At 38.0% G+C, this 72,089-nt stretch overlaps 2 protein-coding genes and 1 long non-coding RNA gene across 14 annotated transcripts; all 3 read left to right on the top strand.

Moving 5' to 3' along the window:
- Positions 1 to 1,537: 1,537 nt before the first annotated feature.
- On the top strand, positions 1,538 to 8,376 carry LOC128016848 (nucleotide-binding oligomerization domain-containing protein 2-like). 2 transcript variants are annotated; one of them, XM_052601682.1, is made up of 12 exons: positions 1,548 to 1,705; positions 1,885 to 1,927; positions 2,303 to 2,831; positions 3,274 to 3,400; positions 3,705 to 5,469; positions 5,831 to 5,914; positions 6,018 to 6,101; positions 6,232 to 6,315; positions 6,401 to 6,484; positions 6,666 to 6,749; positions 6,871 to 6,954; positions 7,519 to 8,376. In XM_052601682.1, exons 3-12 carry the CDS (start codon positions 2,352 to 2,354, stop codon positions 7,589 to 7,591), a joined length of 2,949 nt encoding a protein of 982 aa, XP_052457642.1. In that variant the 5' UTR covers positions 1,548 to 1,705; positions 1,885 to 1,927; positions 2,303 to 2,351; the 3' UTR covers positions 7,592 to 8,376. The 2 variants fall into 2 exon arrangements, 1 of the variants encoding a protein (XP_052457642.1); XR_008184293.1 differs by lacking the exons at positions 6,232 to 6,315; positions 6,401 to 6,484; positions 6,666 to 6,749; positions 6,871 to 6,954; positions 7,519 to 8,376 and having other exon boundaries at positions 1,538 to 1,705; positions 3,705 to 5,481; positions 6,018 to 6,071.
- A 147-nt stretch (positions 8,377 to 8,523) lies between these two features.
- LOC128016849 (ubiquitin carboxyl-terminal hydrolase CYLD-like) lies at positions 8,524 to 32,129 on the top strand. 7 transcript variants are annotated; one of them, XM_052601686.1, is made up of 19 exons: positions 8,524 to 8,879; positions 10,047 to 10,130; positions 10,443 to 10,567; positions 17,326 to 17,941; positions 18,237 to 18,542; positions 21,342 to 21,447; positions 22,458 to 22,550; positions 23,603 to 23,719; positions 25,310 to 25,701; positions 26,086 to 26,251; positions 27,198 to 27,339; positions 27,770 to 27,892; positions 27,994 to 28,085; positions 28,752 to 28,818; positions 28,918 to 29,050; positions 29,592 to 29,700; positions 29,877 to 29,995; positions 30,199 to 30,415; positions 30,502 to 32,129. In XM_052601686.1, the coding sequence occupies exons 4-19, from the start codon at positions 17,450 to 17,452 to the stop codon at positions 30,684 to 30,686; spliced, it is 2,859 nt and encodes a 952-aa protein (XP_052457646.1). In that variant the 5' UTR covers positions 8,524 to 8,879; positions 10,047 to 10,130; positions 10,443 to 10,567; positions 17,326 to 17,449; the 3' UTR covers positions 30,687 to 32,129. The 7 variants fall into 7 exon arrangements, with proteins under 7 accessions (XP_052457646.1, XP_052457648.1, XP_052457645.1 ...); XM_052601688.1 differs by lacking the exon at positions 10,443 to 10,567; XM_052601685.1 differs by lacking the exon at positions 10,047 to 10,130.
- LOC128016851 (uncharacterized) lies at positions 18,549 to 21,335 on the top strand. 5 transcript variants are annotated; one of them, XR_008184299.1, is made up of 5 exons: positions 18,549 to 18,931; positions 19,031 to 19,209; positions 19,546 to 19,917; positions 20,314 to 20,346; positions 20,380 to 21,335. It is a non-coding gene; the product is annotated as an uncharacterized LOC128016851 (long non-coding RNA). The 5 variants fall into 5 exon arrangements; XR_008184297.1 differs by lacking the exons at positions 20,314 to 20,346; positions 20,380 to 21,335 and adding an exon at positions 20,050 to 20,307 and having other exon boundaries at positions 19,546 to 19,785; positions 19,885 to 20,016; XR_008184298.1 differs by lacking the exons at positions 20,314 to 20,346; positions 20,380 to 21,335 and adding an exon at positions 20,050 to 20,307 and having other exon boundaries at positions 19,546 to 19,731; positions 19,786 to 20,016.
- Positions 32,130 to 72,089: the final 39,960 nt, after the last annotated feature.

The following is a 72,089-nucleotide window of genomic DNA, read 5'->3' on the forward strand; positions in this document are numbered from 1 at the left end:
TTCCTCCTTAGTTAATTTAACTTTTTACATTTTTATGTTATTTTATTTAAATGAATAATTATTTTAATTCATGGGGTTATTCAATAATTTCAAAAGTTACATTCCAGACATCATCTCTTAAAACATTAATTAAGTGAAATCATTCAATTTGAATTCCTAAAGCTGTTATTAAGGCACATCTTCCATTAAAATACGGGAATTTAAATATTTATGTATTCATATATCTGTACATAAGTCATATAATATTTTACCTTTCAGATAAACTTGATTTACTGGGATTCATTGGATTGGCTCTTCAATTGTTCAACTAAACGGTCAAAACTCAGCGAAAATACATTTTGGTCTAAAAAAAACCCAAAAACTATGACTTTATTCAGCATTGTCTTCTCTTCCGGGTCTGTTGTGAGATTTCAAACACTGCAGTTTAGTTATATCTAGTTTGTGAACGAATCATTCGATGTAACCGGATCTTCTTGAACCAGTTCACCAAATCGAACTGAATCATTTAAAACGGTTTGTGTCTCCAATAAGCATTAATCCACAAATGACTTAAGCTGTTAACTATTTTAACACTCCCACTGAGTTCAAACAAACCAATATCCCAGAGTAATTCATTTACTCAAACAGTAGACTGACTGAACTGCTGTGAAGAGAGAACTGAAGATGAACACCGAGCCAGAAAAAGAACGAAAGATTGACTCGTTCTCTTCAAAATATTCTAACTGACTCTCTGATGTCGCATGGACTTTGATGATGTTTTTCATACCTTTCTGGACATGGACAGCATACCGTGCCCACATTTTCAAAGGAGAGACTGAGAGCTCTCGGACTAAACCTTAAATCTTAAATTGTGTTCCGAAGATGAACGGAGGTCTCACGGGAACGACATGAGGGTGAGTTATTAATGACATAATTTTGATTTTTCGCTGAACTATCCCTTTAAGGGGGCATCCCCTATCTTCCACAACGTTTTACATGATGCTAGACTTCCCTCTTGTGTTTGAAGTGTGGATCTGCATCCTTCTTCACAACTGTGAAAGTGTGGTGTCTCTGTTTCCTTTTCACAACCAAAACGGCTCTACGTTTATTTGTGTCAGTCAGTCATCCTAGGTATTAACTCGTTTAACTCACTTCCACGTTTTAACCTGTTGTCACCCCCCAAACTTTGCCTACATGACTCGAGGAGCGTTGGACCAAATGAGCACCACCCTCCTGATGTGACAGCAGAAGTTTTATAGCTTTATATTGTGTAAAATTAGGGTTTACGGGACAAAAAAAAAATCAGTTAATAACAAGTATTTGTATTTGACACTAACTTTACGTAGTATCAGCGACGAGAAGCCTATAATTAAAAACATTTTATACACCGAAGATAGTTATGTGATTATTAAATCAAAGTTTTTGACATATTGTGTAAAACTGACATTTACTGTAAACAAAGTGTCACAACACCCTCGCGTCTTCTCTGCAACAGTGTTAAACTGAGCCTGCGTCCCCATGTGCACGCATGCTAAATTCTGTGTGATATTAGCCATTTTCAATATTATTTAGGGCAGATAGGGTGGATAGTATGACGCAGGGGAAGACTGCTTTTTATGAGTAACCGACTCGTCAGTAAGGACTTCCTGAAGACTCGGACAGCACATCTTTCACTTTCAGTTGAGACAATCATTATCATAAAGTGACTAAACGGACTGTACCTAATGTAAGTGTGCTCGTGGTGTTTTCATATCACGGAATATCAAGTAAATAGACATTTGTAATCGTGTTTCGTTTGCGATAGAATTTTGAAAATGTCAAATGAGACAAACGCTTTTGTTCTTAAATGATACGCGTAACGTTACAGGTATGATCATGAATGACACATTAAATTTACTTTTATAGCTGGGGAACAATGCCATTCAGGAGATATTTCAGACCTTGCCTGGTAAGTGTTTTTTTATTTATGTATTTTATTATATTTATTATTATTTACTTAACTTCATTGTTTCCTAATGTCTGCGGAGTATATTTATTCAAAGTAAATTTTTGTAATGTTCCTTAGGCTACTTAACAAAACGATCAACACGTAATCTAGACGTAAGTTTAGGGGGAAAAAATAACAACGGGAACATAGTTAGACCGCCTTAGGAAAAAATGAGGAAATTAGTGGCTAAATTTACTCTAGCTGTTCAGAGTATTAGCCTATAATAAAATGGATGCCATCTCCCTGATATCTAATAAATGCAACGGTATAAATTTACAAATGGTTCATTAGTGAGAAGTTGTGACGTTGTTGGTCTTCTCTGTCTCATCCCTGTAGTTGGGTTCTGATTGTGAATGATGGCTTTGAGACAAGGCTGAGTACCACTATGAGTACTCCCCAGTTGATCCTAAAACAGCGAGCAGAGCTTCTGGCGGTCCTGTGTGGTGGAGGCAGTGCCGAACCTCTGGATTGTGTTCTGGACCTTCTCCTGGCCTGGGAGGTTCTTGTCTGGGAAGATTACCTAAGCATACAAGTGGCAGAGAAAGCTCTAAGTTACAAAGTCAGGCAACTTTTAGATGTGGTATATGATAAAGGAGAAGATGCATGCAGCCTTCTCTTGGCTGCACTGAACCAGGTCTTACCTGAGGAGCAGAAGACTGAGCTGTGTTTTGGGGAAGAATGTGCTGTGGTGGGCAAGAACAGACCAGACACTGCAACTTTAACGTTACTTGCTGACAGGCCAGTGTTAGTGAGAAAGCTCAGAGATAATATTGACGGAGCATTGGATGTTTTACTAACGACTGGCTGCTTCACCATTAAAGATTGTGATGTGGTGCAACTACCTGTATACACACCCTCACAGCAGGTAATTTATCTGAACACTGTTTTAATCCATTAACTAATCTATTTCTTTGTGTTACGAAATCCCTGAAATTTAATGTGCTCTATGACTAACTGTCATGTCATCTTCCCCATGACTACTCATTGATACTGACTGTTGAAATGCCGAACAATTTTCAGACAACTGCCAACTGAAATTTGTGACACTGTGATATATATATATATATATATATATATATATATATATATATATATTTATATTTATATATATATATATATATATATATATATATATATATATATATATATATATATATATATATATATCATACATACTCTGAAAATGTACCTATTTTCCTATTGTACTTGATAAGTGCAATTCAGTTTGGCATGTGAATATTTTAAGCTTGTTAACAGTAAATGTCAATTACTTGTGGATAGACAGTGATCTTGTTGGATTGTGGCAGGTTCGGAGGCTGTTAGACCAAGTCAGGTTTAAAGGGGAAACTGCTGCAAAGACGTTACTTCAGTATCTAGAGCAAACAGAGACAAGCAGACCAAACCCTGAAGATAAAGAAAATCATCTTTCTGCCAGTATGAGACATTTTTCTTTGTCTTCGGTGTTACTGATTGTCAAATGCACAAAGATGGAAATAATTATGTTGCCACTTATAATTACATTGTCAATATATTAAATATAAGTATGTAAATAATTATGAAATACATATTTTAACAAATACAAATTTCTAATCGTTTTTACATTCCATTATTTTCTTTATTTCTCATAGTTTAACATAACAAAATTGTATATTCATAACAAAAAAAAACTTTAAATGTACTGAATACAAACTTTATATTTGTCACTACAGTTTGTATTTTATTTCCACTGTTTCTCCAGATTGTATGCTTTACCAGAAGAAGCTGCGAAGCTCTGTTGCTGCCCAGTCCCATTCCCTTAACACCTATGGCGGGACAGGACATTTCTCCTTGGATGACATTTACACCGATGGACTTCTTGAAGTAATGGATGGCTCTGGTGAAACTACGACGCTAGGGTTAGAGGATGTGGTGGGTCCATTGGGGACTCTAAATGACGATGCTGACACCTTTCTTGTCTCTGGGGAGGCAGGAAGTGGCAAAAGCACACTGCTTCAGCGACTGCACTTGCTCTGGGCAAGAGAAGCCTTGCTCCAAAACATTTTTCTGCTGTTCCCCTTCAGTTGCCGCAAGCTGAACGCAGAGCACAGAGAGCTGTCTCTGAAAGAGCTCCTCTTCTTGCACTGCTGCTGGCCTGACCGAGGTCAGGATGAGGTTTTCCAGTTCATCCTAGACCATCCTAATTTGGTCCTCTTTACCTTTGATGGCCTCGATGAGTTTAAACAGGGTTTCACTGATGAAGAACGCCACTGCTGCCCCACAAAGCAAGTTCCTGTACCTGTTTTGCTTTTCAATCTGTTGCAGGGTACGTTAATGAAGGGTGTTGTGAAGGTGGTCACCAGCAGGCCACAGGCTGTGGGCCCATCACTGAAGCGCTATCTCCACAAAGAAGTGCTCCTGAAGGGTTTTTCTCCTGGAGGTATTGATTGCTTTGTTAAGAAACATCACAGTGACCCTGCTATGGCTAGACGTGTCATAGAGTCCCTCCATGCTAACTCGGTTTTGCTAAGTCTTTGCCACATCCCAGTCTTCTGCTGGATTGTGACCAAGTGCCACCAGGAGCTTCTGGGTAGCCAAGATGGTATTCCCCAGACCATCACCGATGTCTACCTCCTGGTCTTACAGCATTTCTTCCAGCGAAAGTCATATCAGCACCAAGGAGTCCTGGGAAAGGCCTGGTTGGAGGAACATTTGAACACAGTGTTAAAACTTGGCCAGCTGGCATTGGAAGGTCTGGAAGCCTCTTGTTATGTGTTCTCAGGATATGAGCTGCAAAGAATTGGGCTCACAGACCAGGATGTTAGCATGGGCTTCCTCACTTACTGCAGCGACCTATCTGTTACAGACTGTAAACGCTATGAATTTCTGCACATCACCTTACAGTGCTTCTTCGCTGCTCTCTACATCGTTCTGAATCGTAACAGATATCGCTCTGCTATCTACAGACTCTTTCAGCCCAAGTACAAGCAATTGGCGGGCCTATCTCAAAGATGTCTGGAACCCTGTTTTGACAGTTCTGTAGAGGGGATGGAGTCCCGTGTGACAGAGACACCGAACCTCCAGATTACAGCTCAGTTTGTGTCAGGACTTTTATCCCAGCGGCATCATAATCTCTTGCTGGAATGCTGTCCTACTGCTATGCGGGAACGCAAGGCCAAGCAGGTAGTGAAGTCTTTGTCTAAATGTATGCAGAGACATTTCAAGTCCATTCCTCGTCCTTTAGAGGGTGAAAAGAAGAGCATGCATGCCATGCCAAGTTTCGTTTGGCTAATTAAGTGTATCTATGAAATGCAAGACAGCAGTATTGCTCAAGATACCATGGCTAAGTTGGACGTTGAGCACCTGAAGCTCACCTACTGTAACATTGGACCAGTGGAATGTACTGCGCTGGCGTATGTGCTAAAGTACCTGAGGAATCCTGTTGGGCTCCAGTTGGACAACAATTCAGTGGGAGATGTGGGCGCGGAGCAGCTTCTACCATGTCTACATATTTGTCACTCCCTTTAGTAAGATGAGAGGTTAAATTATTTAGGTTTTGTTATAATTGTTGCTTAAAGGAATAGTTTATTCCAAAATGTTAACTTCATCATCTACTTGTTCTTTCAATTACTCAACCTGTATGCATTTCTTTACTCTGTGAAACATGAAAAATACATTTTGAAAATGGCTGTTTTTTTTTTCAAGTCAATGAAGTACAATGTCATTTGGACCCCAAACATTTTCAAAATATCTTACAGTATAAAGAAGGCAATACAGGTTTGGAGTGATGTGGGGAAAAGTATATGGTGACATTTTTAATTTATGTTTTTTTTTTCTTTCTGAAAACTGTTTTGCAAATGGATTTATATGATTTTCTGAATCCTGCAGTTTAAGGAACAATAACATATCAGATGAAGGAATCCGGAAACTTCTGGAAAAGGGAATGAATTGTGAAAGATTCCAAAAAATAGCGTGAGAATATAGAACATCTTCACTCTGCATTTTATGCATAACTTGTATTTTATTGTATTACTTAGAATAACCAAGTTTCATTACTACCTCAATATTTCTGCAGGCTTTTCAATAACAACCTTACAGATGCTTGCACCCAACACTTTGCTTGGCTGTTAAAATCAAAGCAGAACTTCCTGTCTTTGAGGTCAGTGCTTATTTTAGGTCATATGCTTTTTCTGATCAGTGGGATGCTGATCATTTTATTAACATCTTTTCATGTTGTACTGCACATCTTGAAACACGTTTCTCAAATGAAATATATAATTGTTTTGTAGACTTGGAAATAATAACATCACATCGCAAGGAGCAGAGCAGCTGGCAGAAGGCCTAAGCTACAACCAGTCTTTGCAGTTTCTAGGGTGAGGTCAATAATGAGAGTAATTCATTTTTGTATGTTCCAATACTGTGCCTATATTACATTGTATTATCTGACTTTGTTTCCAGATTATGGGGTAATAAAATTGGGGACAGGGGAGCTGAGGCATTGGCAGATGCACTCAAAAATAGCACAACGCTAATATGGCTAAGGTAATCTTGTTTTATTCCTATAATCCTATATTACAATAATTCTGCATTCTATGTATAAATATGAAAAAATAAATAAATAATATAAATATATATATATATATATATATATATATATATATATATATATATATATATATATATATATATAATTGTGGGTAGTGATAATGTTGGTTTGTTTCAGTCTGGTGGATAATGGTGTGGGCAGTGCAGGGGCATGTGCCCTGGCAAAAATTATCAGTCAGAGCAAATCTCTGGAGGAATTGTGGTGAGTGACTTATTCAATCTACTTTGTTTTTTATTTATTTATTTATTTATTTATTTATTTTTTTGCATGTCTGTATGCCTGGGATTTACAAGCTCGCTCTCTCTCTCTCTCTTTCACTTAGGCTAAATAAAAACTGTATCAGCAGAGAGGGGGTTGAGTGTCTAATAGAGGCACTGAAAGTGAACACTAGTGTTAAGGAAATCTGGTAAGATCATATTTAATTCTTTTAGCTGACTGTATGTGCTTGTTTTTACTCAATAAATGTTCATTTATTTCACTCAGTCATTCGTTGAGTCAAAAGTCCAATCAGACAAATGTGTGTTTTCTCTAAAAGTTGTACTGTATGTTGGTCAAACCCTCTTAAATAATGCCTGCAAAAACTAAATTACCGGTAATTCCCAATATATATATATATATATATATTCTCATCAGTGTATAAATAGGTGAACACAATAAAACCACAATAGCATACATTCTATCAAAACTCAACAGAAGTGTTAACAGACAAGTTTGTACCAGACAAGACAAGAATACATTTGCATATTATTTATTCATTACAATATTTCTGGCCAAAACAACAGTTAGAGAGTTTTTTTTTTTTTTACTGTTTATTAAATTATTCATAGTCGTTTAACTGTTTAAATTTTGCGGAAAGGATTATAGACAGGTGTCTCAATAGAAATTAAATGCTTTATTACATTAATACCAATGCCCGGTGAATGGTTTGTGTTAATACAGAGGCTTTTTGCTCTTTTTTTTGCTCTTAAAGGCTAAGAGGAAATAATCTGAGCCCAGGGGAAGAGGAGGAGCTGAGCAAGCAAGAAAGCAGATTGACCTTCTGAGGGCAAGATAGCTCTGTAAAGCCTGCCACCAGACTGAAAAATCAAACGCCCATCATTTTCCATAAATAAAAAAAGACCGGACCTAACTGAGGCACACACATAAGCAGCATAATAATGTAAAATGGTTATAAGGTGTTGAGGTATATCTTAAAAGCTAAATATCCACAGTACTAATCAGAATGTCAGATAGTGCTGGACAATAACTGAGATCCCCTGGCTGTTACCATTGTGTCTTGAATCTGTAAACGTTTCTTTGTAGCCAAAAACCTCACAATATTAATAAGGGACATTCAAACTGTCAAGCCAGTACACAAATTGAACTTCTAAAGGGGGGGTCTGGTAAAAAAAAAGATTTTTATGGTGCTGTCCCTTGCACTGATTCCCAGTTTACATTTATTATATATAGATTGTGTGTCGTTTTTTTTTTTTTTTTTTTTTTGTATCGTATATTCATAATCTATTTAGGGTATGTCACTTTCCTCACAGAATGTCAGAGTTTATGATGGTTTTGAATTATTTTCCTTTAATTACACCTTCTATGACTTATATTAAGTTGCACAATAACCATGGATTTATTTGTTTACTTGTCTTCACACAAAATTCATTAAACATTTGTTTACTGATACATGAGCTTCTATCCAGGATAAATGTAAAAAAAAAAAAAAAAAGTACAAAATGAATAATAATAATTATTATTTAAATATGCATCCATATTTTCAGTATGCATTGCATTTTTAGACCTAAAAGCTTGGAAGAACTGAAAGGAAATAAACTGTAATGTACAACCTGACACATTGCCAGTTCCTTAAACTTGCCAGTTACCAAACTACTGGAAAACCCCAAGAGGCGGGGCGAAATAAAAGACATCCGAAATGACCAATCAGAGCTGTAGCTGTCACTCAACGGCCAATAGGAGAGCAAGTTTCTCTCCACTACTGTAGCATGTCTGGTTGAGCCGTCACAATTACACAGTAAATAGTACACTCACACTGATTTCAAATGAAACAACGGTCTCGGCTCTACCGATATTACCGGATTTGTTCGTGTTTTCCTCAACGCCTCGCTGAGATTTTTGCCAGCGGTATTAAACTGCACGGAGGAGGCGGCTGTCGCTACATTAACCGGTAGTAATGCGGAGTGTAGCCAGCGCTGGCTTCAGCTAAGCCCACCCGACAATGTCACATAAACACCATCATCACTAACAGCGGCACGAGATCTTCACTGGAATAATTTCTTTCCAAATGCCATCGAAGACAGACGGGTGAATACCGGGATATTTAAACGTCAGGTAAGAGAGGAGTCTGATCATCTCGTTCTGATGTCACATGTTTACCTCTAGAGTCTGACTCTTAGATCTGTAACGTTAACTGTAACAGGATCCACTGATGATTATACATGGCAACACAACGTTATCCAGCGATGACATTATATCTAAACCGAGCTCTAGGACAAGGAATAACAGCTAAAACAGAACCTGTTAATTTGCGTTTAGTGTGGCCTGTCCATCTGCTGTATCGTTTGACCCAGCAGTCACTGTCCTGAGAAGGTGCATAACGTTCATGTGATGTTTACATTGGTGTATTACATAATAAATACAGTGATTGCACTTTTAAAAACCTGTTCATTTTGCTATGCTAATGTAGTACAGGTATATTACATCATATTACAGGTGTTTTTTTTTATATATGTACTTCTCAGATCACTGTCTGTAGAATAATAAAATATAGATGATGTGGAAGGAAAGACAGTCATGTTGAGCCAACATAAACATAGTTGCTCAAAGCTCATAGTGATTTAGTATTTTTCAGAGCTGTGATTCACTATTTTACAATGTCATGATATGCTCCACAGCTCAGATTATTGATTTTAAAATAACAGCCAAGCAATGAAAAAAAATTGCTTTGTCCAGTTATTATTGACTTCCTTGAACTAACCTTTTCGGCCTAAAATCAAATAGGTTTGGCTTGAAACCCCCTTGATTTGTTTGCCCAGAACCCTAATATTTACCAGCTTGGAAAACAATGCATGCATAGAATGAAAAGTTATGTTTTCAAAACTGTGTTGGCCTTTTTATGGATGGCAAGGAGATGGCGTGCAATGTCAGGAAAAGGTGAAGCAGGGAAGCATTTGTTGTCTTATCTTATATTCTTGATATTAGTCCTTATGCAGTAATGGTATGTGTGCACGATTATTGTGCGTACAGGAAGCTCTGAGTGAGGTTTAATTTGCTGTGAATTCCCCTGCTTCTGGGGAAAAACCGAACAGTCGCTAAGTCTCTGTGTTGATGTAAGTGTGTTCGGCAGGTTATTGTAATTTCGTGGTCATTGATGAAGCATGACATTAAGCCAAGTCAGTGGTTGTCATGTGATGTTGCTTAAAGCCACAGTTCACCCATAAATTAAGTTAAGGTACCCCCATGTAATTCCATAAATACATGACTTACGTTTTTCTGTAGAATACAAAAGAAAACATTTGAAAAATGTTGGAAACAGTACTTCATCATATCGTCGCCACAAACCCATGCTTATCCACATTTCAGGTAATATTTTGTTTTACCATGAGCTGTTTTGGGCATGATTTTTGAAGTTAAGGACTTGTCAACTGGTCCTTATTGGCAAGCTTCTAATTAATGACAGATAAAAATTTCACCCATTTATTTATCGTTATAATTTTTTTGATGCCTTGTTGTTTGACGTCATTTTTAGTGTAGTCGCACTGTCTGTTATATTGAGACACGTTTAAAAAATAAATAAAAAACAATGCTAAAATACACCCACTTTATTGGTATTTTAAATAGTAAATGTTAGGGTTGAACTTTATTTATTAACAAGCAATCTGTGCTATTTTTCAGTTCATCTCAATGGATTCGCAGCGCACCTGTTTTTGACGTACCGTAAACTCTAGTGTGACGCTTGCCGTCGCTTTGTCACACACACGCAGAGAGAGAGATAGAGAGAGAGAATTGACGCACTACAGGTAAACACTATTCTTTGTTCTATTTTCCTGTCAAAATAACAGCATTCATTTGGAATTCTTCAGCTTTTCAGAACTGTCGGGTTTTCCTGTAGAAGGCAGAACTAGTGTGCAATTGGCAATCTCATTTGCTGACGCTCACCTATTATCGCCCCATATTGATTTCCTCAAATCAGTTCGAGCAACACGCGCGCACACGCACACAACCTGGTTAATATTCATGAATCAAGCAGCTCATTAATCCTTAGTGTGTTTTATATTGTTCTTATTAGTCAAATTTGTATCATTATTATCTTATCAGTATTTTGTTTATTGGATTTCCCCATTGTTTTTTTTTTTTTTTTTTACAGAAACACTGAAAGACCAAAAAAAGCACCACCAGCAGTCCAGTTAAAGGGACTTCTATGAGTTCGAGATCGACCGATATGGGTTTTTCTATAGCCAATGCCGATGCCGATGTTTAGAGGTCAGGGTCAGCCGATGGCTGATGTGTGCTGCCGATTTTTAGGGCCGATATCTTGAAGTTTTCCCCTTCATTTGCATGCTAAAATGTCACTTTAAAAATAAGTGGATGCACAACATTTCTAAACTTATCATCATTTATTGAGCACTGACTTGAATCATTTCTCGAATCTTAATTTTGTGCACTGCACGGTATTAAAATAAAAAAAATTATCCAAAGTTAACCAAACAAAATCAATAAACTGACCAAGTATTTAATATATAAAACAGGTTATAACCGAAGATATTGATCCGAACGGATCACGGATCAAAGATGATCCGTTGCACCACTACTGTGTCATTTGAAAACATTGCCGTTGCGTTTTAAAATACAACAACAAGCACCACGAAACCATTTAAAGAGGCGATTTCAGCGATCACCTTGACGGGAAATGGGCCTTTCACACAGGACGTGGTATGTGCAGTGTTAATTTCGTTGACTAAATATTTTCGTCATTATTTTCGTCACGAATATATTTTTGCCGACGAAAACGAAACGAAAACTAAAATAGAAGGCACTGATGGAGACTAAAACTATGACTAAATTGATTGACATTATCGTCAACGAATAAAGGACGAGACGAAAATAGACTGTGACGAAAATCAAATCAGCAGACGGGAGAGATGCGAGGAATGAGCAAAAGAACCGGCAAAAAAGAACAGACTGCATGAGAGAAGAGAACCAATCAGAGCCTGACTTATTGAGACGTGAAGCGAAGGTTTTCAGTTTTTATGAGCTCCCGGGAAGTCGGCATTCGAAGAGGTGATAGGGACTTTAAGCAACAGCCTCTGGTGGAACGGCAACGCCATTCTGGCGTTGTATTGCGCCTGCGCGAATTTAACTGCTACTTTGTGACGTTCTAATTTAACGGTCTACTACGGGAGAACAGCTGATTTGCCAGAGTCGCTACAACGTGAGAGGTTAGGTAAATAAATGTTATGTTTTTAGACTTATTTACATCATACAATATTAAAAACTCCTCTTCTGACAAAAGATTGTCATTTAACGCCAAAAGCAATCCTTCTCTTGCTTTTTTAAATTATATATTTTTTTGGATCTCAATAAATGAATTAATGCTGCGTTGCGCTGTTCTGTTTTACCGTTGCTTAGTGACTTTTACGTTCTTGGCTACAGCGGTGTGACGGCAAACTTCCGGTCGCTGTAGCCGTTCCATTCGCAGCTGTTGCTTAAATTCCCTACTGTCTAAAAGAGCGACAAAATGTCCACAGCTCACTTCACGTTTGACGACGAACAAAACAAAACAAAGTGTAAAGCACGCAGAGCGCTCATTCGTGGCAAGAACACAACCAATTTGAAAAGACATTTACATACGAGCCACCCGGACATTTTCTCAAATGTAACAACGATGTTCTTTTGTTTATTGAGCTAAGCAAAATTGGAATAGTGCAGTGCGTAGATGTTGTAGCATTAAATATTACGAACTGAAAAGTACTGTAAAATAGCCCATTCTTCAAATTAGATGCGAGCACAATACTAATACGTAATATCATGATAAATACATTTGATTAATACTAATGTTTAGTATATTTTATAATGTTCTACTTGTTGACAATATCACAAATATTTCTATATTAGTCATGTGAAACATGAATGTTCACATCCTATCATTATACATACAAATCTATCAATATTGTAGTATTTAAAACATACAATATTGCTAGACAAATGAATACCTTATAAAATCTTGTTACTTTTTTTATCCACCTAGCTGCCAACTTATTAAATATTTACTTTAAATGTATGCACTTATTGTTCAGCTCAGCTGTAAGCTTTAAGGTCCTGGACCTAACGTTATTTTTCTTTTATTGATGGTCAATTGGCAGCTAGTTATTGTTTATATTATCATAACAGTGTTTGTTGCTGCATAAAAGCTTTTGAATCGAAATAAAGACACAGTTGTGTTGAAATAAAGTTGAATTTGTGTTTTATATATTTTGGTTAAGTTTGTTTCCTATACCAGCTGTAAAAAATTGTCTAGTAAATCTGTTATTGATTTTAGTCTTATTTTAGTCGACTAAAATACCAAGCAATTTTAGTCGACTAAAATACCAAGCAATTTTAGTCGACTAAAATAAGACTAAAATTAAAACAAATCAGATGACTAAAACTTGACTAAAACTAAAAAGAATTATAGTAAAAAGACTAAGACTAAAACTAAATTAAAATTTCGTGTCAAAATTAACACTGGGTATGTGCAGCACTGCGCGGTGCGCATCATTTGCGTACTTGCACGCACGCCGTGGTCAAAGTTCAAAATAGTTCAACTTTTGCCACTGCGCTCTGTGACGATTACCAGCGCGACCAATAGAATCGGTGGATCCAAACAAGCACGGAAATCAAAATGGATGAACGGCTAGTACTGTGTGTGTCAGAATTTCCTGAGCTGTACGATACAAGTTTGAGGTCGTACCCACAGCCTCTTCTTCCTTGCTTCTCTCTTAATTCTCATCAGCAGGACTAGCGCTATCGCTCGCTTCTTACAACGGGACAGATACATGTTTGCTGCTGACCGAAAGGAGGAACAACAGGCTATCTGAAGGGCAACGCTGAACCCAGCGGCAAGCTGCAAGTGCCGCGCATACCTGTGTGAAAGGCCCAAAACAGTCAACAAAGTAAAATGATCTCCAACGTATGGCGCGCTCTCTTCATTTTATCAAATGATCATAATCACATCTATTCATTTTACAGTCCTGCTACTAGCATTTTATTCAGACTAAAACCCCTTTAATTCGGGTGAGAAAGCTTTTTTCCAAGTAGCTTTTGCACATAATAATAATACAGCTGCAGACGCATTTTGCAGCATTAAGATTATTAATTGATCGTTCATTTAAAAGACGATCGATCATGGAAATTATCTTATATTTACATCCCTAAATACAAATGAATTGGATTGAAAAATTGTTATTGTCTGCATCAAACCATGCTTCCGAACAAATGTCATTCACCATTCTGGGCAGCTCCAGGACGTCTGTCTCTCAGAGCGCGGTGCTGTCTGTGAGCGGCGGAGTAACGTCACGCTGCAGTGTTTGTTTTAGAGCTACCAACTTCTCCACCCCATTTACAGAGTGAAATTCTCTGACTACCTTTATCTCCCAGGACTGTTGTTGAATCTTCCAAAAGTTTTAGCTTGGGGTGCTTCACATGCAGAGGCAACAGCACTTTCCACTAACACAGGGCTGCCTGCCAACGTGCCTGACTTTAAATCGGCGCTACTAAACACGGATATCGGCCGATGCCAATATATTAAAAAATGACAAACATTGGCCCAAACATTGATATATCGGTCGACCTATTCAAACATGGATATCATTTTTTTTTTAAATTCTAATTACTAAAGTTCTATCATTAAAAAATACTTAACAGACTGATGTTAAAAGTGTACTTTTAGTTAGAAAAAGTGAGTAAAGAACACAAGCTTTTTGAAACTCAGAATCAGTTAAACCATTACGTCGCGAAATGATTCACCGTTTCAAAGCACTCCAATCAGATTGTGTATTTCAAATCATTTGATTCAGATCGGGAATTCAAAGCATGTATCACAAATCATTTGATTCAGATCCAGACTTCAGAGCTGGTTTGCAGTAATTCAGCAGAGGCAGGGATGCATAGAACACACACACACACATATATATATATAATATCAGTCTGGCAAGTAAACAAAAACATTTACTAGCCAATGGCAATTTAATTGCCAAGGTGTTCGTAAAGGTTTGATGAAAAGATGGAGCTGTATTAATCAGTATATAAAAAGTGTTTCTGTTGCTAATGAAAATGTTTCTGAAACGTCTGTGTATTTGACAAATATTGCATGTGATTCACTTCATCTGTGATAGAGTATGCAAACACTGCGAGAGCGTCACTAATGGGAGCAGAAAGTGTCCAACTTGATGTCTCCACTCATCAGCCAGTGGCAGAACAAGCCTCGAACAAGCCTATTTTCTCAACTTTTCAAGCTCCAATGGAGCCGTCAGCCAATCAGATCGACTTATACAAATAGCCTAGCTCTGGCACTAACCAGTTGTGGTCCAATGTAATTGGCTGTTGTCACTATGAAGATCACGTCGGCACCAAGCTTAAGACACGCCCTCCGTCAAGCACTGACGCCCATGCCTGTTGTGAATTTACCGTAATGATAGTGGAGCCTTCAGCCACTCCAGTAAAGGACGCAACCCAGAAAAACTATCAGCATGGATTTTTGCCGATAGTTCCGGCAATCAACATTTGGTTACGATTAATCGGTCGACCTCTAATATGTATGTGTTTGCGTGTGTATGTAAGGAATAATTGACGCGGGCATAAATAATTTCCCCTGCTCTCTGCAACCCTGTCAGAAAAGTTGTGCGACCTATTTTTGGGTTGCGACCCACCAGTTCAGACACACTGATTAAAAATATGATTTCAAATATGTTTATGAATTTTTCCTAAAAAGTTTTACAGAGAAAAAAACCCCAGCATAGATGGGTTCAGGTATAATGTTAATGCTAAAGTCTTGTGGTGTATAAAGAGGTTGAAGCAGACAGATCTCAGTGTCCTGCAGCAGTCTGATTGTCTGACACCATGGAATTTCCATTCAGATCACTTCACTCATGCATTGCTGTTTACCACAACTTTGTGTTGCTTAAGAAAAGAGCCACATTCAAAATGCTCTGACTAGGTGTGTTACAGTTTACACTGTTTATTAATTTGCATAAATTAGATTGAAAATAGTTTTCATAAGGCATATTCTGTTTTTATTTGCTTGATTTACTTAAATCATATGAACATTATTAAAATAAAAATGTGACACAGTATTTAACAATATTATTCTGGTTTGGATAGCATTTTGATATTGAGCTGTTCTCATATTCATTAACCTCATGTTAAGTGCCTGAATTGTAACCTCGTTTAGGCATATCTGCAGTAGTGGAGTCTGCATGCATCCTTGCACAATGTTCCCAGCCATGGCCTTGCAGTTGCTAATTATGATAATAATATGGCAAATGCTAGTGGGTCACTGCTAGTTCCCTTGAACGGAGCAGGAAAGATTGGTCAGAGCTGGTAATTTTAGGTGGCAACACAAAGGGTACCAAAGTCTCTTTAAGGCTAGTCAGTTTACTCAGCAGCCGTAATTGTAACACCCCCAGACAGCTATTTCCAGCAATGCAAGTATAGCTCATATTTATCTCCTTGAATGGAAAAGAGACAAAATCAGTGTAACTGTCAATCAACCTGGTATTTCAGTATTGAAATTGAGATTTATACATCATCTGAATAAGATGAACAAATTAGCTTTCCATTGATGTATGGTTTATCAGGATCTGACAATATTTGGTGAAGATACAACTATTTGAAAAGCTGAAATCTGAGGGTGAAAGCTGCAAAATAATCGAAATACTGAGAAAACAGCCTTTGAAGTTGTCCAAACGTTGTCCAAACAGTGCTTATTACTAATCAAAAATTAAGTTTTTATATATTTACGGTAGAAATGAAGTACGTAGTACGGTAGACACAGAAGAAATGGAGAAGATTTCTGTGTCAGAGAAGGCAGAGCCCCAAAGCACACCTACCTATTACATAATGGCCACAGGCCAGTGGTAGTTGTAGATTACACCAGCTGTATAAGAGCTGGAGGTTACTTATCCAGAAAGTTTGCTTTGGCAAGCTGGTTTGAATTCCTGAACGGAACTCAAAACTATTCTTGTTTTTCTGCCTGATTTTGTAAGAAATTAAGTCATGTTATTTCTTCAGTTTTGCTTGAAGTATGAAGTATACTGGGGCTTTGACATCCTGTCTTTTAAAATAAATAAATAAATAAATCAGAATCCAAAAAGTCTCCCACACTGGCAAGCAAACTTTTTTGGGTATGCGTTAGAGTGTCTCGCTTATGTCTGTCATCTCCTCTGACATGGTTTAGTGTCGCGGAGTTTTTTAACGGCAGGTTTCAACCAGTAGTTATGTGCAATGCTGCCACCTATTATTCTGGAGTGTCAACCGGATAGTTACTGGCACTGAATTAATTACAATATGTTCTGTTAACGTGATACCAGTATTTCATTTTTTAAATGAAGTTTGTCGTATATATTCACTCCCCCCCCCCCATATTATGTAGGAGAGGATCTTAAGCTGCCTCAGGCTTTCACTGTTGCAGAATGTGACAAAAACATGAGATAAGACACTAGACAAACAAAAGCTAGAACTTTGCTCTTAAACCTTTATACTCTCTCTGTTACTTAAACATTCTATTTCTCTCTTTTTCCAGCTCTTTTTGTCCATTCAGTCCACCATCCCATTGAAAAGGTCATGGAAGCCCCCTCTTCCTAGTGTCACCCACTGATCGTTGACGTGCGTTCCTGTCATCTTCAACCCTCTCCTGCTATGCAGCCATGAGCTCTGCGCTATGGAGCCAGGAGAAGCCAGCAGGCAGTTTCCGGGAAGACTGGCACTTCTACATTGTTGTAAAGGAGTGCACAGTGGAGAAGCCAGGCCAGAAGACTCTGCGCATCCCACGTGGCAGCCTCGGCCAGGCCTGCCAGGAGCGCAACAGCATGGGTCGCACAATCCCGCCCAGCAAGGGTAAGCGCAGCCTACGCATCCTGGACCAGACAAATGTGGTGGTTAGCGTGGATGAACGGGACGTTATGGAGCTTGAGGAGAAGCTTGCAGAGCTGCTGTTCCCCATCACCAACTGTGAAGAGCGGTACAGCCTGCTGTGCAACAGAGCACGTCTGGACAGGGCCCGCGACATTAACTGTGGATCAAAAGTTCGAGTACAGCTGAGGTTCGGCGACCAGCCCCTTCCAGGAGTGGTCCGCTTTAAAGGAGCTTTGCTACCTGACAGAGCACTGAGTGGTATCTGGTTTGGTGTTGAATTGCTGGTGAGCAACACTGTTTGTCTTTTTTGACGCTGTTTGTCTAGTTTTGGGTTCACCTGATCCTTGAGTATGTGATCATTAGAGAACAAAGCTGCATTTATCTCCGAGGCTTTGCTGGGAGATTTGAACGAACATAACTTAAGCCTGTAGGCTGCTTTTGTGGGTGGAGAGCAGTCTCAAACCTGTCATCACACATCAACAATATCTTTTGTTTTCATGGCACACACGACACGTGATGTTATTTATGTGAGTTCTGACATCTGTGTTGGTGTATGTAATGTCCTTTTCTGTCTTTCAGGAGGAGGGCAGAGGTCAAGGTTTCACCGAGGGCTCTTATCAGGGTCAGCAGCTGTTTCGTTGTGAAGATGAATGCGGTGTCTTTGTTGCACTGGATAAACTTGAGCTCTGGGAAGATGATGAGCTGGAGGTAGATCGTGTGACGCTAGAGGATAATGACCCAGAAGTGGAAGGCGAAGGACCGCCACTGGAGATCAACTCTCGAGTGTTGGTGCAGACGCGGGACGGCCCAGAACGGGGCACGGTTATTTTCTGTGACTTACTGCCTGGCAACGAGAGTCTTGGATTCTACGTTGGTGTTGATATGGTAAATCAATTAGAACATTCAGTTGGTGAATAACTGTTTTTAGCTGCAAAGTTACAGTTGCATGCTCTTGATGTTTAATAATCCATGAAAGATTTATATTTCAAATGAGTTCTGTTCTTTTAAAATTCATCAAAGAATCCTGAGAATAAAATAAAAAAAGAATCAGCATATTAGAATGATTTCTGAAAGATCATATGACACTGAAGACTGGAGTAATGAATGCTTTAAATACAGATATGTCATCACATGAATAAATTGCAATTTAGAATATATTATAATAGAAAACATTAAAAACATAAAAAACCTTTTGAATATTAGTGTGAGCTAAAATCCCAAACTTTTGAATGGTAGTGGAGGTCAAAATCCGAAACTTTTCAATGGTAGTGTAGGTCTAAATTCTAAACTTTTGAATAGTAGTGTAGGTCAAAATCCTAAACTTTTGAATTGTAGTGTAGGTCAAAATCCTAAACTTTTGAATTGTAGTGTAGGTCAAAATCCCAAACTTTTGAATAGTAGTGTAGGTCAAAATCCTAAACTTTTGAATTGTAGTGTAGGTCAAAATCCCAAACTTTTGAATAGTAGTGTTTGAATAGTAGTGTGAGTCAAAGTCCCAAACTTTTGAATGGTAGTGTAGGTCAAAATCCCAAACTTTTGAATAGTAGTGTAGGTCAAAATCCCAAACTTTTGAATAGTAGTGTAGGGCAAAATCCCAAACTTTTCAATGGTAGTGTAGGTCTAAATCCCAAACTTTTGAATGGTAGTGTAGGTCAAAGTGAGTCCCAAACTTTTGAATAGTAGTGTTTGAATAGTAGTGTGAGTCAAAGTCCCAAACTTTTGAATGGTAGTGTAGGTCAAAGTCCCAAACTTTTGAATGGTAGTGTAGGACAAAATCCCAAACTTTTGAATGGTAGTGTGAGTCAAAATCCCAAACTTTTGAATGGTAGTGTTGGTCAAAATCCCAAACTTTTGAATGGTAATCCCAAACTTTTGAATGGTAGTGTAGGTCAAAATCCCAAACTTTTGAATGGTAGTGTGAGTCAAAATCCCAAACTTTTGAATGGTAGTGTTGGTCAAAATCCCAAACTTTTGAATGGTAATCCCAAACTTTTGAATGGTAGTGTAGGTCAAAATCCCAAACTTTTGAATGGTAGTGTGAGTCAAAATCCCAAACTTTTGAATGGTAGTGTTGGTCAAAATCCCAAACTTTTGAATGGTAATCCCAAACTTTTGAATGGTAGTGTAGGTCAAAATCCCAAACTTTTGAATAGTAGTGTAGGTCAAAATCCCAAACTTTTGAATGGTAGTGTTGGTCAAAATCCCAAACTTTTGAATGGTAGTGTAGGTCAAAATCCCAAACTTTTGAATGGTAGTGTGAGTCAAAATCCCAAACTTTTGAATGGTAGTGTGAGTCAAAATCCCAAACTTTTGAATGGTAGTGTGAGTCAAAATCCTAAACTTTTGAATAGTAGCGTAGGTCAAAATCATAAACTTTTGAATAGTAGCGTAGGTCAAAATCCCAAACTTTTGAATAGTAATGCGAGTCAAAATCCCAAACTTTTGAATGGTAGTGTAGGTAAAAATCCTAAACTTTTGAACAGTAGTGTAGGTCAAAATAACAAACTTTTGAATAGCAGTGTGAGTCAAAATCCCAAACTTTTGAATAGCAGTGTGAGTCAAAATCCCAAACTTTTGAATAGCAGTGTGAGTCAAAATCCCAAACTTTTGAATGGTAGTGTGAGTCAAAATCCCAAATTTTTGAGTGGTAGTGTAGGTCAAAATCCCAAACTTTTGAATAGTAGTGTAGGTCAAAATCCCAAACTTTTGAATGGTAGTGTAGGTCAAAATCCCAAACTTTTGAATAGTAGTGTGAGTCAAAATCCCAAACTTTTGAATGGTAGTGTAGGTCAAAATCCCAAACTTTTGAATAGTAGTGTTGGTCAAAATCCTAAACTTTTGAATAGTAGTGTTGGTCAAAATCCTAAACTTTTGAATAGTAGTGTAGGTCAAAATCCCAAACTTTTGAATGGTAGTTTGAGTCAAAATCCTAAGCTTTTGAATGGTAGTGTAGGTCAAAATAGTTGAGATGTCCACCTCCAGTGAGATTGAAGGACAGACAGGTTAGTTTGCTCTGTGTGACCACCATGATGGCGTGCTGCCAAATGCTCACACAAGACACAACCAACACATGCCATTCCACTGTCCTCCTCTTTTCACTCTTTGTTTCTCTCTCTTCTGTTAAACTCCCACTGCCCTCTCAGCAGAGCTCAGCTGGACTTGCTATCACTGATATCTAAATAGTGAAGATCCGGATAGGTTTAGGTTTTTAAGAGTTTTACTTGTATTTCAGGACAGTACAGTTTTTGCTCTTTGTCTTTTGAGTAATAGGTTTTATAGATTAGATTTCAAATATATTTTCGTCTACTTAGTAAGTTAATGCATGTATTATAATAATTATTAGAACTGTATTTGAATATACACTAAGTAGGCTATACATTAGAAATAGATGAAAACAGTGGAGCTCTGGCATGTAAAGGGTGTAGGTTTGGAGTTCAGAGACATCGGTTGTTCTGATTATAGTGTAGGTCGTGTAGCGTAGCCATTAGAGAATTACAGCTCTCGGTTAGTGAGATGGGTCCTGTCTGGGTCAGAACAAAGATTTCCTTTAGGAGATAGAGAAAAGCTAATCTCTGTTTGGGACGTGTTTATTCTGAAGTGGAAATGACAGTGTTGTAGATGCAAGCATTTGGGAGATGATCTAGGTCAGGTGCAGTAATAGGGTGCTGTACCTCTCGCCCTCAGGACAATCCCATTGGAGACTGGGATGGGAACATCGACGGCAAACAGCTGTGTAATTTTGCTAGTCTTGAACACACCCGTCTGGTCCCCGTCTGTGATGTGATGCCAGGTAAGGGCTCTCACTTCAGAAATATTTGAGAGATGTGGGCATTAGATTTTGTTCTGTCTTTGAGTGGGATTACTGCTTGAAACCTGGTGTTAGTTGCACTGTTTGTTTCTAGATTGAGCTTTAACACCTTCGATTCAAAGTACAAGTAACTTGGTTGTTACAAAAGATGATAAAAATCATAGGAAACGTAAGGTTTTTATAAAATAGAAAATAATTATAATTCTATAAAAAATATATAAATTGATTGGATTTGTAAAAAATGATACACAGTCAAAAAAAGTTAAAATAAATTGCTTTTCCATTGAGTTACTGATCATAGTTTGTAAATATTTTTTTAGCAATAGTAAAATCTTTCCGTGCCACGGGCATATGCCACTTTTGTGTGCTTTAGACTTCAAGTCAGGGTGTAGGCTAAATATTTGTTGTCTGAAAGCAAAGAGCTCTAGTGTGTGTCTGTGTGTGTGTGTGTGTGTGTGAGTCATGTTAACTTGCAGGAAACAGAAGCTCTTTTGTCTAAAGGCCTTGTTTTTGTGAGTGGAGTGTGTGGATCTCTTTGTTCCCTCTATTTATTGATTTGTTTGTTTGTGTGCATGTGTATGTGTGTGGGCCAAACGTCTCGTCTTTGTAAATGTCTTAAAGCTGCCTCTCTTCCCTATTTTATCAGTGAAACGAAAGAATCTTTAAATGTGGTCATCAGGCTGTAACCTGCTGCTTTATCTGTGATGCTGTTTATGATATTACCAAAATCATACGTCAAATTATTAGTATTTTTGTGTCACAGTAAATGCGTGTGTCATGTTATATTTGTTGGAAGTTTTACCTAAAAACGTTTTATAAAAATGTATTAGAAATTTATTTGTTAGAAATCTAGACAATACAGCAACCTTGAAATGTACATTTAAGCTTAAAAGAAAAAAGAAAATTTCCTTTGGCCCACGCAAGAAATATAATCTTATGGATTTTGAACAACAAACTTGTATTGAAACCCTTGTGTATTGATTTGTTTGTAGAATACTCCATGCAGGACCAGAGGCTGCCCAAAGTCTTTGCCTGCAGGGCCGGCAGTGACAAACCTGTTAGCCAGAGCAAACCAAAGAGTAAAGGTATTAATCCTCTTATATCTAAACACCAATAATCTCAAATTATTATTGAAAAAATTAAACGGTCAATGACAAAAGTTATTCAGTCAAGAGCAGTGAATCTCTTTTTCTTTTGTTTTTTTATTAACATAAACAGCATAAACAGCAGTAGGTATATTAAGATAATGTCACTTTCAATCCTAATATACACATCCAATATATTATTGATACAAATGCAATTATTATTATTAATTAGTTTTTTTGTTTTTTTGCTCTTTATGTTCACTTAAAATGTAACTAACTGTGTTTGTGTGAATTTGATGTATCCTGTGAGTATTTAACCTTTTAGCCATAAACCCCATCGACTAGCAAAGATCCACTAAGCAGGATTTTGGGTGCTTGAGCAACAGTTGCACGTTGCTAACAAAACCACCCGTATGTCTGCTTGGAAAATAAACTAGACACTCACCACTGCCGTGTCCTTTATATATTGCTGGTGTTATATTATACATCATATGGTGATTAACTCATTTTTCATAATTTGTTAATGACTGTATATGTCCAGTTATACACTGTATTTAATACTGTACATAACTGTACAGCATTTCAACAAAAATATATCTGTTGGACTCTTCTTTTCAGTGTTATTAGCGATACCCAAAATAAAGATCAAATGCACTTGTTAAAAGTATTGAATCTGTATTTACTTGACATAATGAAAATCGGTGGTTTTTAAAACCAGTTTGAAAGAAATGCTTTAGTAAACAAACTAAAGACAGACAGACCGAGTCTCTCACACACTCTGTGTCTCACTCTCACTAGCTTTAATGTCATTTGCTGCTGTTTTGTTTAAATGTGTCCTGGTAAATTCTGTCCTGGTAGATCATGTGAAATCTTCACCAGACTTGTTATTTTGGCAAGAAAATTAGTTGGTGAACATGTAATCCCACATGTATTCCCCCTCCCACTCTCTCTCTCTCTCTCTCTCACACACACACACACACACACACACACACACACACACAGACACACACACACACACTATTTACTGTCTTCCTATCGTAACTCTTATTCAGGGTTAGGCCTGCAGCCTGGCAGCAGGAGCAAGTCTGAGTTTTATTATACGCTAAATGGCAGTTCGGTTGATCACCCTGCCCAGTCCAAAGCCAAAAGCACATGGTACATAGATGAAGGTAATGAATACAAAGGGGAGACTGGGAAACTCTAAAAATAAACATCTTAACAGCAAGGTGCCTTCCTGCTAGTATCAAGCATAAGATTAGACCACACTCAACTTTAGTTATTTTGAATAGTCTTGGCATGAATAAGTAATCAGATGTTAATCAGTGCATCAGCAGTGATCTGAAAAGGCAACTTGCTGCTGAGATCTTTTAATGGGAGTCCGGTTCACTATGACTTGAGTGGCACATGACCTCATAGCATGACATCATTGATCAGAAATCAAACATCTCAGGTGTCGTTCTGAATGTTCTGTGCTACAGTCATTTGTGTTTGCACATTCACTTTTGAACTAAATGGAGTTATAAGGCAATGAGTAAGTTATGAGTAATTAATTTACTCATGTTGAAGTCAGTTAAAGTAATCATTTATTTTGTATTTGTGATCTCTTTTTTTTTTTTTTAGAAAACTGCATTAATTTGTTAATTGAAGCACATGTAAATTGCTTAGAAGTTATGGCCAGTTTTGTGTATGATTTGTGAAAGCCTTTTATATTTTGGTATCAGGCGCACTTGGTATATCTCCACTCATCCATTGTGTAATTATGTGTTTGAATGTGTTTATGTTTGACACTGAACACATTAGCAGACTGTACTCCTTATAACATTGCTTTCATCTGTGAAATTATTTCATATTTCATGTCACTCTTTACTAACATGCACTGTTGGAGAATATTGCAGGTGTGGTCTGTGATAAGTTAAGGGGTTCATATCATGTGGCCTGTGCTGCTTTCATTCTCTTTCACCAGGCTGTCATTCTTCCAGTGGTGACTTTTTGTAGCCCATTGTTTCTCCAGTGTCTTCATATTTCATGAGTTGGAGAATGCTTCAGTGAGGAGAAAATAGCTACCACTAATCAGCTTTAAAAGGACATCATATTTTGGCTAAGCTTTTTTAGTATACACTACCGTTCAACAGTTTGGGTCAGCAATATTTTTTATTATGTTGCTTTTTAACGAGGATGCATTAAATTGATCAAAAGTGACAGTACACACACATACACACACTTAAAATAAAAATAAAATATATATGAAAATATGTAAGATTTCTATTTCAAATATAAGCTTTTTTACTTTCTATTAATACTATTTTTTATATATATATATATATATATATATATATATATATATATATATATATATATATATATATATATATATATATATATATATATATATATATATATCATTATTTTTATTATTTTTTTTGGGGGGAGGGGGGGTTCATAGTGCTAGTAAGAAATGTTACTTTAATATTTGACAATATTACATGTGTACTTTTTTACCAAATAAATACAATCATGGTGAATGTTTAAAAAGTACCCCAAAATTTTGAACGGCAGTATATAAATGTAAATCTCCTTAATGACAGATGATTGTTGAAGATGCTATTTTTAAGCATTATTGTTGAATCCATTTTATAATGATGTCAGCTGATCAGTTTATATTAGTTAAAAAAATTTCTGGTCCTCCACACTGATGCATCATCTGGTGATCATGACCTCTAGGTTCAGTCTCTTATTTCTTTGATTTTGTTTCTTGATAGTCGGCGAGGACCCGGCCAAATCTCTGACGGACACACCCCCAGACTTCAATCCAAGCTCGTCCCCTTCTCGAGCTCCGCCCATAACCCCCTCACTGTCCAATGATAACAAGTTCCACTCCCTGCCCTTTAGCTTGAGCCACAAAGTTGGCCCCAGTGGGAGCATGAGCCATGGCCCTCTCTCCCTGTCCGCGGGTTCAGTGATGGGGGAGCAGCAAGAGGTCCTGCCACCTTCTACCACTCCTGTCCAGAGGCCTCCGTCGCCAACACAAAGCCAGCCGGGGTTAGAGGTCGGGTCATTGGTGGAGGTTAAAGAGAACCCACCCCTGTGTGGGGTCATCCGCTGGGTTGGTCTACCTCCAGGACTTCAAGAGCCGCTAGCGGGGCTAGAGCTGGTCAGTAGGGTTATGTTATGTGTGTTTGCTGTACTGGAACCATATTATAAGTTAATATTAATACACTCCCATTTAAACATTTGTGGTCAGTGTTTTTTTTTTCTTAAGATATTAATACTTTTATTCAGCAAGGATGCATTAAATTGATCAAAATATGGACAATATGGACTTTTACATAATTACAATAGTTTTCTGATTTAAATAATCAAGAATCATGAAAATGATTTATTATAAATATAGTATTTCACAATATTACTGTTTTTACAACATTTTTGATCAAATAAATGCATCTTTGGTGAGCATAAGTGATCAAAAACATTTTTTTAAAAACACGCTGTTATGAGTTATGACTCTGTTATGTGTTTCTTCTGTGTGTGTGTTTAGGAGGAGGAGTGTGTGGGCTGCACCGATGGAACGTTTAAAGGGATTCGTTATTTTACGTGTCCACCAAAGAAAGCTCTGTTTGTCAAACTGAAGTGCTGCAGACCTGACTCACGATTCCCATCCTTACATCATTCACCCAACCCCATAGAACGATGCAACTCCATAGGTAAGACTTTAATTGTCAGAATCCATATTCCTATGCTTATGATAGGCCTACAGTAAACCAGATTCAGAGATATGTAATGTTAATGTAAAGTGCTGTTGAAGCCTTATAAACAGCATTTGCAGCATAATGTTGATTTAACTAAAAAAAAAAAAGAAGCTTACATTACATGAACACGCTTCTTAATTTTCTGTGTTCTGCTCTGTCTAGTGCATAATTGAAAGCACAAGCCTGTAAAAATATACTCTGATGACACTGAACGTAGAAAGATGCATTCTGATTGAGCAAAGCACAGTATGCACCTTTTTTTTTTTGAGCGCTCGGATCACTAGTACACATGATGTGATTTGATCTCCACACAAACAAAAAAAAAGTCAGGCTGCACATGCAGAGCGTACAGACAACAGCAGATTTTTCTGATGACAATAATTTCATCACACAGCCTGTCCGTGAGCTGGAGTGGAACATGGAGGAAAATATACTTTTGGCATAAAAGTGGAAGTAAATGAACCACCCTTTTGTTTCTGTTAAAAAATAAAAAAAAGTTAAGTTCTTTTAATGTATAGTTTTTAAAGTGGATGAACTGGTTTGCACTGCAGACACGAAGGTGTAGTTAGCTCCATGTAAACTGCTTCACTTCTAGTAGTGTCAGGTCTTTTCTACAATCTTTTTTGTCACCATGACAAAGCAGTTTGAATGAAACTTCAGACAGACAAGAATAGGAAGGGATTATGTCATATTAGTATTATGTATTATAAATAATAATTTCCATGGTTTCCATAATTGATATTTTTTATAAATTAAAAGTACAAGTTTATTTTGTGTAACAAGATCTAACAGTAGATCTTAACATGTTGACGTAAGAACACTTTATTTCTTTTTTTTCTGTGCACTGAAGCTTACATTGGACTTAATTGATATGACAGATCAAGATGTGTTTTTCCTGCAGCTTTTGGTGGTTACCTAAGTGAAGTAGTTAGTGAGAACACTCCTCCTCGGACAGAAAATGATGGTTTGGAGGTGATGGTGGGGAAAAAGAAAGGAATACAAGGGCATTACAACTCCTGCTATCTGGACTCTACTCTGTTCTGGTGAGCACACACACACACACACGTTTGTTTTTGTGAAAAGTGGGGACATCCCATAGGCGTAATGGTTTTTATACTGTAGAAACTGTATATTCTATGGCCCTACACCAACCCGACACCTAACCCTAACCCTCACAGGAAACTCTGTGCATTTTTACTTTCTCAAAAAAGTAATTCTGTTTGGTTTATAAGCGTTTTGAAAAATGGGGACATGGGTTATGTCCTCATAAGTCACTCTCTCCTTGTAATACCTGTGTCATACCCATGTTATTATACAGAGTTGAGTCCTGATATGTCACAAAAACACACCCACACACACACACACAAGTGTTAACACAGAGTTAAGTGCAGAAATTACATTTGTTTAACACTACTGCAATCCATTTAAAAGATGATTTCTTAATGTTCAATTTGTAAATATTCTGTGTGCCAGTCTTTTCTCCTTTAGTTCTGTGTTGGATACAGTGCTCCTGAGACCAAGATCTAAGACTGATGTAGAATATTACAAAGAGACACAAGACTTACTGCGCACAGAAATAGTCAACCCACTACGAATGTGAGTGGCACAGAATAAGCATTCATCCAAATGTTCCCTTTCACTCATTCTCTGTGACGTAACTGACTGTAATGTTTTATTAATCTGTGTGCATTTGTTAGACATGGCTACGTGTGCGCCACTAAAATCATGAAACTTAGGAGGATATTGGAGAAAGTGGAGGCAGCGTCAGGATTCACTTCAGAAGAGAAAGGTGAGACTAGCCTCAGTGTTTTTCAAAGGGAAATGGATTGATAAAGAAATACTGCCCTCTAGAGGTGCAAACAGAAGCTCACAGGCACCGGGAGAAACTCAAATGAGCTTTTTTGAGTCTGTGACCTTGAGGAACAACACAGAAGAGTAGAACATCCATTATTAGAGGTGCACCAATATGATTTTTACAGGAAATGCTTATATCATTGACTGGTTGGAAAACATTAAGAAATAGTATTTTCAGCTACACACACAGTATGACATGAATATAATTATGTCAGATTTGTTGTTGTTATGTCATCACTTGTTCTTAGATTTTTGAGAAAATGCTGTCCCCTCAGAAACTTTTATTTTGATAACAAGTAGTTTGGGAGGGTTTTTAACAAATATGGTTTTTTTTTTCAATTACCTCATAAAAGCTTGTAAGAATATTTTATCACGAATACATCCTGCTGCCTTAGGGAACATATTGCAAACATATGGAAACGCAGGTGGCATCTATTATGTTCACTTTGTATTTCTATAGTTATCACACACTGCCCTGTTATGACACAGAGATCATTCAATTCTTAATAAAAGAAGAGTAAATAGTTAGAGATAAAGTTATAAACTTTTATAAGAATGCTCATTTACTGCACTCAGTTTTTCTCAATTTCTTTCTGTTTAGATCCAGAGGAGTTCCTCAATATCCTGTTTCATCACATCCTGAGAGTCGACCCTCTTCTCAAACTTCGGTGCGCCTCTCACACTCTTCAAATCTCGGGAACTCCACGAAGCCATTATCAAAAAGTGGTGTTTTTGTCTTTGTAAAAACATGATTGTATCGTTTGCAGGTCTGCAGGACAGAAGGTTCAGGACTGTTACTTCTATCAAATCTTTATGGATAAGAAAGATAAAGTGCTGGTGCCAACCAGCCAGCAACTTCTGGAGTGGTCCTTCATCAACAGTGATCTCAAATTTGCAGAGGTATGTACACAAGGCATCGTCTGGATCTTTCCTCTGTAAACAACATAATTTATAATTAGTGGAGAGGCCCCTTTCACTTCAATATTTTATTGTTCTTTACATATTCTTTTATATTGCTATATATATAAAAAAAATGTATTTAAAATATTTATTATTTTTTTTTTCCTTTCGTATGTAGATATTTGGGGTTGCTCATCGAGTTTGCAAGGTTTTTTTAAAATTCAAAATACAGTAAAATCATGAAATTATAATTTAGATTATTTGAATAGTACGTATAAAATAACGGCATTTTTTTTACAGAAACCTTTTGTAATAACTTAAATGTCTTTACTGTAACCTCTGATCATTTTAATGCATCCTCGCTAAAGTGAAACTTTTCATGTATCCTAAATAAGCACATAGAAAAAAAGGACATGAGAATTAGAAGAGATTGAAAAGATATATTTAGAGGAGATTTTACACATCCAGATATGTTGGTTAGCGAGGTGTAAGGACAAATGAAGTGTACCGACATGTTCTTGTCTGTTTGTTTCCCGTCCAGGCCCCTTCTTGCCTTATAATTCAGATGCCACGCTTTGGGAAGGACTTTAAGATGTTTAATAAGATCTTCCCTTCTCTGGAGCTTGACATCACAGATCTATTAGATGACAGTGAGTCAGTTCAGTAACTGATTTGATTTGTGCTGTTATTAGAATAACATTCCACATACCAAAGTAATGCATCTGTGTTTGAGATAAAGAACTAATATTATTATAATATGCATCATTCTGGCTGTGCTTAATTTTTTCCTGTGTTTAAAGGAAAATGATATCACTGTTTTTGTCAGCTCCTAGAGAATGTCGGATTTGTGGTGGCTTAGCTCTTTACGAATGCAGAGAGTGCTATGAAGATTGTGACATCACGCCGGGAAAGATCAAGCAATACTGCGAGAAGTGCAACACACAGGTAACATGCTCTTTTCTTGCACTTCTCTGACAGTACAGTTCATAACCACTAGATGGAGACATTTCCAAATGAATAATGCTGAAACATTCTTATCTATAGTAGTTCCTTTCAGTGGTTAAATATACATTATTATGCAAATGTATGTGCACATGTTTTTTTCTGTATATCTGTCCTTACATATATGTTCACTTCCTGCACTTTAGGTACATCTGCACCCACGGCGTAAATCTCATCGGTATGTTAAGTTATCTGTCTCTAAAGAGCTACACGAGTCAGTTTGGAGACAGGGATCTTACCCTCACCAGCAGATGGAGCTGTTTGCCGTGCTTTGCATCGAGACGAGCCACTATGTCGCCTTTGTCAAATACGGATCCGCAGACTCGGCCTGGCTATTCTTCGATAGTATGGCTGACCGAGACGGTACAGAGGACGCTTTATCTAATATTATTTCTATATAATCCAATATAAATGTTATAAAACTCACAAAACTCTGTTTTTGGTGGCAGGTGGTCAGAACGGATTTAACATCCCACAGGTTTCCCCATGCCCTGAAGTAGGGGCTTACCTGAAGATGACCCCCGAGGAACTCCACGCACTGGACCCCAAGAACATCCAGGGCTATGCACGCAGACTTCTCTGTGACGCCTATATGTGCATGTACCAGAGTCCCACCATGAGCCTCTATAAATAGAGATGGAGGAATAAAGAAGGACGGAAAGGTAGGAAAGGGACTGGCAGAGAAGGAGAGAGATGAGGGAACAAGGGAACAGAGGAAAGAGGCTGTAGTGAGGAGAGGAGGAGAAAGAAGAAAAGTGCCCAAGAAGACAGACTTGAGATTGAATATCCCACATCCAGTTACCTCATGCTCTCTTCTGCATCTCTCTGTACATACTGCAGGGGAAACACAGTTATGAGAGTGAAGGCGAGATCAAGAGAACGAACAAAAAAGCCTATTTGCACTGTGTGAGAGCATATGTGTTTGTTGAAGTGTTGTTGTTGTTTTCTCTGATCTGTGCCGTCTTTGGCTCAGCTCAAGCTCTTGAGTGTTCGGAGCGGTGTTTTGTACGGAGAGAATTTCGCAATCTTTCCAGCCCTCAGGTGTTTCGCAGATGCTCACTCACCTGAGGGCTTCAAATTCGCTCCGTACCGCCACAACTGACCCCTCCGAACAGCAACACATTCTACCCCTGTAGATGAAACCTTGGATGAATGACCAAAACAAATAGTTTCGGTCCTGTCTCAATGCCTCCACTCATCAACAACCCATTTTAATGCACTGCAGCGTCCAGCATTAATCATAGTTCAGACGCACTGTGTGTAGTCCCTGTTTTTGCCTTGTATTTTGCTGTGAAGTCTCTTGTCTGGTGTGTTCACATACAGCAGAGCCCTTGACTGCCATGCACTGGTTCCAGATCAAGACAGAAGAATGAGATGATTAAGCACAGGTTTTTTTTTTGTTTTTTTGGACATGAAGAATAATATAATGGAGCTTTTTCTTGTTAAAATAGGAATTATTTCATTTCATTATATTTTATATATATTTTTTAATAAATATGGATATTACGTTATTTTAAATATTGCAAAAGTACTAGCAACTCCCCAGGCCACGTTTTCAAAGTCGTAAATGACTTCCTATATATACAAGCCCGGTTTTGCAAGTATTATGCTAATATTATGATATTCCAAAGGTTACTGTTTTGCAGTCAAGGACGTGTTCCTATAATAAAGAACTTATTCTAGTTCCTGTTTGTATATGATGTGCTCTGGTTTGAGTGTTCACGGCTGAGGCTGAATGGGCAAGAGCTGTCTCATGCTATACTGCAGTGCTGATGGCTCATTTGCAGTAACGCTGTTCGTCGAGATACTGGTTTGATGTACTGTGCACAGTTTTGCTATGGGTTATCAGATTGTTTACACATCCTGGTTTAAACTAAAGAGTTATGAAAAGAAACTTGCATTGGGATCGTTTTGTAATCTCTGCTGATGTAACTGTACATTATGGGAGAGATTCTTCCTGTAATGGGAGAAAGAATGACGACTGGTGTACTTGTGTAAAATAAAGCCATGGTGGACTTTATTATATCTGTGCTGTTCTCTTAAATGTTAACTAAATTAAAATGCCATTTTGAAAACAGCTTTTGTGGTAATGGCTGCACTGCTTTTGATTTGCTCATTTGGGATTGTTTGTTAAAATGTGTTTGTTTTTTTTAAATAGAAGTGAAGACGAGCAAGAGGAAGGAGTGTAGTTTGTGAGCGTGTGTGTGTGTGTGTAAAGTGAATATTTACCTTGGAAAGTTGACAGATGTGCCACCAAGCTGTGAAAATCTCTGTCTTCGCATGTCACTGAGATGTGTGCAACATTTGTGCTTTGATGCCAGCAGGTTTCATCTGCCACGTGTGTGTGCGTGTGTGTGTGTGTGTTTCTAGACAGTCTTCAGCAGGCAGACGGGTGAGGTGTGTTTGGATGTCCATTGCCTTCGGTGTTGTCATAAGTCTGGGAGTGTTTGTGTGGGGATTTGTCATCTGCCAGCGGTGCTGCTTTCACCTGTCACCTGTGTGGATCCCATTAACATGGTGTCACGGTCAGGGCATGATGTGGTCTCGGACGCAAACACACCACGGCTGCACAGATGGGGCTGATCTGTAGTGAAGGCTCAAAAGCTAAAGACACAAACACACAGACACACATGCTTCGGCCCCTGATGACCTCATATGGTCACGGTCATTACATGTTCAATTGTACCAGTAGATGAGTAATATCAATAAACTACATGTACTTATCGTGGCTTTAGGTGTATGATTTGCTTTAGTGTTAGTTACTGTAATGGGTAATTTACTCCTATTACTATAATACATACAAAACATTTTTAAGAAGGACACAGTTAAATAAAATGCTATCAAATTTCCCAAAGCGTTGATTGTCCACTGTACATCTGGATTCTCATAATAGGTCTGTTGGTGCTTTATAAATTATGGGTAACACTTTATAATAAGGTCTTATTTGATAACATTAATTATTAATGCATTAATTAACATGAACTAACAATGAGATAAAGTTTTATTAAACTTTGTTAATGTTAATACAATTCTTAAAAATGTATTAATAAATGTTAAGATTAAAGATCATTATGATTAATAAATGCTGTATAAGTATTGTTTATTGTCAAATAATAATAAATAAAAAAAAAAATTCAAAGTTGTAAATAAAAGTGATTATTATAGTATATTTGATAGAAGATATTATTTCAGTGTTTCTACATCAAAATTTCTTAACTTGTGTGTTACTTGCCATTACTTTGTAATTATTTGTGAATTTTACTAGTTATTTCTTCACCATTTTTTTTTTTTTTTATATTCACCATGTTAAATAATGGTAACAAAAAAATCCAAATATGTTTCTCCCCAACAAAATTCACAGCTGTGTACTGCACAATTATCACGCTAGTATTTGTCATCACAACAGCTGGCACACAATGCTCTCATGTAGCTTTATGCTTCTGTGTGCCACGTGCACATTTCTCCTGTGTTGGCACTACCTGACCAGATGGAGAACAGTATTGCCATTCTCACGATAGCCTCAGGGGTTGAATGTCAAATAAAATCGAAGCATATGGATTCCTTCTCTGTCTACTTTGATTCTGATAAACAGAAGATCTGCTGTTGTCAGAGCTTTACCGATGAGTGTTCAGGAATGTAACGACTTGTGTGCTTTTGCTATGTGGATGGCTACATACTTTGTACACACACACAAACACAAACACCAAAAAATGCTGCTTATTCAATATACTTAAACTAATGGAACACAGTTCTCGAACATTTTGTCAACTTAATTTCAGTGTGTGAAATTCACCTAAATTTGTAAAATAGAGCTTTTAATCCGTTAATGCTGGGATGGCAAGAGGATTTCTAGTTCCCAGCATGCTATGCACAAAACTGGATGGGCAGAATAAATGTTGAAATTATCTTTTTTTTTTGTATGTGTTTTTAAGTGAGATGAAAAAGGGCCAAACTCTTATCTGGAGTTTTGGCAGTTACTTAGTGCTGAAAAGTGGCACTTGTGCTTAGGCTGAGGATGCTGGCTTGTGACTGTTTTATACATTGCTTTTCTCAATGAGCACTTGGACTCTATACACGACCACTTTCACTATTCATCTTGAGTATTTAAAACCTCTGAAATTTATTATTAAGTTATAATATAATATATAAAAAAATACTAATGAGGGTTTTTCAATAATCCAATGGAAGTAAGTTGTTTTGCTTAAACCACGGTAATGACACCTTAAGTCATTGTTCAGATTTATTTGAAGGATTTTTTCAGGTTTTCTCATACCGGGCTTCCATTTCTAATACTTATAACGCTATTTAAGAGCTAATAACTTTTGTGGTTTTCAGTGGTTTTTGCTGTTGTATGTTATAAGGACCTTTGAAATAATCTGACTAAGTGATATAAAACTGTAATATGGTTGACAGATCATTTACTGTACATCTGAGAACCAGTCAAGCAGTCAGCATCCCTGTGAAAGTTCATAGATATATGAAGAAAGAGTTTACTTCTACTAGTATTTACGATGGGAGGATGTTATACGGTACCTCAAGCTCACACAGCACTGTGAATTGAATGGAAATACGTTGATGTGAATAGTGTCTGTCAGTATCTGGGCAGATGTTACCTTTTTGCTTACCCCATGAGTTACATACCAAAAAAGTGCTTATTTGTGTGCGCGATTGCTAGCTTATTGCTATTGCTAGCTAGTTGTTATTTATTTATTTTTGCACTGCTTTGACACTTCATTCTCAATTTAGCTTTAATACAGTTCCATGTGAAGAAGTCTCATTTCCATGTGGTTCCACTGTCTACATTTAAACAAATATTTTGGATAAAGATACTCAAGTGCGCATGTATCCTATGCTGCTAGTTAGCTGAAATTCACTCCTTGAGCTGTTTCTTCTCACGTTCCCAAGGGAAAACATCCACAGTGAGAGATAGAGAGAGAGTAAATGTTTAAACCTACTCAGACAACAGGAAAACAGTGATTTCCAGCAGTAGAGATGAAAGGGAATCTCAAGACAGAGCAATTTAAAGCCAATCAGTGCTAACCCAATATAAACCCAGAGAATCACTTTAACTCCATCCTAACAGCAGCTTTTATTGGCCATGTTCAAAGCTCAAAAACTGGAGCAGGTAATGCTGAAATGATGACTGATGATAGGATTTCCTCTTCTTATTCGCCGCTCTTTAAACAATCTCTTTGATTAAGTTTCATCTTGAGCTCTTAATGATCATCTTGATGTCTGTGATCAAACTTTAGCTGTATGTCATTTTAGTTGTAAAACACAGTCTTCACTAATCGAAGGGGGATTTGTAAAGGTTTACGAACAGCAAAAGGTGTGAGAGATAGGAGAAAAATACCCATTGTGTGCTTTTCGTGTAATATATTTTGGTGTGTATCTGTGTAGTCATTAATGAGCTGTGTAGCAGATGCTGCTGTTGGCTCTGAAGAACAGGTGTCGCAGAGCTACATATGCAGCGTGCCTGTGGAAAATATTTAACCTCATAACAGGCAGCACACACGTATACACACACGGTGGCATGTGTAAGGTGCTAAAAGCAGTTAGCATCAGTGTGCGACTTGTGGCAGGACGGGTGTGTCTGACTGCACACCTGCACACCCTTCATTCTCTCTTCTCTCCTTTCTCTAACACTGCATTATTTACAGGTCCTTACTAGGACACAAGGAAGCCTTATGCTGTTTTTTTATTTTCCCACTCTTTCCAACTGCTAGTTTTTTATTTGTATATATCTCATATTACCAAATTTTGGGATCAGTAATATGTTTTTTTTTTTTTTTAGGGGAAAAACTTTGATATTATTATTCAGCAAGCAGGCATTAAATTGACAAAAGGCAACTGTAAAGACATCTAATGTTACAAAATAATTTTCTATCCATCCAAGAACCCTGAAAATCAAATCCCTGGTTTCGAAAAAAATAAATAAAATAAATAAATAAGCAGCATTGATAATAATAGGAAATTATTATTGAGCACCAATTGTGCATATTAGAATGATTTTTGAGAGATGTGACACTAAATACTGAAGTAATTGATGAAAAATTGAACTGAAAAACAGTTATTAAGAATTTTAATAATATTTCACAATATTACAGTTTTCACTGCAAATAAACGCAGCCTTGGGTGAGCATAAGAGACTTCTTTCGAACCATTTAAAAAATATACAGACTCAAAACCTTTGAATAGTAGTCTATGTACATGTATATCGTTGGAAATTAAGTGGTATATGGTGAAACATCAAGGTCCCTGTCTACAGCTAATTCACAATTTATCCTTACGATACGAATTTGTGTGTATCCTCTTTATATGAACCCTATGACCAGGATGAGTCCTCTATATGTGTGAATTTACATTTATTAATTTAGCGGATGAATGCGGTGCAATATGTAGCATGCAGGAGCGGAGGACCACACAGGGCCTGCAGATGAAGACTCAATGCGAGAGCAGGAGCCTCATCGCCATGCAGATGACACGAGTCTATCCCCTCGACTCAGAGGTAAAACTCATAAAGAGTGCTTGTACACACACAATAGCATCTTCTCCCTGTGCTGGCAGTTCTATTGTGCTATGTGGCAAGAGGCCATGCAGAGTGCAATTATTCGTTTGTGATACATCCTTTTTTCCTGTCATTCCCGTTGTGGCGCAGAATGCTGGTTTTGTTTCCGACACTCGGCGTTCCGGCTGGCAACTGTCAGCTCCGATACCGTCTACTGCTCTCAGTGTTCCCAGCCGCTCCAGTCGGAATTCCTAATTAGATTTGCCATTTTCATGCATCTGATTGCCATACATAACAACACACACACACACACAGACACCTCTAACTGTAACAATTCATAACAATGCTCATTAACATGTATGGTGTGGCGGCATTGATTATGACATTACCATCTAAATGGATGACCTGCCCCCTCAATTTCATTACCAGCTTGTAGATATGGATTAATAAACTTTTTATTCTGGTCCAGGGCTGGTTATTAATTACACAAATTAGTGAGGGCAGGGTAATCAACTTAGGGTCTGTTTGCCTTATAATAATTGATCTAATTTTTAGCGAACGTAGCTGTTGGGCAAGGCTGAGAGATTACCTCGTTAGCAAAAGTTTAATTCTGATCATAGTTCATGAGTCGTTCGCCTTAAGGTCAGATCTGAATGTCAGAAGCGTTTGAAATTGATTGGTGTTAAATTGAATCAATTTCATGTTCAGGAAAAACAATAACAGTTAATGGATTACACTGAAACGCCATCTGTGGAGGAAGGAAGAGATAGAGCAGGAGAGAGATGGATTACAAAAAAAGAAAGAAAGAAAAAGGGAGGGGGAGAGAAAGAAGTATAGGAAAGAAGGAAGGGGATGTTAGTTCAGACAGGAAGAAAGAAGCATATGGGAAGGAAAATAAAGAATGTAAACATGGAAAGAAGGAATGAAGGAAGAAAGAACTTAGTAATGGAGGTAGGAAAAAAGAACGTAGAAGACGAGGGCAGGAAAAGAAAGGAATATGGATGAAAGAAAAACGAAAGGAAGAAAGTGAAAATGGAAGAAAGAAAGGAGTAACAGAAAGGAATGAAAAGAAAGAAGTATGGATGAAATAAATAATGAGAAAGAAAGAAAAGAAGAAAAGGAAGGAAAAGAGAGGCATGGAAAAGAAGAAAAGTATGGACAAGAAGGCAGGAAAAGAAAAAAGCATGGATGAATTAAAGAAAACTTAGTTAAGAAAAGTAAGAAGGACAGAAAGAAAGAAAAGAAGTATGAACAGAAGGGAAAGAATAGGAAAGGATGAAAAAGAATTATGGACATGGAAGAAGAAAGGAAAAGAAACCGAAGCATGGATTGGAGGAGGAAGAAAAGGGAGGGAAGATGGATAAGGAAGAATGAGAAAGGGTTAGAAAGGAAAAAAAGGAAGGAAAAGAATGAAAGTATTGATCAGAAAGGAAGGAAGGAACGAAGAGTGTTTCGTACTTTTTTTTTTATGAGCAGAAAAAAACAAACCAGACAGAAGACTCATAGAGGCTTTAATAGAAACCAAAACCAAAGTGTTCAGTCAACTTGAGTTCACAACACTTCACTCCTTTATTTCACAAAGAGCGGCTGCAGGTAATAACTACTATCAGAGTTTGCAGAATGCAGGCGTCTGTCGTTCTCTCCATTAATTCACTGTTTTTTCTCTCTCTCTCTCTCTCTCTCTCTCTCACTCTTTGATTCAAGTGACTGGAAGAATGCCAGCTGTTACAAATCCTCCTGATCCTTTACAAAGCTAGTGCACACTGATGGGAAAAAAGAGAGGAAGAAGTTAGAGAGAGAGATTTACTTGTTCTATGAGGTCTTCACAAACTCCTGTCTTCTCTCTCTCCACCTGGAAGGACAGCAGTCATTTGCAGAATTTTTTTCACATCACATTTTAATATGCACTGTGCTTTTTCTCATTCCTCCTTCCGTCCATCCATCCCTCCCTCCCTCGCTCACAGCTCGGAGTATGAAATCCTTTCATTCAGCTTTATTCGCCGTTGCCAAACTCGGCCTCCCTGCCAATCATGGCTGAGCGACAGCACATACAATTTTCTGCCAGCAATTTGCCCCCTTAAGAGGAAAATTGCTTTGGATAGAACCTCTCCCAGCAAGACAACCACAATAAACAGCTACAACTGTAATGGCATTGGTGCCGTCAGCCCCGGGCTGGGACGGGCGTCCTCACACACTGAGGAGAGATGCTTTAAACCGACCCTGCCCTGTAATATCCACACCTGCACAGAGCCGAGCGCTCCGCCAATCCTCCCTTAAACATAACTCAGTGCATCGTGCCAGAATGACTCCCATGAAAGGCTTTTGTCAGATATGCCACAGGACAGCCTATGTGCTTGCGTGTGCAGATTGTCATTTATTATATGATGTGTGGCTTTCTGTCAGTGCGTGTATTGATTTGTGTGCCGGCAGAGAGGCAGAGGTCACTTTGATCGGTGTGAGATGAGGAGAGGGAATAGCAGAGAGCAGACATTCCATTAGCTGAGAAAAAAGGACTCCAAATAAAGAGGAATATGTTAAGGACAGGCTGCAGCGGCGGGGTGATATGACTGTAATTAAGAGAAGAGAGAAAACAGTGGAGTGTCTGCTGCAGGAGGCTATTGTCTGACGGAGACTGCCAAGATCCTGCTCTTATAATACACGCTTGACCTTTTTGCAACCGCACCCCCACCCGTCCACTCATCCGTTCTCCCTTTCTCTTTCACGGGTCTCGCTTACAATCACACTTGCCGCTCTTCTCACGCAAACTTTTACATCAGAGGGCTCAATCCAGATTGTTTTGCTCAGATACGAAAATTTGATCATCTGGACCATGTGTTGTCTTTTTCAGTGGTCAGATTAAACTAAAATGGCCTATGTTTGAGGGAAGGTATCAGTGAATTCTGGACACTTTTCATCTCGGTGACAAGAAATACTCGATTTTAACCTTACATTGACCTTTTCTAATTGCACCGGGGACAACGTGTAATACTTTAATAAACTTCTTTCAGAAACACACGGAGGCCTTATTAACAGTAGATTGGATATCTGTATACACGGGGTGTGTGGTAGTCAGACAGGGTTTATTAGTTAGGTGTTTTGAGGTCTGCATCTCTTCACAGTGTCAAAGACATAAGAGCACTACTTAATCATTGTTTGTCTGACTGGGGATCCCACTGGGGCTGAGTGTGTGTGTGTGTGTGTGTGTGTGTGTGAGAGAGAGAGAGACAAAGACCAGAACCTCTGGATGGGTTTGTATTTTATTCTGAGTCTTGGGCTTTCTATTTCAGGCGATGCAACAAACTGGATATTCATTTAACAGCTAGCGTATCTGTGTCATGAATGTGTGCAGTTCAATGCTCTTAACCCTGCTGAAGAGAATGAGTGCAAAATTAAGCAAGCAGTTGAGCAAGTAAACAGAAAAAAAGAACACACTGTGTTCTTATCCCATTCCCTGAATTTTGATAATCTGATATGAATGAAGCATAATGGCAACTTAATTGAGCGAGTCATACCCATTTCTGTGTTTCCATAAAGCATCCTGAACAATCTGGAAGAAAACAGGAATAAAAAAAGTGTATATTCAGGGTTTCTATGCTGATAAAGACGAGCACACTCACATTATATAATGCCTTACTATAAGGTGGCCATCTGTCCAGTTTTAGGTTGGAGAGTCACACATATGTCCTACTTTAAAGATGATCTCTGTTTTAGATTTTATCCAATAGTAAAATAGTTAAGAAAAAAGGCTGTGTAAATTAATCTTAAGTAATATATTTTAGACACAATATTGCTCTTTTCCACCAGTGACAACCGTTCAAACAGTGAGATCAGAACATTTGTGTGTCTGGTCAACACAGTGGTGTTTAATTCCTGAATGAGTCAGCCATTTTGAACAAATTAGTTGAATGAATGAATCAATGACTCACTCATTAAGACATTTTATTGCAATAGCCCTAGATATTCGTAATAATATATTTTTATTCTAATATCAATCATTGAATAGATTTAAGAATTAAAGGTCAGTGTCAGTGGTCCACTTGAGAGATAGGTGGCGGAAAATATATTGCGGGGAATCAGAGGTAAAATATATCATACATCTAATCACACGTGTAAACCACACCGCTGTGAAACAGATCTCAAGAACATCACCAGCTCCTAGAATACCGGTTAAAAGGTCAAAGAGAGCCTTTGTGATGATATTTGACATAACTCAGTTTAATTACATTTATAAGAAATTCACACACAAATCAATTTCCTCATGTCACCATCTCTGCTTAATATTGTACAAGGGCCAGGCACAACAATAGCTGGGTCACCCACAAAGACCTTTCTTAAATTGTAAAGCAAGCAACCGCTAAAACAGCGAATGTTACAGTCAAACAAAGAAACAAGGATTGCTGGGGGAAGGGATACATCACACAAAATTGATTAATATTTGCTTTTAGAATGACACTGGCATGATGCATGGGTGCTTAAGTCATGCAAATGAATATCTTAAATAGATGAATCACAGCAGCCCCAGTAAAGTTCAACAGGCAGATTTGCATATTTATATTAGCTGTAACAGACAGTAAGTGCATCAGGGAGGAGGGCATATAATGCATTTGTCAAAGTACACCTCTAACATGGTCGAACGCTGAGCTTATTAACTTATACAATTCTGATATCTTCAATTATTCACACAAAGCATGCCTCACTAGATGTATTGTGCATTTTGACAAAAGGAACAGGCATCAGAGAGAACATAAGGACACAAATAGAGCCTGTACATTTAAAAGCACAGATATCAAAAGCAATATACCACTAATCCAAAACAATACATCTATATATTGTAACCATTGTGATGTAATCAAACAGCCCTAGACAGAGGTTTTGTGTCAGAGTTACTGTATGTTTAAGACTATACACTCCCTGAATTAAAAGCGAACTAAAATAATGTATTGCTTTCTCTTTTAACATATATTAATAATTAATTAAACCAGCAATTACTTCAGTCCAATTACTCTATGATCCCTCAGACATCATTTTAATATAATGATTTTGTCCTCAAGAAACATGATTATGAAGTCATCAAGTGCTCATAAGATGTCTTTACTGTTATTTTTGATCAATTAAATGCATTCTTGCTGATATGAAAGTATTAATTTCTTTCAATAAATAAATAAAATTACAAATAAAAATAAAAAAGAACAGTAGTGTAAATAATGTCCAATATAAACAGAAATGCTCTCTTTGAGCTTTTTACTCAAAATGTACAAATATATTACAGAGATTGTTTTCAGTCTAAATATTGTGTGTATTGTATAGATTTCACATGCTCTCTAGCAAAATGTGATATGAGTTAATCTACTCATCTCCATCCTTCCACACTAATGGCCAACTGCCTCCCTATTCATGATTACAACTGATAATATCATATGACGCCACATGTAATTTATGGACGGAATAACATATGCAATATGTGAGAGGTTGTATGCTGCCTTGACGAAAGGTGATACACAAAATGTGAGACAGAATATTAAATTAGTAATCTGCTGAGCCATATGTTAAGCACTCAAGCCGTTCCTTATTCTAAAGAATATTTTGGAAAACAGCTTCATTTTGAGCCATATCAATGAACGCCATTAGTTTAATGCAGTCCAGAGGAGTCAAATGTAACTTTATCTGTGTGCTGTTTGAATTGTTGGGTTTAGTGTTGGCAGACACTCAATCTCTTGGGTTTGCTCATTGTTTTCATCAGGTGCACTGTTCCTATTCATTGTGTTAAACAGGCCATTATACAACTGCAATTACAACACACTCCACCGCTCTGCAGGTGCTAGGAACCCTGGCAAAAAGGGGAGTTTTAGCTTTGCTCGCTCTCGAGGTGAATGGCATCCCAGACTTTGTGATTGCCAGTTTTGTAGTGTTGGTTCACTGCATTAGTGTTGCCAGATTAGGATTGTTTTACACCAACTGGTTGCTTTACACTTTGCCATGACGGTAGTGTAACCCTGAGGAAAATGATTTAGCTTCGTAAATGATGAGTGAATCTCGCCTGTTAGATTGACTTCACTTGCAGGATTTTGGCTCTGAATGTTTATTACATTTGGCAGCCCTAAAATACTGCCAACATTTTATGCTGTTTTTATATACTATAGACTACCAAATGCAATAAGGGTGCATTTATTTTATCAAAAATCAAATAATCAAAAATAAATAATAATAATAATAATAATAATACAATACTGTGCAAGAATACTGTTTTTTAAATGTAATTTAATACAATTATTTATTTTTCAGGAGTCTTTGATGAATAGATTCAAATTCCTTTGAAACAGTTATTTTGTAACATAAATGTCATGGACGAATGGATGGATGGATAGATGAGGGAAAGGAAGCATGGAAGGAAGTCGTAAGTGACTTGTGGTTTTGGTGGCAATAATTCTTCATCAGCCTTAACTGGAGCAGACAGGTCCTAATTAGCTGGATTTATGCTTTTTTTCAGAAATATGAACAAGCTCCAGTCATTTCAGCACTGCAGTGATGATAACACCAAATCTAATCAGAGAGAGCAAAATGGATTTTAAAAGCCTGTTGCTGTAATGCTTCCACTCATAACCCAGCATTTCAACCACATGCTTAACTTAATTCCCCTCAGAGAGGCAGGCTGAAATATGACCGGCTCATATAAAGAGACTCTTTCTCTGCATTTAACAGGCAGAAGGACACTTCAATTTAGTTGTATGATGGGATGAATTACAGACTATGAGAGAATAACAAACAATACAGAAATTTCATTATGGTTTCCCACCAATAACTGAATTATAGAGGACAAAACTCCAACAGATAAAAACATGGAGAGATGGATTGATGGGGAGCAGCGACAGATATGGTAGTTCTTGGGATTCTTGGACACACTGATATCATTCACCTAATGCAGAACATGTAGGCGCCAGTTAGAAGCACGCATGGTGCATTTACATTCAGCAAAACAACTTTAGGTTCGAAGGGATGCAAAAGCAACCAGACTCATTCACACATTTACATGTTCAAACATCTCTTGCTGATTCGCACAGTTGTTGTGATGTAGATCTCCACACCTTCAGCTTGTATTCTCTGATGGAAAGGTTGCCGTAGGTAATTACTGTATTGAGCTGATATGAAATATCAAATGGCTGGTTCAATAGCTCCCATGGTGGGTGAAAATTCACTGTACACTTTATGAGCTCATAAATCAATACAAGAAAAAACAGCAGTTAAGCTTCCAACAGAAGCTATTAAATCACTTAGCTGGATTAAGACATTCTATGTCTTAAGACAGTCTATGTCAGCTGCCAATAGTTTCTAACACCTCCTGCTAAACAAGTAGTATAGACCGGTGCTGATTGCTTCAACTTTTACACATACTGAAATATTCACCAAGGCACAGTGTGCTGTCAAAGCACTGGCAAAGAAGAGATGATTATGTGCTATATCACAGGGTAAAAAGAAAAAAGGGAGATGGAATTAAGTCGGATTTTGAGCGTGAACTTTTTGTGCCACATTGTAGGAAATTTGTGGGGAAAATAGGATACATCTAATAAATATCGTATAGATCAAAAATAGAAAATAGGCATGTAGATGCACTTTAAAAGTTTAATTTCAGTTGGACTAAAGCTATAATTCAGCTTTTTAAAATATTATGTAGTCTGACAGAAATCAAACCAGAACAAACAGTGCTGATACTGTGATTACATCTCGCCTTTATTTAGTATGTTAACATGTTAGTCTTACTGCAAGTGTCATTGTGCACTTAGAGATGATGTGAAATGTGTATTTAATTCTCCAATAATTATGTACTGGGCCATGTATACTTTGACTGTCAGATGAAGACTGTAGTTTGAGTATGAAAAACTCATACACTTCATCAGGTTCATAAGAATGGACATGCTCTATAAAGGTCCTAGATCATTTATATATATATATATATATGTATATATATACACAGTACAGACCAAAAGTTTGGACACACCTTCTCTTTCAAAGAGTTTTCTTTATTTTCATGACTATGAATATTGTAGAGTCACACTGAAGGCATCAAGGGCTATTTGACCAAGAAGGAGAGTGATGGGGTGCTGCGCCTCCACAGTCACCGGACCTGAACCCAATCCAGATGGTTTAGGGGTGAGCTGGACCGCAGACAGAAGGCAAAAGGGCCAACAAGTGCTAAGCATCTCTCGGAGAACTCCTTCAAGACTGTTGGAAGACCATTTCAGGTGACTACCTCTTGAAGCTCATCAAGAGAAAGCCAAGAGTGTGCAAAGCAGTAATCAAAGCAAAAGGTGGCTACTTTGAAGAACCTACAATATGACATATTTTTTTAAGTTGTTTCACACTTTTTTGTTATGTATATAGTTCCATATATAATTCCACATGTGTTAATTCATAGTTTTGATGCCTTAAGTGTGAATCTACAATTTTCATAGTCATGAAAATAAAGAAAACTCTTTGAATGAAAAGATGTGTCCAAACTTTTGGTCTGTACTGTATATATATATATATATATATATATATATATATATATATATATTTATTATTATTTATTTTTTCAGAAAGACATTTCATCAGCTGAACAATCGTTATGTTGTTAAACTACAGTGCAATCCATACTTCTGCCCTCTTAGCCCTATTTTCATTCCTGTCGAATAAATATGGCACTACCCTGTCTATTAAGGCCTATTTTAGCTGGGTTATAAACATAAACACATTATGTGTTCAGTGACTGAATCATATCAATCATAATTGCACTAGATGTAATCAATCTTGCCCACAGTGCACTGGGGTCAGGTAGGAAACTCGTTCTCATTTACAATCAATTACACCTCATCAGAGAGAGTGGGAGAGAGAGAGAAAGAAAGAGAGAGGGAGGAGGAGAGAGTGAGAGAAAGATAAAGAAGGATGGGGTGAGGATATTTTTTGCTCTACCTCTATAAATACCAGCAGGAGGGCCTTGGCCTGCAGATCAATGCAGTGCAGTTCTTCTGTCAGGGCTGTAATGGTCTAATGGCAGCTGGCTCTCTCATTGCTAGAAATCAATAGCCCGTCTCTCCTGGTCTCAGACCGGGGGACACGCTGTATGTGTGTGATGCGCTGGATTGGGGTTAAATGACAACCACAGGGTTCCTGACTAGATTTTAGCCTTGTTTCACTGGATGACCCCTACTGGCTGCACCTCGCCTCCGTCTGGAGACCCCAGCAGCACAGAGGTGAGGAGAAGACCACCTGCGTCTCCACATCCACAGCATGACTGACCACGCTAGTTACTTTATTACTTTAAACGGCTATCACATGCTGACCCAACATTTTTTTTTTATAGATTTTATAATATTTAATAAATATGCTACATTTAATAATAATATTAAATAATTTAATATTGTACTTCAGTGCATCCATGAAATCCACTCTGCTTTCAAGGCATTCCTCACTAATTTGGCCAATTATTGCCCAGAGTGAATCAGTTCATGTCTTTTTGTTCAAGAACAAATTTAAGGACTACCTTCTGTTTCTCTCACACTTTGTATCTCTCTCTCTCTGTTTCACCCTCTTTGTTTTCCTCTTATCTATTTGCCTATTACCACTAATATGGAGAACATCTCTAAACTTCAGCCAGAATTTTAATGAAGACAACCATGGCAATGCATTCAACAAGACAGGGAGGCTCAGAGCAAGACAGAGAACTGAAAAAAAGCATCAAACAAACATAGCGATGGACAGATGAACACACTCATTGGCAGACTGATACACGAACTGACACAGGCCTTCTTAGATAGACAGAAAGGTACACACACTCGTACTCACACACATAGACACAGGTGACAGTATATAGGGAACCTTCCGAATGCTTGACAGAACAGTTTTTTACAATAATAATAATAATAAAAAGGAAACGTTTGAAAATGTGCAAAATGAATGAATGAATAAAAATAAATAAATGTGCATATACATTAAAGTTTGGGGTTAATGTAGTTGAAGCACTGAATTGATCAAAAGTGACAGTAAATACAGTTAATGTTTAAACCTCCTATTTGAATCCTAAAAAAAATCTATTTTTCAAATGTTTTGTCTGTGTGAACAATTAACAAAATTTCTACAAAAATATTAAGCAACAGTTTTTGCAGCATTAATTAAAAAAAAATTCAAATCAGCTGATTTTCAGGATCGGACAATATTTGGCTGAAATACAGCTATTTGAAAAGCAGGAATCTGGGTGTGCAAACAAATCAAAATACTGAGAAAATTGCCTTTAATTTTTCCAAATGTATTCTTAGCAATGCATATTACTAATCAAAAATTAAATGTTGATATATTTATGATAGGAAATTTACAAAATATTTTCATGGAACATGATCTTTACTTAATATCCTAATGTATATATACATAAATATATATATATATAAAAGCATTGTGTGTGTATATATATATATATATATATGGAATGTTGTCTTTATATAACATGAACTTTGTTAACATATGAGTGTGTTGTTGCCCATTCTGAATGTCAAGAGCAGTTTTTCTTCTCATTTCTGCAGAATACTCAACTCCTGTAATCAAGTGAAAATATATATTACGTACAGGTTTGTTGAATCATAATGAATTATTGCTTTAGTTTGATTTCAACTGGACCTTTAAAGTGCATGCAACCATACTTGGACTAAACACACACACACACACACACACACACACAATGGAGACTAAATTTGCTCTGATAACCTGAGGTCTAAGAGGGAGAACAAGCTATTTAGATTACACCTAAAAAATAACAACAACAACAAAAAAGGTCATTTCTTTTTGGTGCCATTGTAATCACATTTAGTAAGAACATTTAGTATTTTTAATGGATTGCACATATGGGTAAAAATGTTTGTTTGCAGCACATATGTGTGCTTTTGTACTTTTAAGTACTCTGTGTTCCTGGTCTAAACCACTATGCTGTTTCGGGAACTAATGAAGTTTATTCCTCACTGCTGTCGTACATCCGGAATAACACACTCATAGACTATTTTCTCCCCTTTCCTTATATAATGATGTACAGCTCACTGAGTTCCCCACCTTGTCCTTTTAATCCATATACACATATCGTCTTTGCTACTACCATCACTCTTATCTTCTTACAGCGTTACTAACACCCACTCTGCTACAAGAGAGAAAGAGAGAGTGAGTGTGTGTGTGTGTGTTTGTCGAGAGTGTTTCTGCAGTGGTCTCTCTACTGCATGCGGACCACCGCAGTGAGTGGGATGACACTTTCATCTGTGTGTGTGTGTTTTGAGTGTGTAGGGGTAAAAGTCACACACTTCCAGTCAACAGGTTCTAGTACAGTGTTCAAATAATTTATCCAGCTAACAAGTGTGTGAAACAGACAGTGTGAATGTGTGTGTGTGTACGTGTAACTGTGTGTGTGAAAGACTTAAAAGTGTGAGTATGTCTGAGAAAGACGGAGAGAGGGAAGGAGGAAAGAAAATGCAATAAAGAGGAACGGCAAAGAATTTGTGTCCCTCTTTTTGACGTTCAGTGTCAAACAAGAGCCGTCCTTTTGATGTTTCATTTTGTTATGATTTAAATAAGAATGATAAACTTGTTTTTTAGCAGGATAAATTAAATAATAATTAATTTGATCTAAGGTATTATACATATATAAACTGGAAATGGTTTTGACGTGTGTGGTTGAGCATGCAGTCGAAGCAGGATTTGTCTTCTAGTAGTTACCTGTCTGACTGTACAGCTAGGAAGCATTTGCTGACTCTGTACAGTGTCAGGACTTTTCTTTATCTTTCTAGTAGGGGTGTAACGATACGCGTATTCGTATTGAACCGTTCGGTACGACGCTTTCGGTTCGGTACGCGGTACGCATTATGTATACCGAACGGTTCGTTGGAGTAATTAATTATATTTGAAAAAAAAAAAAAAGAGAGAGAAAGAAATATAATGATATGCGTTCAACAAGGTAGCCCAATAACCCAAACAACGTAACAGGCAACGCCCCTGACACTCCCGAAGAAGAAAAAAACACCATCTTATATGTTTATGTTAGGCTACTCAGCAGGCGCTCGCTCACTCAGTACACGCTGAAGGCTCGTTGCAAAATAGCCAATGCGTTTAACAGACTAGAAATGAGAAGATCCTCCAATAACCAACAGGTCTGGTGTTTGGGTGCACTTTGGATTCCCTTTAAGCTATAATGGTGATGGCAAGAGAGTGGTGGATAAATAAACAACGGTATGTCGCATCTGCAACATGACAGGGTACACCAGCGGGATTACAAAAAAAAACAAAAAAAAAAAAACAGCGGGAATATCTGGGATATATGCGTCAGTACTATCTGGGAAAAGACGAAAAAAAGGAGAAACATGCACGCAGCAAACTATCCCTGCAGCATTTAGACACTATAGCTTACAGGGAATCCAACCCAAACACCAGACCTGTTGGTTATTTTAGGATCTTATATTTCTGGTCTGTTAAATGCATTAGACATTTTGCAACGAGCCTTCAGCGCGTGCTGAGTGAGCGAGCGCCTTAGGGGGCGTTCACATATCGTGCCTAAAAACGCATGGAAAACGCTAAGCGCGTCTTTCTCCTGAGGCGTCTGTCTTTGCTAAGCAACAATGACGTGCTCTCTCCATGAGACGCGGAAATTTCAGCGAAGGATAAATGGATTTGCAGCTCTAAAAATCGCTTGCAGTAGCTCTGCTACTGAATTTATTTCAAAATTGCAATCCATATACAACTATGATCAGCTGTTCCTTCATCTTGGCTGAGCTCTCAACGTTGTTACGGGAAAGGATGAAGCTGATTGGTTGGTTCTTGTCACATGACCCGCGGTGCGCTTGCGGCATTCTGAAAAGTTGAGATGTTTTTACATTTTGCTGTATCTAAAACGTATCGAACCGAACCGAACCGAACCGTGACATCAGTGTATCGTATCGAACCGAACCGTGAATTTTGTGAACCGTTACACCCCTACTTTCTAGGTATTTTGACACTTTTAATTCTCTATTCAGGGACAGATAGGATTCTAATGTACTCTATTTAGTTGTAGCTTTTGTGAAATATATTTTTTTATTCCTGTGTTTATTAATTAAACTGGCCATATTTTGGTTCTGTCTCACACAAACACACAGAATGCAGTGAAGGTGATGTGTGTTTGCTGTCATTAATTTTTGATAAAAGCTTAACAACGAGCCTTTTTTCATGTTGCAACTGTACCTGACAGAGGCACTGTAAATGCATCTACAATGGAATTACAAGTGTAGGGAAAATGCTATACATTTGTAATGCTGTACATATGCAATTATAAAAATTCTATAAATTAGGAATAAAACAACAAATGAGAACATGGAATTATCAGTATAAAATAAGCTATAAATCATGAATGATACATTTATACAGTGATGCAGTTCCTGTGATGCTGCTTTATATCTACTGTACACAGAAGCAAAGTAGAATCAAAGCTGTGTTTGATAAGAGGGGCTAAGGGTTTTCAGAGCTTTATACTACTTCATATAGAAGTGTGTGATAATTATTTAAACTTCAGCGATCATTATTCACGAAAGTCCAAAATCAATTCAATTAATTGGAATTGTAATTTCAATGCACACATGAAAGACGGTTTAAAAACAAATTAACAATAACAATATTACGAAATATTACGAAATATTACGAAAACAGCTCAAGAGCCAGGACAGAGCCTGCTCACCTTATGCCTTTCTTTCTTTCCTTTAATTATATTATTTATAATTTTCTTTAGAAGCAATGATTAATAAGAATGAATTGCCATTTATTGCAGTTTAAGATTCCTTGGATGCGATTTGGCTACTTCTTTAAAGCTTTATACTCAGATCATATTTTAGAAAAGATAATACTACCACAGTATCATAATCTAGAGCTCTTTTGTGCTATCTTCATCTCCATTACAACTCTGTTCCTTAACGCCGGTGTCTCGCGAACCAAGCATTTATTAAACCGTGCACATCTCATTCCAGCCTTTCTGTCAATTTATCTCATATACAATGTTTTCTTCTGGTCTTATTATTTATATCATGCTGGATATTCTATGTTGAAACAAATAAATAAATAAAATACGAGACTATTTATTATGTATAATGTGTGCATTTGCCTCAAATGGGAACTCTTATCTACTAATTACCTGCTATTCCTCTCACATCTGCATTCCAGCATCGCTCCTTCACAAAAAACATACACGCACATTAATGAAGCTCGCGAAGCAGAGAGTTAGATTTGAATTAACTGAGCATCAGTCATAGCTGATCAAAAGATAAACGGCACCGGCGATCTCGCGTGCTTTTATGTTAATTCGCTCTTGAATCTCGGTCTTTACGGGCGCGCATGTTAAAGACAGCAGAAGCGAGGCGCGCTCTGATGAGACGCCACTAGGAGGCGTTGCACTCCAGCCCACAGTATAACTTAGGACGACTTGAACAGTGTGTTTTCCTGGTTTTTACACACGAGCACTTAAGTGTCGAGCGAAACTTGCTTTACACATAGAATTCTGTTTATTATAGTATTTGCTATTTTACTTATTTATTTTAAAAAGCTTTAATGTCTTTAGTGGGTTCTGTTGAGTTTGTTTGAGGTGTGTCCAATCACACATAGCTGAGAGGATACTGATAATGCCATTTTTAATCTGCAGACAGATGCCATTGTCAGATGGCAATGTGTTTAACTTAAAGAAAATCACATAACATATAAGTCTGAAAACAAGTAAAGGTTATTCTGCACAGTGAAATATGTGGGTTTGTCTAGAGGACACTAAATTATTTAATTCACCTGTGCTGATTTTCATTCTCTCTCTTTTTTTTAAACAGCTTCAGTTTTCTGGGGGAAAATAAGTTATATTACCTATTTGTTTATTAAATAAAATACACGAATGACATTTAAAAATGTTTTCATTTAAACAAAACAATTATGCAAAAATGCTTAAAGAGGAGTAGTCAAATGTATATTTACAGTAGCTAATTAAAAATGCATTTAATCAATAAAAATCATAAGTGTAAAAAGATGATTATGGTCATTATGTCTTTCGCTTAATATAGTTATTTAAAGCTAATAGCCTAAACTGAATATTAAGATTCGAAAGACATGGTGAAAATTACATAGTTCTCGATAATAATACAAAGTAAAATAAAGTAAATAAGAAAATATTTTACTTTATAAAATTTAAGTTAAGTAAAATAAAAATAACAAATTTGTTAAAATGTGTAATACTAATTTGTAATTGAGGTTAAAATATTTTATCTCATGAAATACATTTAAATAAAATAAAAATAACACATTTAAAAATTTTAATTCAAATTTGTAACTGATGTTTTTTTTTTTTTTTTTTTTTTTTTTTTATTTTAGAGGTAGTGAATGGAGGAATGGCAGAGGAATGGCAGGGCGGATATATGGCCAATTTCAGCACAATTACACTTAGGTGACCTCCCTTCTAGGGCAATTTACATGACTCCCAAAGTGTATGCATGTTTATGCGAGACTGGCATGATGGGTACAAAACCTCTAGAGTCCATTTGTGTGCCTGTTTGTGTGTGTTTGTGTGTGTGTGTGTGTGTGTGTGTGTGTGTGTGTGTGTGTGTGTGTGGATTTCCTGCTTAAATGTCGTCAAAAACAGGAGGAGTTTTACCGTAAATCTCTCTCTCTGTTTCCAAACCAAAGCACTATGAAATTAAAAAGCGTAAAACCAGTAACAAATGCAAGTATATATAAACTTTTACTTATTTTTTAAAAATAAATATATTTCAATCCTCTCTCAGTAATAAATCCCCAACTGTTTTTAATCAGTCTTTGCATTCATTTGACCCTTTTTGGATCACAACCATGCCATGAGTCTTGGTATCTAAATGTTCTACTAGCACACCGAGAGTTTCAATGTTGTGTAATGAAATGTATTTGAGCTAAACAAACACACACACACACACACACAGACATACAAATGTAACAACATTATTACCCAGCATATTTGTTTTATGTTGGATCTAGATTTAAATCTTTGCTTCAGAGGACATATGAATTTAAACACTTTCAAATCTATTATTTACCCATTCTGCTTTGCTTTATATTTCTAAAATCCTGCTCTCGCTCACTCATTCTCTTTCTTTGCAGGATGACGTTGGGAAACAAAGGCGTGTTAATGATTTTCGGAGGCCACAGTCGAGCTGAAGAGCACTTCAAACTCAAGAGCAGGAAACACGCTGGGCTCCACGGGGTTCCCACAGGTATGAGGGTCTACAAGCACACACACACACACACACACCCTCATACACTCAAAAAAAAAAAAAAAAAACAGTGCAGAAATGCCTTAACAGGTTTGTTAGACAAACATTACGATAACATCGGCACATACGAATCAATTACATGGTTACCCATATCTTTCTTTCTGGTTTATGGAAATTACATAGCACCGAGGATGAGCTTTTTTTCATGATTTACATATATCATTATTGTTTTGTGGATGATATTTGTATTGTCATAGTGAGACACATTATCAAATGTAATTTGAATCATGTATTGTTTGGTCATCCTCTCTTAAACGAGAAGCACGTTTTTATTTTTTAATGAGTGGATTAAAGAGCTGGACTCTCTTTCTTAAGAATAGGATGGTATTAACAGCTGGCTGGTGTGTGAACTTAAACTCAAGAGTGTTAACAGCGCTGTTAATTGACCCGACCTCGCTTGTAATGAAAAAGATCCATGCCGAAGCATATGGTAGTGCAAAGAAATATGGGAATCATTGTGCGACAGGGTAAGGGTGGAAATGAAACAGAATATATGACCAATGTCACTTTATTAGCATTGATTTTATTTTATGTATTTTGTTGCTGCTAATGATATTGATTTGTGCCATGCATATTTAAGGTCCCTGTAAAGGTTAAAGGATTATTTAATAATTTGTGCTGTGCTTCATGGTCACCATTGCTTATAAAATGCTGTTTTAGAGTGACAAATAGCTTCTAACTCTTGGTCACTCAGAAAACAAAATGAGCAGCCTAATTACTGAATTTCTTGAAATAAATACAAACAGGCCAACGATGAATGAAAATAGTTATGAAATGTCTATTACAAAAACAAAAAAAAAGTAATCCAGTCAATATCCAATGATGAAAACAGTGGTATGCATCTGAAATCCCAGAGTGTATGTGTGTGTTTGAGCTGTATGGTGTGTATGCAATGTCAGGTCCTGTTCTCCTTCGTATTGCCGTGCTCTGACAGCAGGGCAGGGAACAGAGTGTTTGTTCTTATAGGATCGAACACTGGTTCACTCTCCCACATCCTGAACAGCCTCCCACAGCACTGCAGAATACCAATTAGCATGCTGACGCTAAGCGCTAAATGCTCATGCTAACTTAGGCCAAAGTACCAGTGTGTATCAGGCTGGAAGCATCTTAATGGTTCCCACAGATGAGCAGTGGGCACTACAGAAAAATGCAAGGATGTAGTGTGTGAAATTTTAGAGGGAAGCACAAATATAGTGGCTGATTGAATTAAATATATTTGCCTGATGTGTGTGTGTGTGTGTGTGCTCTTGTGTTTCAGGACTCAACTCTGTATAATGACATGGGTATGACACAGGGATTACAAGGAGAGAGTGACTTATGAGGACATAACTCATGTCCCTATTTTTCAAAATGCTTATAAACCAAACAGAATGAGTTTTTTGAGAAAGTAAAAATGCACAAAGTTTCCTGTGAGGGTTAGGGTTAGGTGTAGGGTTGGTGTAGGGCCATAGAATATACAGTTTGTACATTATAAAAACCATTACACCTATGGGATGTCCCCACTTTTCACAAAAACAAACGTGTGTGTGTGTGTGTGTGTGTGTGTGTGTGTGTGTGAACGTCTCAAGACTCCAGAGATACTCAGAGAGGGACAGCTGACAAATACTGCCATTGCCTACATGTCACCTGACACCTGTCGATAGTCCGCATGGAGCATGGTATTCACCTGATAGTCATCAAATTATACACATAGCATGCTTCTTTCTCTTTCCTTTCCTCTCTTGCACTCTCTTTCTTTTCCTTACTTCTCTCTCTCTCTCTCTCTCTCTCTCTCTCACACACACACACACACACGTTTGTTTTTGTGAAAAGTGGGGACATCCCATAGGTGTAATGGTTTTTGTACTGTACAAACTGTATATTCTATGGCCCTACACCAACCCTACACCTAACCCTAACCCTCACAGGAAACTCTGTGCATTTTTACTTTCTCAAAAAATACAAAATAAAAAAATAAATAAAACAAATGAATAAACTAATTCTGTATGGTTTATAAGCGTTTTGAAAAATGAGGACATGGGTTATGTCCTCATAAGTCACTCTCTCCTTGTAATACCTGTGTCATACCCATGCCATTATACAGAGTTGAGTCCTGATATGTCACAAAAACGTGCCCCCACACACAGAGAGTGTTTGTGTGTTTACTGGACGAGAGAAGAAGCCCTTACCATCACGGCTCACTGGCTCACAATACTACCAGCATTTTCTTTAACAGAGCCAAAGTGAATAGATACAATTTCAGCCGGTGTAGAGAGTGGCACAGCCAAGACAAAAGAGACAAGATCCTGCAATCTGGAGGTCGCTGACACTGTCCGAACAGTAATTACTACACTTCCCAAAACACTAGCACCAGCAGCTCTACCCCTACACTCACTCTCCAAATGCCAAGCTAGGCATATTAGCAAGAACACATGTCCACAATGTGGCTATACTGAATATATGGTTCAGTCTACACGAGTGGAGATTGCTTTATAAAGGACATGTGTACTCATCAACTGGGCCCTACGTGAGGGAAAGAAAGACAACAGAAAGCAAGAGCGAGAGGGGGATGTCCATTTCAGTTGTATGCTTTGAATGAAAGAGGGGACTAAAGTAAAATTGCCACACTTGATTCTCTCTGTTGAGCTGTGGGTCTATGAATATGTCAGAGGCATTTTGAAAAGCCATAAGTTATTGTCTGTACTGATCAGAATTGAAGAAAATAAATGAGCAGAAGGGTACCCCCCCCCCCACACACACACATTTTTGCACATAATATTTCTGATTTTTTAAAATTCACTATGCGGTTACCCACATAATTGTCAGGTATTTGTGTAGTATACTGTATTGTGTGGTATTAATCTCAACTTAATATGATCAGTTCACCATAAATATATGTAGCATAAAATGGTTGTGTTTAAATGTAGATATCCAGTATTTTATTTTTATTTATTTTACACACACACACACACACACACACACACACACACACACACACACACACACACACACACACACACACACACACACACACACTCACATCATTCTGTTAATCTGTTCAAATCTATTTATATTTAAATATAGACTCCTTTATTAATTTTTTTATTGTGAAATATTAAGTTATATTTTTACTCCACACTTCAGAAGAGCTGACTTTTATATATGTTGTTATCTTGGCTGGTATAATTATTCATAATTACTTCAGACTAAAACAAAGAAACCCCCACAACTGTAAAGAAGCTTTCATTTAACGTTCATTTGTGTGGGCTGTTTCCTCAGAAGTTCCACTTTGGTGAAAAACCCAAAGAGCTTGAGTTTCTACAGAGCAGTGCCATCCCTCAACACCAGGACGAGCACTTAAGAAAACTTTGAAGATTAATCAATTTCTATATTATAGCAAGTCTGTAAGGGTGCTGAGCAGGAATCGAACCTCCTCCTAACACTTCATAGCAGTCAGGCAGCATTGATGAGGTGATTGATCTTGGGATGGAAATGACGGAGAAGCGGAGAAGGTTTACGCTTGTCAGACGGAGTCAATACAGTGGGTTGAATGTTTGCAGGAAGTCTTAAATAGTGTCTGTGAAAGCTAAAAAGGCTGAAAACGGCAGCAGAAAAATAGAAGAGCTGCTTTAGGGTTTGCTTTCTCTGCTATATCTCTAATAAAAAAACTGACAGAACTGCAAAAGTCTGAGATCCCTGCGTCGTCAGGGACATAATAAGGGCTATGAGATGCTGATGGGACATAAGGATGATGCTCTGAGGAGAAGTGAGACAGAGACACAATGTCATCCTTACAGAAACAGTGACTGTGAAATGTACGAATTCTTTTAGTGTGTAGGCTAAGATAACCTTCTGTAAGAGACCCTCAGTGTCTCCCAGCTTCATAAAAAAAAGCTTTTGGAGGAACATCAGCAACGGCAACGCTGTAATAAGGCCGCACTGAAGCGCTGAGTGGCAGCCACGGCAGCTGGCCATACGACGCACCACGTATTCATCCTCGAGCTGCATCCACCCAGTTATTTACAGCTGGCTTTTCTTTTATGGAAAAATCAAGCCGTGATTGATTCAGGTTAATGTGACGGCCAGGCAGCAGCAAGCTGCATTTGAGAGCTCAGGTTAACAGAAAACACTAACTTCCATAAAGCACTATGGGGATAAATCATGCTTATTCAGGCCGGCCTGACAGCCGTTTAAGCTGTGGCAATCATCGAAAGCACCTCTGCCGCCCCTCCGCTCCGCTCCGCAAAATGTTGAGGGGGGAGTGTGGGATTTGATGGGGGACGAGGGAGGGGGAAGATCGGAGAGTGTGAGAGAGAAAGAGAGTCAGATAGAGGTAAATGAGACCGAGGGAGACGGTCATATCAACGAGCCATCAGTGAGCAGGTGCTTTACATAAGCATCTCGGTTAGCAGTAAGCAAATTCTGTTGAAAAAGAAACGCAATAAAACAAAGAGGGTTTGGAAGGAAGAGACGTCCCCAGTGCATTCCTACAGCACTGCCTCACTCTCTCCTTCTCTCGCTTTCGCTCTCTCAGGAGCAAGATTATAGTGTTTGCTTTTATCTGTCAGAGATCAATATTTCAAACGTCCGATAAAAGAGGAAATTGAACTGGGAATAGACTGGAGTGCTGTAAAAGTACAAAGCAAAATTATCAAAAAGCACTTAAAGAGCTTAATAGGATACACATATTAAAAATGCCCAAATGGATGTCTCGGAACCATAATGAGGACTCTGCCTCATCTCTCCTCTGCCGCTCTCCACCTTCAGCTGCAAGGTGAAGCTTTTGATCGTAATGCCTGCTGAGGGGCAGGGGGTTTGATGGTCTGAAGGTGCACGCTATATGGACCCCTAGAGGCCTCATGTTTTAACATTGCACCATTAGGTCTGACAAGCTGCATACTCTGTTTATGCGCCTGCCATTACAGCCACGTGCACCCGAGATCAGGGAGGGAGATGTAGCAGATAGGGACATCGCAGAGATGCAGACGGAATAGACAACAAAGCCGAAGCCCAGACAGGTGATGCACTCCAGCACACATGGGGGTCAGGAGCTGTTCGGCATCATGGGTTGGACATTTTCAACATTCATCTTTCTGTTCCTTTCATTACTTGTTCCAGATCAAGTGTACAACAAATCTCAATCTATGCTTCTGATGTTCAACCTCCATCATAGAAGTCAGTTCACACAGATCAGTCTCACTGAGTTGGATTTACAATGATCTGAACACCTCTTCCCAGTCTGAGATGTCCCCTGTCATGCTGTGGTGTGTTCTGGGTACCAACTGTTTGACATCTGGTCTGCAGTGCATCTGGTATCATGTTTGTAGTGGTCTTCATTCATCGGCTTCGTGCACACCCACTGACACCATGTGGAGACTGTCTCACACCACAATACTGAAGGTTACACACATGCCCCTGGGATGTCTGTCAGGCTTCCCTTCTGGCCCGGGATGTAGCTGAACCCCGTCCTCAAGCTATTGAATGTTCTCCGTTAAACAAAACTTACACCACTTATGGCCTTTGTGTGTTGTGAAACCCTACACCACTCTGGAGGGCTGGCGATCCGCACAAACACACACAAACACACCAGTGCAGATGTCAGCAAAGTCTTGCCAACAGTCTCATCAGTAAGCTCATGTAATGATTATATCTCTGTCTTTTTGAAAGAATTCTCTTATGCTCACCAAGGCTGCATTTATATATATATATATATATATATATATATATATATATATATATATATATATATATATATATATATATATATATATATATATATAAAGTAATGTTGTGATGACAGAGCTGAATTTTGAGCAGCCATTACTCCAGTCTTAAGTCTCAAATGATTCTAATAATTTAGGAGGGGAGGAGGGGTTCATTTATTTTCTGATTTATTTGAACCTATTTCTACACTAACCTAATTTTAGTGCATGTAAGTTTATTTTTTTTTATTTATTTTTTTTAATTAGCATTATTTTACACTATATTATTTTGATATTTGGTTATATTTTCTGTTATTAATTAATTTATTTATTTCACACAATATCAAAAACCAGCATTCTTAAATTTAACTTGGATTCAATTTAAACAGAAATCATATGATGCTTACAAAAGGAACAGTGATCTTCTCTGAAGTGAATCACATTTTTGAGGGTGTAAACATGCTCGAAAAACCATGAAACTTTGCACACATACCTGAATGAATATTTACATCTTACATAGGCTTCAGACTTAGGTGTGGCAAAATGTTGCTCTTTATTCTTGGTGCGACACCCTTTCACACGGCAAAGTTTCTAAATGGACCAAAATTGATAATACAAGCCACATGTGAGTAAACTGTCCTCTCATTGGTCAAAGTTCAATTTTTTTGTTTTTCCAGAATTCCGCTCATAGCTTTCACCCGTCAAGATGGAACGACAACAGCTTCAAGGGCTTATTGTTGTTTTGTAGCTGTCATTACATTAATTTCTCATTTTGAACAGGAGTCCAGGATTCGTCGGGAAAACATTTTTAAAATAAACCTTACTCTTACTACGAAGAAGAGCAATCAGATCTCACCTGTGTCCCAATGTGCATACTATCCATCCTAAATTCTGTGTGATATTATTAATTTGTAATACTGTTTGATAGGGTGGATAGTATGCACATTGGGAAGCCAGGACCATCTACTGCTTTTTCCGGAACTTACATAATTACCCATTATACACTGGATATACCCAGGTTTGTTGGTCCATTGGATTATATTGCTTTCTCACTACAAACAAACCACTCTAGAGTTGTGTTGAGAGTCGAGCTGAGATCACCTTGTTCAGGTGATCTTGGACCAATTGTTTTGGCGCAGTGATTCCCATGTTCTAATATCCCCAAATAAAACGAGCTAAGAGGGGAAATGCGCCAGATTCCGAAACAACGGGCCAAGTGTGAAAGCATGCTTAAACAGCAAATTAGCCATTCAGAGAATATATTTTATATTTGAACATGAAAAATACAAACCATGTGTTTCGCTATGAAACAGGAAGTTGAACTCAGGCATACAATGTCCGATCTGCCCCAAACTTCACATGTTTGATAATAAGAGTCCTGAACACATGCACAAGCCCATGTCCATATTCAGTTACAGTCATAGCGCCACTTGCTGCCACCAGGAAGTAGCATGATTTACACTTAACAAACTCTAGAGATTTAATGACATCAGCATTATATTTGGTCAGGCTAATCTAAAGGCCTTTGCAATGTTAAATTTCGTAGATCTTGTGTCAGGATCCTGCCCTGACAGCCCTGTCCATCTTGTCTCTGTTCCATGTTTCTTTGTTTGTTTTGTGTCTAAGCACATGGTTCTGTCTTTGTTTGTGTCTGCCACGTGCTCCCCTTGTCCCACCTCCTTGTTACCCCTTGTCACGCCCCCTTGTTTAGCCCTTGTCTGCTTGATTGTTTTCACCTGATCCTCATGTGTACTTTCCTATATATTGGGGTTTCTTTCATTGTGTCTCTGCTGGTTCGTTTTTGGTGTTTACCCGTCTCTTGGCCTAGAATTTATCCCTTTGAGCTTGATAATTATTTTGATCTCTTATCTAGTTGTTTATATCCTTTTTGGTCTTTAGCTTTGTCTAGTTTAAAAGAAAAGGAAGTCTTTTTGTGTATTCTAATCTAGTTTTTTTCTCATTCGATTTAAACTTTCATTTATTCTTGCTTAAGTGATTCCAGTTTTGGATTGAGTTTTGTTCTTACTCTTGGATTATAGTTTTGGTTTTCTTTTGCTTTGTTCTAATTTTGTCTTCAATTGTCTGTGTCGTTTTGAGTCTTGTTTTTGTGTATTGTCCTGTCTTGGCCCCACTCAGATTTCCTGACCACTGTACCCCACTGCCTGGAAGCAGCTCACCTCTCTCACGTGTCAAGTCTCTGGTCTTGTGAGTCTCTACCTGGCGACTAGTCTGGTGACGTTGCAGTTTCACTTGAAGCTACGAGTTTCCTGTGTCTACCTGGCCCTTCCTCTGGAGCTGCCTACTCTGTGCTTGGGCCTGTGGTCATCTTGGACTGTCTCAGTGGTCATCCCTCCTGCCTGTATTGTTGTCTGCCCAGCCCATCTGTTTGAACTGTTTCACTGCAAATTCCCCAGCTGTTCCAGTCTTCGTCTTGTTAATAAAATACCCTTGTCTGCTCATTCTGCATTTGGGTCCCATTTCTTGCAGATCCCTGACATCTTGAGTTTTTTTAAAGGTCTTGCACATGGCATCTTGACAAAGTTTGATATTTCGTTGGTCTGATCTGCCCAGAATTTCTTGTTCGAAAAGTGTCCTGGCCTGAAGACATCTGTAGGCCAGCATTCAGTTATAATCATAGCGCCACCTGTTGGCAACAATATTTTTATTTTAGCTTTACGCTAAAGCGAACATACCATTCAATCTGCATCAAACTTCACATGTTTGATAAAAGTCATGGCCTGAAGACATGCCAATCTACATGCCAATATTCAGTTATAATCATTGGTCAAATTTGGCACATATAAATGACTCTGACATATTGCTCCTATATTTACCATTTTAAATGCATATTGTCCACAGTTCACTATTTTCCTAAGGCCACCGGGTGGATATGGCTCTGGATGGGAGGGCTCTTTCAATGCTGCTTGCAGCTTTAAATCTAAACTACATTTCTTTTCTCACTGATATGATTCCCGATCAACACTAGTAAATACAAACTAAATGGAAAAGCCAGTGCAAAACATAAGATGACTTGGTCAGTCATTTAGCACATCTGTCCACTGCTTCTTCCCCCCTCCAGAGTGTATCATAATTCTATATACAGAGGAAAAGAGATGAAATAGTGTTGTAATACCTAAGCACTGGCAAATCAATAGCATTATAGACATAACAAGAACATTAACTTATCTTAAAGAACAGATAACATTAGAGAGCGGTTGTAACAGAAGCGATATCATGAACATCTCTTGATTGAAACATCCTATTAGCTGAGAGCTCAGTGTGATACGACAGACCATTCATTTCAGCCATATCTTAATGGTCCATCATTAGTCATATAATCAATAAGCTTCTTGATTAAGAGATCTCAAGAATGCACGTTTCATCTACAGGCATTTTTTTGCAGATCGATGACAAGGTTATCTTGCAAATGACGAGGATGCAAAAGGAGGATTATGTGCGTGCCAGCACACACTCAAACACACAAATGCTGCCGAGTAAATCATGAAACACTTTGATCAGTGGGCCAGTATAACTGGAGGCAGAGCTTTTAATCGCCAGCGGTAAGTCATTAACTAAATTAGTTTTTAAAGATTTAGGATGCTCTGCAGATTTCATTCTTAGATAGGCCTGAAGTTTTGTGGCTTTGAAATATCTGTAGGTTCACAGTGATGGATGAAATGCTGTTGAACAATTCCCTTATATGTCAGGGCATTTTTCAAAGTTCCAAACAATCTTCATGCCACCTGCTAATGTCTCGGTTCCTGTCCAATCCCCTGAAGGAACTGAACTGATTTTTCAAATTTCATTAGCTCATTAGTTGAGTAATGTAAGACTGGTGTTCAGATTTATCTAGTGCTCTAACTCAATAACCTGTCCTAAGTCCTTGTCCGAGGACATTAGCCATGCAAAAGAAATATCAAAAGATCCATTTTTCTATAGCTAAGCAGAAATCAAACATCTAAACCTTTATAGGATGTCCTGTTAAAGATAGGCCACCAAAGTCACTCTCCCAGACTTAAACTAACCTTCTGGGCTGTTAGCCTACTGTCTGGAGAAGCGAGGGCTTTCTCTCCCTCCCTTGCTCTTTCTCTTCATCTCTCTCCCTCTCATAGACATGAGGGGCCATATCATACACCCGGCGCAATGTGATGCAAGGCAGCGCAAGTGTGTTTGCTAGTTTCAGTCCGGTGCTGTTCGCATTTTCCCGTCCAGCGTCACGTCGTTTAATTAGCAAATTCATTTGTGCTCATTTGTGCGCCCATGGGCGTGCTGGTCTAAAAAAGAGGTGTGTTCAGGTGCATTGCTAGCACAATACTATTCTAAGGAGCTGAAAATAGACTGTGCCATAGACTAACTCAAACCTGGTCTAAAATCTAGCGCAATTTTTTTTCTTTGTTATTTAAAGAACGCGTTAGTATAGAAGTGGGTCCGCAACACACGTACGCGCTGCTTATTAAACACAGGGACGCACAGCAGCACACAAAAATGCCAAATATTAAAAAGCGCGCCAACCGTTTTTCCTTCGTTAAAATAGCAAAAAATGGATTTGGACACGCCTTGAGTGCACCTGCGTCGTGCGCTTTACACTTTGCGTTTAGATCATTAAAATAGGGCCCGAGGTCTTTAAGGGAGACGGCTCGTTTGATTCCAGTAAAAGAAAACTGAATGTGCTTTTGAACGAATTTGCCATTTTGTACCTTTTTCCTTTGTCCTTCAGGGATAATTTCCACTGACATTCAAATCACATTTTTGATATTTGCTCTGTATGATGGGAGATAAGATGAAAACAGCCTGTGAAGTGTACTGGGAGATGTCTGTACCCTTGTGATGGTGCTTGGGGAGTTTGGTCTTGATGTGTTGAAACATAAGGCCTGTCTGGTGTTAGAAAGATTTGTGCTGGTGCATTTTTACACATTGCTGAATTTAGCAAGTCATCATCAGTGGAGACATATAAGGTGTGCAGCGCATGGGACTCCAGAAGTGAAATTCTTTAAATGTGGCCTTTTCAAGAGAGTCCTTCTTACAGCACTTCACCTTAGCCACCAATGTATTTGTGCATGCATAGAGACAAATTAGCTACTGAGCATTTTAGAAATGTTAACATGAAAAAGATTTTAATATATTTTTAGGCTATGATGATGCTCCATATTTTTAAGTAGTTTTATATACTGTTAGCTGTAAATTTTTACTACTGTAAAGACTGACAAAATTAATATGCACATACAGTAAGTTCTCAAGATACATATGGCCTAATTACTCTGTGTAAGTTTTATAATTTTCTAGTTAGTAAATTATGTATATTAAGGTCCGAAGTCTTTAGTCTACATATGTAAGCTTACAATGTGTGATTTTCATAGTTGTGCTCTCTTTTATACATTTACAGTATATTATTAAAAGGGCCTTACACTTTACTCTGTAATTTACTGTGAATAATTGCTTTTTACAATTTTACCATTACCACAGTGCTATTAAAGGGAACATGCAACACTTACTAAGAACAGGTAAAGTTGCTCATGAAGGAAGTGTTCTGATGCTGAAGTGCAACAGAACGCACAGATCTGGAGATGCAGGTTTAAAACTTTAGGCATCTTAAAACATTTGTCTAGAATTTCATGTGTTGTGCACATGCACATGAACGAACAGAAAAATAGTGTAGATGGAATGCACTTTTTAACTTTTACGTATCAAAGTTATAGAATATTAATGAAGTTCATTGTGTGAAAACTTAAAAGTAAGTTCAGAGAACTTTCATAGCTTGATCCATTCTCAGAACAAGAGAGTCTGTATGTAGTGTGCATGTCTGTCCGTTTTAATGAGCAGGGAAATACATTTTGAACACAGCTTATGCAGTTGGGAGGGATGAGAACGGCTCAATAAAATACACACCAGAGGTTGAAACGATGGGGGGAGTAAAAAAAGCTTTTTGACAATGTTAAGCCAGGCAGCTGCTCTGAGGCTACCAGGGGGGTTTTATCATCTCCTCAGATGTTGGATCATAGGGAGAGAAGCTTTCCAAGGGTAAGCAAAGTCAGGCAAGCCCTTACTGTAACATCAACATACTACAGCTACAGACAGATTGCTGAAGCGCATTCTCACTGGGGTCTTGTTAAAGCAGAATGGTAGTACAACACATTGAAAGGGACCTCTGCAGGTTTTCAAGAGACGGATTCTCATAGTTATACTGCTCTAGACTAAACTTCCCACTATGGCAAACGATGAGGTCAATAAACAGCACATGTTGATTACCACAAAAAATTACTTCAACTTGTCCGTCCTCCTATGAGTGACAGAAAGAAATAGAGCCAGTCCATTTATTCAGTAGTATAGCATCAAAACAGTGTGAGTTAACATGATTTAGAGAGTGAAAATAATAACTTTTCTGTGTTATATTCAGATGTGCAGCCATGGAAGTATAACAGGTAAAACCTTACATAAGTAAAATATTAGTCAAACAGCAAAATTAATCCAAGTGTTTCTATAAAATAAAAGCTTTACATTTTTTAAATCAATTTGATGCTTCCTTGCTGAATATATGTATACATTTCTTACTTATTTTGTCTATTGTACCCAGAATATTATTTCTGAGATTTCTTCACATTAGAGTTAAGAATTGTCCCAAACACAAGTCCTCCAGAACAGCTCACATTCCTGAGTTCAGCAGCTGCCTATGAGAGCAGGAAGTAAGTCTATTGATGCATGCCGGTGTGTGTATTAAAGGACAGCTCAAGTCACAAAAGCCTCTCTCTCTCTTTCTCTCTCTACAGGCATCGCCTCCATCCCATTATAGCCCCTTGCTCTCACTACGACAGAGGTTAATGATTCTACACCTGGCCTTGGATGAGCGAGTGATATTTTACCTCTTGCAGGAAGAGGGTGATATATGGAGACTGCAGTTGTTTTCGGGGTGTATAAATTAAAGGAATAGCTTGTATTGGCGGGCAGGATGATGAAATAACAGGCACTTTAGGTAATTCCTCTGATAAAGCAGCCTGACCCCTGAGCAGGTCTAAGAATGATAGAATCAAATGTTCTGGTAGAGGTCAGCCGTTGGAGCATCAGTCTAGTCAAGCCATTACAACAGAATACAAAGACCCTGCACCTGTCAAGAGAACAGGCCAGGTGGGTGAGAGAAAAAAAAGAGTCTAAGGTATCTTTCTCTTTTCAAACCAAATTAGATTCATTTTACCTTTGCAAAGAGTCAGGGTAGGGTCGACCTGTGGGTTTGTTGGGCTCAAAGGATGTGTGGAGCAACTTCTGTGTGGGAAACTGCATATCAGTACACATATATTATCTTTAGATAAGTTTAAAAAATCATATTCACTAAATATGAAATTCAATTAATTGATTTGTATTTCTGGATAAGTTCACTGATTGCAACTGTGTGCTAAATAAAACAGTCTGTTAAAACCTAGAAGAAACACTTCAATTTAAAATAAATTGTCAGTCTGATCTCTTTTTTTTTTTTTTTATAAGTATGTGTGCATTGATAAATTTCAAACATTTTTAAAGCTCCTATCCCTAAGTGCATATATATATAGCACACTTTATAGAAGCGCACTTTTCAAAGGGATACCTATGATTACTAATGAGAATACAGGGTTAGTTGTTGGTTTCATTCATTCTTAATTCATAATGAACCCAATCATTTAATATCATTATGAAATGCACCTAACCTTTAATCTAAGCATTAATGTTTAATCCCACCGGTCACAATAGTGACCGTAAAAAAGGTTTACATTTATAAAGCTCTAAAAACCTTACTGACTGATGTTTTAGCGTACTTCCTGCAAATATGGAAAACATAAAGGGTCTCAATTAGATATGTGCAGTTTCACGTGATTAGTGCAAATTGTCACATGACCAGAGCAGTTTACTTCCTGTTTGCACCTTGAGAAGATGATGGCTGCATCAAAGCTCCAAAACTTAAGGCTAGTAAAGTGTCTTAACATAAATATATGACAAAGACTTTTGGTACATGTGATCTTTAGGATGTTTAGTGTAAATATATGCATTCATATATACTTTGTTTTGTTGAGTGTGGTCATAGAATGAGTAGACATGCTTATGGTCACAATAGTGACCAGTGGGATATCAGTAAACTTAGATATACAATATAAATCTAATTGCAGTTGCTAGTGAAAATGACAATAAAATGTTTCAGTGACAAAATATTGCACTAAATTAAAAATTCAGATGCTACAAAAATTTACAATAATCATGTTGTAATACTCTAAGCATTAATATAAAAAAATAATGTTATATTTTACAATTTTTTTTTTTTATCTCAGTTTTCCTATCAATGTTGCATAAGTTTTTTTTTTGCATAATAGTAACCCTAGAATGTGATCAAACTGTTTAAAATAGCTATCTAGATATCTTACCATTTTTTATGACTGCAGAAATATGTTATTTCAGTAAACACATTATCCCACCGGTCACAACTGTGACCGAACATAAAACACATTTATTCACACACTTTTCCAAAATAATTTCAAAAAATAATTATTGATTATTTCAAAGGGTTACTAATGACACATCATTTGGATATTTTCATGTCTGGGAAAAATTTGGGATTAAATGGGTTGAAGGTGCACCCCCTATAGATTTGATAGGTTTTTCTTTTTTTCTTTCTTTCTTTTAATTCTTCCCAACATTTCATTTTGTGTTCCACCATGGAATAAATAAAGAAACAAAGAGCATGAAGACTAATTATTAACATAATATAATATAAAACGAATATTAATTTCTTTCCATTTTGGCTATACTCTTGATTTTCACAAGACAGAGAAGAGGCACATTTCTCTCATTAGATTGTTGTATCAGAACTGTGCTCTTAAATATGCTTAAGATATTATGCACACAGCACTTACAGTAACATGTATAAATAATGCAAATAACAATTAATCACAGCAACATTCAAAAGATTGTCTCATGACTGTAATTTATGCAGATGAGCAGATGTGGAAATGCAGAGCAGAGAACCTTATGTTTCTGTGTGTGTGTGTGTGTGTGTGTGTGTGAGAGAGAGAGAGAGAGAGAGAGAGAGATGGCAGATGTTAAACATTGAAAATTATGATTCTGCATCAGAGTACTAAATAAATGAATAAATATCTGGACGGAAAGCAGCTGATAAATGCCAGTACTTTTGCTAACCCATTAGCAGTTGACAGCTCTGGTGTGGGCGCAGGGTTCTGGTGGGTATATGGAGCCTGTATATCAGCCTTATTACACCCCCCACCACTCCCACTTCCTGGCCTGCCCTTCTAATTCATCTATTATAGTTTGTTCTGTCAGGGGCTCTTGTTTTATCGCTAACTAACCCAGGCATTACGGTCTTGATTTACGGTGCCGATTGAGTGCTAGCAAATCATGGAATATTTTCATTGATTACCACAAATTGTCTAATCTGCGCTATGTTCGTAGGCCTTGATTGGGTGGTGCTTACCGATTGCTTCCCGCTAACTTAAAAATCAATCAAGGGACACAATGGGCAGAAGGCTGGATGGATCCAGTTCCAAGCCAGTGAATCATCCTCAATCAAATTTGTTGCAAATTTAAATCCATAAGTCATCAAATGAATTCTAATTTGTATGATGCCTACATATGCACTTTCTCAAGAAGGAGCCGAGAGAGCATAATCTATGGCCTCTCCAAAGGATGCTTAAATGCAAGCAAATACAGCACATTATCATTATACAGTTTGTTTTATGTAACACAACCAAAATTTTCAGAAGCAAGACCCTGTAGCTAAGAACACAAATATTTTTAAAGGCACTTAGGGCGGTCTGTTTGGAAAGTGGTGTTTGACTGGAGGTCACTTTCTGCTCTATAAGCTTTTAAACTTTGCCATGCATGTTTACCCATTGACGGCAGGCGTCCTGGACACTAATTATAGATCACAAACAGGTAGAATACAGATTCAGACAAACAGCATGCAGTCCTCTCTCATTTATATCAACGCCCCAGAGAGTGAGACACGTCTGGAGGGGGAATCTAAAAAGCGCCAGATGCATCTTCTTGAGAAGTTAGCAGGGTTAGGGCATGTTAGCACCTCTGAGATACTCCGGCAGCTAAAACATACGTGAGTACCTGTGTGTATTTGATATGAGGGGCAGATGACAGGTGGTGAAAGGTGACCAACTCCTTGAGGCAGCTCACCTAGCCACATATTACCATCACTGTCACACTCCCATCATTGCATTTGTTTACCGAGTCTACTGAGCCTTGGGCTTTATGAAGAAATATTCAGTGTCAGTGAATCCAAGCTTTTTATGGATAGCAGAATGGAGAGACAGACTGCTCTTGGATCACTTCTAACAACTCATCCTTCACAATTGCATCATCTAAAAAGCTTAGCAATGACAGGCACCAACAATATCAAGCAGTCGGAATCATTCTGAGTTTCAAAGAGCAAGACGACAGAACGGCATGTCACATCCCAGGGTGAGAAAGACAGACAGAGAAAGCAGTAATTTCACCCTCTTCTCTCAGCAGATTGTGGGATTGTTTTAAATCGGTTGGTCTGAGATGGAAATGTTTTAACTTGTTCATTAAAATGTTAACTTTGCCCATTCAGAGGTTTAGATTCCAGGTTGGAAATGACCTTGAAAGAAGAGTAGACAAAGACATGATAAAAAAAGCCTCTTAGGGGAAAGTGTCTACATCGGTGAAACATCAACAGGAAAGAGCAAGGTTATTTATTTATTTATATATTTAATAATTTTAAGAAAGTCCAAATCACGGAAAAGCATTTTAAATGAAAATCTTAAGATCACTTTTTCCATACTACTGATTTACAATGATTCTAGTTCCAATATTTGGCATGAATTTATATTTACTGTACACAAATTCAAATTACAGCAGCTATGACATTCCTTACAAACATATCCAAGGACAAGGCATTATGCATCATTACGTGGGAAATTTGGAGCCATATAAACACCCAAAAAAGCTGCAGATTTGAACTGATTAAAAGAGTATTCTTGATTCATTCTTCCTATTTTGTCTGGTGAAATTAGATTGCTGTTTGTATTGTGTCTATTAGTGCACATTGTTTGTGTATGATATGTACAATATATGCCTAGTGAGGGTGTTAGTTGGGTGTACAGTATATGTGGGTCTGGGTGTTGTGCCTCCGCATTTATAATTTTCCTGTTGTGACTTAAATTTAAATTTAGTGGAAACCCTGTATGTTCAAAACCACAAAATTGTGGCTTTATATAAACTATTTCTCTGTACAGATGTTTTTAGGTAAGACCTACGTGAGTCATTGTCCTTGTATCTTCTGTGATTTTCCTCATACAGTTTATATGTTCATTTGCGTTCTGCACCTCTGAACTAGTGAAGTGAATGTGTGCTGCGAGAGGACGGGCTAATGTTCATCCCATCTTCCCCATCAGCTGCCTGACTCATCAATAGATCCATCCACCCAATCAATGGCCTGCAGAATCACTCAAAGTGATCAGCCCAAGGCCTGTTCAATCTGCACACAGAATCAGTATAGACATTCATCTTTTGAGTGGCCATTGTAGGCAGCGCTTCGCTAACATACACACTTAAACTCTCTGTCTCCCGCTGCTGCCAAAGCATCAGCTAAAACTGTACAACATTGCCAATATGTGCAGATGCTTCAACCTAAGCACGGATCCCATTTTGCAAACGCAAATGAGTATTTAAGGGTCTATTAAACCCACACACTACTGAGCAATATGGTCCATACAAGTTGCATGTGCTAGATATTCCTATTAAATGCATCCTCCATGTTTAGCGAAACATGTCCAATTCCTATTTTCTAATTTTTTCCCTCTCTAGTGTCTGCCAAATGCTTGTCCTCTCTGGGCTGTGGTGGAGTCCCGGTCATGACATCTGCTCCCCAATCAGGCATCAAACATCAAACCCATCCCCCATCTTCCCCTGACCACGCACAGACTTACCGTCCCCTCCGAATGCTGGCCTGTGCTAGGGAGTGATGGCTTTGCATTTTCTCCCCCAGGGTCATTTTATTAGAGGTGATAGAGACCCTAAAGCTACTGACTAAAGGAGAGTAAGTAAGAAAAAAAAAGACCAAATCTGAGTGATGGCCAAAGAGAAACAGAAATGGGAAGAGCGGAGGAGAACTTTCGTTCTCTCTCTCTCTTCACTGGACAATACACCTGTTCAATGGCGAGGGCAAGAGTAAGAGAGAGGGACCGCCTGAGACAAATGAAAGGTGCAGTTGCTCAGTACACAGCGGAGATTGCTTATCGATCCAGATGGCAGTATTCAGGCGCGCTCGCGAGAGCCTGAGAATTTTCTGAGGGAGTTAATAACCAGGCAGCTCAGCTGTCCTGTCCAATTCAGCAAACGCTGACGCCTAATCACACCAGGATCCCTTTTTCTGCCCTCCCTTCTTCTCGCCTCTAGGCCCTGTACCTTCCATCCGTCCTTTTCAGCTTTCTCTTGCTCGCTATCTATCTCTCTATCTCCCTCCTTCCCCTCCCCTCCCCTCCTCTTCCACTCAGATGGTTCGCTGAGAGTGATTGGACTGACAGCCTATAGAAGAAGGCTAATCAAATTGTTTATTATCAGTCTGAATCAATATGTATGGATTCTTAAAGGATCACAGACAAGCCTGAGCACGAGAGGAGATCGGTGCAGCTGTGGGTTTGGGCCGGGCCCCTCTGACCAGAGCTCTTCTGTTTAAGCAACTTCACTCTTACTTAAGTCGTGACGACCCAGAGGGGTCAGCTGCTGTGTGTGTGTGTCTCTGTGTGTGTGTGTGTGGGGGGGGGGGCAGTTAGACAGATTGGATATCCCCCCCAATGCATGCACAAACACATGTGCACCCTCCAGCTTTGAAAATGTCAGCCCCAGCTGCATGACAAACAACCTGTCAATCAAATTACAGACGAAAACAACGGAACCTGAATGCCGAGCTCAATCTCAACTGGATGTTTGGGTCAAATAGACATTGTCCGTTGCATCTCACTCAAAATGTGGGAAATTTTTGGTTGAGTCCGGGTGCTTAATCTACTTTCAGCCTATGTCTATAGCATTCAGACACAGCAATGAGTTCCAGTGATTGTGGCGAGTAATTAGACAACACCGTCCGAGGCACACTGAGAGTGAGACATGTGCAGCAGACAGCGGCTTATTGTGATCTTGGTGGTCTCATCTTTCACACTGTAGCGTTCACAGAGCTGAATGTGCTTTATAAAGAGACATCAGTGCCATTCATGCAAATATACTACCGTGTTTGCTGAGCGCCATAGCATAAAACAGAATAATGTGTGATATTTGGCACGGATTAGTTTCACATATCTGAAGGACAAACCTCTTTACAAGATGTGATTGGACCCTATAAAGAATGCTGCAGAGGCAACTCTGATCAGAGATATTGATTTGCTCAAATCACACAGCAGGGAGTCAAAAAAGTGAAACGTTTCTCTGTTACCGATAATTGGTATAATAAGCATGAAGAAGCGAAAGAGACAGAATGAGAGAGAGAGCAAGGCTCATCTGTGGCATGTCTGTTGACTCGTGGTGGGAATCAATAGGTCCAA

The sequence above is a fragment of the Carassius gibelio genome, chromosome A7, assembly GCF_023724105.1.
Source record: "Carassius gibelio isolate Cgi1373 ecotype wild population from Czech Republic chromosome A7, carGib1.2-hapl.c, whole genome shotgun sequence".
NCBI lineage: Eukaryota > Metazoa > Chordata > Actinopteri > Cypriniformes > Cyprinidae > Carassius > Carassius gibelio.

Bases quoted from the DNA above. Each gene is read 5' to 3' on its own strand.
- LOC128016848 (XM_052601682.1), top strand. From the start codon at position 2,352: ATGAGTACTCCCCAGTTGATCCTAAAACAGCGAGCAGAGCTTCTGGCG. The intron at 5,915-6,017 runs GTGAGAATATAG...ATATTTCTGCAG, and splicing joins GAAAGATTCCAAAAAATAGC to GCTTTTCAATAACAACCTTA. The intron at 6,316-6,400 runs GTGAGGTCAATA...CTTTGTTTCCAG, and splicing joins CAGTCTTTGCAGTTTCTAGG to ATTATGGGGTAATAAAATTG.
- LOC128016849 (XM_052601686.1), top strand. From the start codon at position 17,450: ATGAGCTCTGCGCTATGGAGCCAGGAGAAGCCAGCAGGCAGTTTCCGG. The intron at 23,720-25,309 runs GTAATGAATACA...GTTTCTTGATAG, and splicing joins CACATGGTACATAGATGAAG to TCGGCGAGGACCCGGCCAAA. The intron at 29,701-29,876 runs GTGAGTCAGTTC...TGTTTTTGTCAG, and splicing joins CACAGATCTATTAGATGACA to CTCCTAGAGAATGTCGGATT.